Consider the following 71920-nt stretch of genomic DNA (forward strand, 5'->3'; position numbering starts at 1 on the left):
TGTACTCTACTTATGTTGGTACCTACCTACCGTTTTAAAAAAATAAATGGTACTCATTTCAAATGCATTGTTTAATTTATTGACATATCTATCTATTTGTGTTATAAATAAGAGTGTCGGTGGCGGGTGGCGTCTCTTTGGTTTGCTCACAAATTTACAGTTTTATTCAGAGACTGATAAAATTTTGCACACTTGACCTTTAAAACAAGGGGAAGGTCGATGTCTACATTACATTTTTAAAAACTCTGTGTAAAGCCCGGGCAATGCCGGGGACTTCATCTAGTTATGTTATATATTTACGTTGTACGTTTTAAATTCTAGAATATAATTATAAATTAATTTGAGTTCATATTATGAAACTTTTGTGTGAAAAGATTATAAAATATTATTATAATATTGGATGATTTGTATGAAAACCACCAGCACCAATGGGCGCTGAACATTTTTTGTCAATTGTTCTATCCTACTAGGTACTATAAAGCAATCTATTATATTCACAACTAGGGAATGCAATCCCGCAAGAAAATGTCAATCCAGGTATTTGCGGGACTGAACAATCTTAGTCCCGCTGGATCCAGGTATTTGCGGGATCCAGCAGAGTGGACTTAGATATCTAATCAATCTTATAATAAAGACCTCGATCTACCAACCTTGTTTTTAGACTTTTAAATTTATACCTATAATAAAACAAGTTCTTTGGGACATTTTAAATGATTTATTAATAGGTATACCTTTAGTTAGATATAGGTAATGTTTAAGCCATAAATTGGCAAATAATAAGATAAGACATAAATTTACATAACATACCCGCCTCGGAACAGACTTTGTCTAGTGAGGTGGGTAAAAGAAATCTATGAACACAAATGAAAATAAAATAAACGCCCGGATTGCCGGCACTGAAACTGAAATTGAACTGAAACTTAAATTTAAATAATAACGTTCACATGATAAACAATATTTTTGTACAATGAGCAATTAAACATTATTTTGGAAATAGCTTCGTAAAAAAATAAAAGTATTAATTGTGTCATCTGATATTGGACACAAGGTAGCCAGCGGCTGAAAAAGCTCGTTCAGCTTCCACGCTGGTTGGCACAACAGTCATTAGCGCATTGTAAGTGAATTGAAGGTATGTGTCTTTTAATCCACCGGACTCGAAGTAATTCAGAGTAGTGAGGGTAAATCTGAAGTTGCTCTCTTTCAGCTTTAAAAGATCTTGAATAACCATCATTTTTAGTGTCTTGCCATAATTCATAACCATTAATTTGATTGAATTAGACGATGTTGGTAAGTTAAAACCCCCGGCTTTAAAAAGATCTCGCAAATCCGACGAGGTACAGAAAACTCGGAATGGTAAACCATCTTTAGACACCATTCGTGATACCCTCTTTTCGACGAAATTGTTTTCGCTTGAAAAATGGTCAGTGATTTTATTTGTTGATGGTTGAGGTTCACAATGAGCCGATGTGGAAGAACTGGACGTCGATGCAGTTGTAGAAGCTTCTCTGTAATCCCGCCAGTCCAGCGGGATCCCGCAAAATTTTCGACCGAGATTAGTCCCGCAAAATGTCTGCGGGATCCCGGTATTTCGGGATTCCGGTATACCGGGATTGCATTCCCTATTCACAACCAACACCTTATGACAAACAGATTACATCGACCAATAGCACCAGCTCACCAATTGTCACCAGTCAATAACACATAAATAATAAAACTATAAGTATAAACCTGCAATCCTACTATGTATCGCCCATAAATAATGAGCATGATGCTAGGTCATTTTTTTTAATTTGTAATATTATGTAGATAGATACTAGTTTAAATTTTTATATGTAGCAAACACTATGTGGATATACATAATTATAATTATAAAAAACATATATGTTCTTATTAACCCTGATTGAGTGAACCGAAACCGGTTGGTTTTATATATTGAAAATATATACAATAAAGTGGTTTTAAAAACACAGTTATTTTATTTTAATTATTATAGATGCTTATGCAGGACCATATTACTTACTTAGCAGATCACTAGGTAATATTTTTAATCTAATTTGTTTAAAAATATTAAATTAATAACTCAATTTTTTTCGATACGAATTTAATTATTACACTAATTCCAGAAGATTTGGTAAATGTCTAAGAAAATGTGGACTAAAAATGAAGAAGAAAAATTCTAATCAGATTTTAATATTATGGAGTTGAAATACATTCCACTTATTAAAATACTGTTGGTGAAATCATTATGTACATACTTATTATAAAAGTCTTGTGATGGCATGACAGGTGTTTTGTTCAAAGAAGAGTGAATAATGTGAAGTGCGAAGGATTATATAGAAATGGCTACGTACTTACATTGTGTTAAAAAAAAAGAGCGCAATCTTTTCGAAAGAATTACGTTCTTGAAAAAAGTTAGTAACATTTATTATTTTGCTTGTTATTTCACTTGTTATTACTATACTCAAGGGAGTTTAATATTAATAGTATTCATGTTAAAGAAAAGGAGGAACGAGTAAAAAAAAGAAGTTACTTAGTTACAAACACTATTAAAAATTTATTTTTAAAAAATGTATAAAGAAGGGTTAGTCTTAATCTAGGCTTAATAATAGTCTTAAGGCGATACCATATGTAGTAATGCAAAATCATGTGTTTTTGGTTTGAAAATTTGGTCGCCTAGAAATGTTTCAGATGCTTTAATTAAATACTGCGAGTAGAATACATCTTGGCCTTTGAAATAATCGAGTATTTTTATAAGCCCAGAAAAAAATAATGTAAAGGCCTATGAAAACTGTTTTAATGTTCAAAATCTCCTACTTACGAACCCATTTTTGGTTATGATTTTATTGTATAATGTGGAAAATTAAGTTATTTATAAAATGATCGAAAAAAATTTAAATATTTCTGCCTGAACATCCACAAAATAAAATAAAAGGCACTTTTTGGCCATGTTTTTTTCTTGCATAAATCAAAACAGGCGGATGGTGTTAAGCGGGAATTTCAACCTTATCGCCATCTACGTAAGGGTTGTTATTGATAGCGGCTCAATTTAAAATATTACACGACGTAGTGCATCGCCTTAAATTATAATTCTTATCTGGAACCGCGGATCTCCACGTTCGCACTTATCACCGATAACACAAGCGGCAACTTGGGTTGGATCCGAAGGGCGGAATAAGTTCAGCCTAGGCCAAGGCTTCAAAGGGGCGGATTCGGCAGGCAGCGACTCCTGAGAAGGTAGCTTCCTGGGCGGAAGAGCCGCGGCGACCGCTCCAAGGGGGAGGGCAGGAGGTTTCTCGGCGTAGGCGAGATGGTAACTCCTGAGAGGGTAGCTTCCTGGTCGGAAGAGCCTCGGCGTCCGCTCCAAGGGGGAGGGCAGGAGGTTTCTCGGCGTAGGCGAGATTGTAACTCCTGAGAGGGTAGCTTCCTGGTCGGAAGAGCCTCGGCGTCCGCTCCAAGGGGGAGGGTAGGAGGTTTCTCGGCGGAGGCGAGACGGTAACTCCTGAGAGGGCAGCTTCCTGGTCGGAAGAGCCTCGGCGCCCGCTCCAAGGGGGAGAGCAGGATATTTCTCGGCGGAGGCGAGATGGTAACTGCCGAGAGGGCAGCTTCCTGGGCGGAAGCGCCTTGGCAACCGCTCCAGGAGGGGGCGAGATGATGACGCTCGAGTGCCAAAAAATCAACTGTTGGTTGCGGAATCTGTCTTCAGCTGCGCGATCCGGCGACCGTAGCACGCCTGTGGTGGGGTGCTGGAACTAAAGTGGTTCCGCTTTACACCACTTCGGTACGTTGTCTGAGTCCGTGGCGCTGGCATCGCCATTCTCACCGCTAGTTATTATTATTTTAAAATAAGTTAAAATTACATTTGTACAAAAGACCTTCAAACAATTGCAATATAGTCTAGCCTTGGGCGAAGGTTTTATTGCCGGGTCGCTGGCTTAACGTTATCCCATTTCAGATTTACGACTTTATGGGTGTATTTCTAAGTTGGCTTTCTAAATTTTTATTGCGGTTGCCGGCCAGGCTATTCACTAAATATTTAAGGTCTAATAATGCGAACTGCCGCCTCAATCTGCGTGTAAAATTGCAGAGACAGATGCGGGCGCACGTGTTCGCTTTGGTCGTTCTGTGAATTCAAGTCACGTAGATACCTAGGGACATATCACACTCGAATGAATTTTTGATGGTTCGAATATTTTGATTCTTGAACAGATCGATTATTTGAAAATAGCGGAAACATGTATATGTCCCGGTTAACCCCATCCCTGCTTATTTTTGACAGGAGTAAAATCTATGGTCATAATCTCAGTTTTACTCACTGCTTCTATGACTTCATGTGTCACTACGTTTACAGCCGACTTGGTTATTTTGCACTCGTCCGACTCGTCTGTTTTTGAAATTCAACATGAAGTGCTTAGTTGAATTGAGGCCAAATAGGAAACTTTTGCAACCTAACTTTGATGGATACAAATTATCATTAGAACCAATACCAATATGGCGACAAACTCTCGATGTTAAAGTTGACCGGGTGTACCCAAGTGACGACCAGTATTCTCTCATTCATGCTAAATTATTTGGTCTGCACAATAATCTAGTGAATGATTTATGGGCTAACAGCGGAGTTTACTTTATCGATGAGAACTGGAAAGTAAACAAAGCATTGTTAACTGCAAACAGAAATCTTCAAGAATTGGATTATGTGTACGAAGTTCCATCTCACATAGAGAGGCAACCCGGCCATTATCACGTGTCCCTGCAATTCTGTTCAGAACAATATGCCTTAATAGCCGACGGTACGGGATCTTTACACATTGTCAAAACAGGAAACCGAAACAGGGTAGGAATTAAATGGGATTGCATATTTTCAGACCAAGTCTTAGGCTCTGGAATCTGTTTTGTTATCGTGGACAGTAGATTGGAACACGAAGATGGCAAGGAAGTTATCCATTGCCTTTTGCAACATATTCAACAAAGAGAAAAGACTTTTGAAACAGTTATCGAATGGGTTTCGTTGAAGAGGGAAAATCTTATATGGAATGTAGTATCCGTAAAACAAGTAAAAGGTAATGGAAGCCTCCATTATGTAGCTCTAGAGTCTCAGGGCAAGGGATTGTACCTCGCCAGCGACCACCCTTTCAATTTCAGTAGTGATTTAAATAGCGAAGCACCTAAAGAAACCGTCAATAAAGAAGAGCGAAATCTTGTATATTCGTGGCTTCAGACGGGAGAGGACATAACTGTAACACTACAATTAGATAAAAACTACAACAAATCACTGCTTAACGTTGAAACAACTACCACCTCTATAAAGGTAGTCTACAATGAATTAGAATTGTTGAAAGGAGAATTACACACGGCCATCGATCATGATTTGACGACTTGGAATGTGGAGAATAATGGGAAGTTGGATATTTTGTTGACAAAGACTGGTTCGGGGGCCATGTGGCCAGACCTGCTGAAGGGGGGCGACCGGGATGGGGAGCAGGTGCTGGACCAGCTGTTGGTGGAGCAGGTGCACCGCCGCCTGGCGCACCTCTGCAGCGAGACGGAGGTCGCCGCGGAGGGTGCCCCGCCGGCCTTCAGCCACCAACAGCTAGAGGAGTGTGACGCTGTATCTGAGGAGAATACTTGCTTAGGTAAATATTTAAACCTAATATGTTTTATTTTATAGCCTTACAATTACTTTATTTTGTAAGCCTGTTGCTAAAAGAACTACAGTTGATTTTTTTCCAGAAAAAACTAAAATATTCTATAAAAAGTATGAAATCATATTCATAAAAGAAAACTACTTCTTACATAGCTATATTAGAAGATATAATAGACAACAATCCTAATATTATTATTATTCATGTTCAAATAGTCAATTTTGACATCAGACTTTTTTCACACCTCCACCCACATCAGTGTTTGTCGTTGTGTTTAATTTTTTTGTATCAATTGTTATTTATTATAATATTTTTCTTTTTAATGTATCATTATTTTTTAGTTATATATATATATTTTTTTTTTTTTTTTTTTTTAGTTACGTATATATTATATTACTTTTCTTTTTTTTCCTTTTTTGTTTTTGTTAAATAACTGTTAGACTGTTATTTACAGACTTTGTGGAACACAATAATTTTAACGCGTGTTCCAATATAATGATTTATTAACAATTAAGTGCGGATTGTCTACGTCTATCTCTGAGCTGTCGGTTTGGGTAAAGAGCGCGAGCAGATGCATCCGTCATCTTTTATACCCCTATCAGTCATCTCGCTCTTACGCATTCAACAAGCAGGCGTACCACCAAAAACCTTTCTTACATCCTCCCCTACTAAAATTGAATGCCCCTATCTATATATATCATACCCTATTACTACATATTTCATTTACAATTTTATTTTATATATTTCATTTACTAAACAATTAACACAACATATTTTTTTTTATAAAATTAACTATCATATGCCGCGTTTCTTTCTGCTTCCCTTCTCTTGTCTCGTCGCCCGTCCACTCCTCCTGGACTGCGAGGTCCTCATCTTGGCCGAAGTCTTCCCTGCCATGGGTTAGACCTGAAACATGGAGAAACAGTATTAGAGTCACTTCTATTACGTAACATACCTGAGAGATTAATTTCATCCGTCGACAGTTCCCTAGTGTCAGACGTACCGACTTCCGGCTTATCTCCCTCCTGCCATGAAACATGTAATTTCTTTATCTGGTCTAAATGTCTTTTCCACACCATATTAGACTTGTTAATTTTTATGATATATATTTTTCTACCTTTTTTTTCAACAACAACCCCAGGGACCCATAACCTATTACCCTGAGCTCTGAAATCTCTAGTCATCACTTTCTGACCTATATTCAAATCTGACTTATTTCTACCCTTATATTGTCTTTTCTGATTGACTTGACTCTGAATAACCTTTCTTATTACTTTTTGTTGACGAGTAGAACTTGAAGTATTCGTTCTTTCCTCAACCTTCCTAGGAATCAGAGAGTCAAATACTGTTCTAATTTTTCTTCCCATTAATAATACAGATGGTTCACACCCTGTTGTTGCATGAACGGTATTTCTATAGTCAGTTAAAAAGTTACTTAACTTTTCTTTATAATCTGAAGGAAATCTATTATTTTTACAAATTTTTTTAAGAAAATTTTTACAGGTTTTAACAGCATTCTCAGCTTGCCCATTGCTACTCGGGTGGTTAACTGGACTAGTAATATGTTTCATACCATTTTTCTAACAAAAATTTTCAAAATCCTCAGAACAAAAACACGTACCATTATCACTAACTAAAGTTGCTGGAAAACCAAATTGTGAAAATAATCTATGAAGTACTTCAACATTTTCTTTTGAAGACAGACTGTTCACTTCCAGACACTCGATCCACTTCGAAGAAGAGTCTATCACAATTAAAAAGTTTTTATTATGTAAGCTACCATGATCAATATGCACCCTGAACCATACTTCAGGTTCATAAGGCCATACTGCTAATGAACTCTTTTGTGATTCTGGTTTAATTTCTAAACAATCTCTACAATTTTCTGTTATTTTCTCCAAATCTAGATTAATTTTTGGCCACCAGACAAAGCTTTTCGCAATGCCTTTAGTCTTAAAAACCCCTAAATGAGATCTGTGTAACCTCTTTAAAACTTCTTGTCTTAAAGACTCAGGAATAACAACTCTATGTTGATATAAAATACACCCATTTATCAATGACAATTCCAACCTTTTTTCCCAAAAAACTCTAATAAAATTAACATTTTGTGCCTTTTTTACTGATGCTGGCCAACCCTCGATAAGAAATTGTTTTACTTGACTTAAAATTTCGTCCTTTTCGGTCTCACTTCTTATCACGTCTAAAGACAAATTAAACCCGTTATTTTCAAAATAATTAATGTAACCAGACTCTATATTATCTTCACAGCTAACCTTTTCCATTGGACACCTGCTCAGAAAGTCTGAACAATTATTTTTCGACTTTACGTATTCAATCGTAAAATTGAACGATCCTAACATAACTGCATAACGCTGTAATCTTGACGCCGCAATCTTAGGAATTTCTCTATTCTGACCGAAAATTCTGACCAAAGGCTGGTTATCTACAGCTAAAATAAATTCTCTGCCATACAAATATTGATAAAACTTCTTAATCCCAAAAATTATAGCTGTTGCTTCAATATCCAAAATCGAATAATTTTTTTCCGCTTTATTTAAAGTTCTGCTTGCGAACCCTATTGGTCTTTCTACGCCGTTTTTAAATACATGGATTAACGTTGCTCCGATCCCATTCAAACTTCCATCCGTGACAAGTTTCACAGGAATATTCTCGTCGAAATGCGTTAAAATCCTATCAGAAGTTAATATTTTTTTTATTATCGCAAAACTGTTTTCTTGTTCTGTATCCCATTGAAACTTAACATCTTTTTTAAGTAAATCGTATAATGGTGACAATATATCTGCCATGTTTGGAATAAAATTACGATAATAACTAACCATACCTAACAAACTTCTCAATTTATTTAAATCACTAGGCGCTGACGCGTTTAAAATGGCTTCTTTATTCCGCTGACACGGTTGAATTCCTTGCTCACTTATTTTATAACCTAAAAATTCAATAACTTTTAAATTGAATTCACACTTTTCACTATCCACCGTTAAATTACAACTTTTTAACCTATCTAAAACGAGACACACGTTTTTTTCTAAGTCGACTTCATCTTTTCCTATAACAATAATATCATCCAAGTAGAACGTCATGTTCCGTAATCCTGATAAACAATTTGCCATTGCTTTAGCAAAAACTGCTGGCGCTGGTGCTAACCCAAACACTAAACGTTTATATTGAAACAATCCCAAGTGGGTATTTATTGTTGTGAAACGTCTACACTCCTTTTTCAAAACAAACTGATTATATGCGGATTTTAAATCAATTTTAGCAAAAACCTTGCCTCCATTCACTTTGGTTAATAATTCCTCAATTCTAGGTAACGGATACTTGTCAATTAATAACTGATTATTCACTGTAGATTTATAATCACCACATAATCTAATGCTACCATCTTTCTTAATCACAGGTACGATTGGACTCGCGAAATCACTATACTGAACTTGTTCTATAATACCGTTAGAAAGTAAATTACTTAATTCTTTTTCAACTTTATCCTTCAAAGCAAACGGCATTATTCTGTGATTACGAAATATCGGTACAGCACAATCTTTTAAGGTTAAATTCACTTCGTACTTGTTAAACTTTCCTATTTTATCCGTAAAAACTTCTGGAAATTTTTTCACTAATCGCTCTTTTAATGTATTTTGTTTTACACAATTAACGATCCCCGTTATCCCCACGTTAAAGAGATTCATGAAATCACGTCCTAAAATCGAAAGTGACGAACTACGCACGACAATAATTTTTAGTCGGTGTTGTAGACCATTATACTCTAGTATCGGTGTGAAAGTACCTACCACACCAATGAGCGTATTGTCAAAACTCCGTAAGCTCACGTTTTCGTGCAATAACTCAATACTGCTGAATTTATTGAGATAACATTCTTCCGGAATTACGCTACAAGATGCTCCAGAATCTACCATGAATTTATTATTTATTCCGTCGAGTGAAACTTCTATATAATATGGCTCAATACTTAGTACATCACCAACCATTCCATCCGATAACAAAATATTCACGTTTTTACGTGTTGTCACCTGTTTACACCGTTTTGCTAAATGACCTTTAGTACCACAAATTTTACATACATAATTTTTGAATCTACATTCTACCGCCGTGTGATTATTATAACCACAAACCGTACAATTACGCTTTGTAACATGATGAATCGGCGAACGAGCCCGATTACAGCTACTGCTTCGCTTGAAACTATATTCATCTCTCTTTTTCACATGCGTATTAGGTGAGACACGACCTCCGCCGACTGTTAAATTAGCTAAAACTCTGTTATCAGCTGATTGAGATTGGGTTGCTGCTACAAGTTCAATACACTCTGCTACTTGCACACATTTTTCGAAAGTATATGATTCACTATCGAGAAATAATTTTTCTCTAATCTTACCGGGTTTACAACCTAATACAAAGAAATCTCTTAATTTCTCTGATAAACTACTCCCGAATTTGCAATTGCTAGAAAGAGATTTTAAACGAACAGCAAAATCGCGAACTGATTCGTCATTCCTTTGTTTAGCTGAATAGAACTGTGACCTTTCTTCAAAGAAACATTTTGTCGTACAACAATATTCATTGAGCTTAGATATTAAATCTTTTAAATCAACCTCTGTTACTTTTTTTGGAATACACAAATTTACCAGTAAAGAAAAACAATCATCTTGCAAAGCATTTAGGAAAATCGCTCTTTTTTTAACATCCGATGCGTACTTTTCATCATTCACAAGGAGGTACTGCTCGAGACGGACCTTGAAGTTCTCCCAGTTACCGTCACGCAAACTGAAGGACCCCAATCCTGACTCCATGCTTCCTCTACCCAGAAGGTACCCACAAGACAAGAAAAGAAAAACAGAAAAAAACTTCCCAAAGATTTCTCCGCTCTCCAATCTGCTCCTTGGACCCTCTCAGGAAACCGCTCCTTGACCCTTGTTGCTGGATGGCTCTTCCCAGACCGCTCTGAGACCTGGCAACACCGATCCTTGACCCTGGTGCTGCTGATGGCTGCCCCCAGACCACTCTTGTGGCCCGGACCCCTCCGATCCTTTGACCCTTGGAGATGCTGCCGCTTGACGCCCTGGACCCTTCCGTGCTTCCCCCTTCCGAGAAGCTGGTTGGCTCCAGTGGCTTCTTCTTCTTCTTCACTCCTTTCAGTGAAGAAAACAATATTTTCGGTCCGGCCTTTTTTTTTACCGACCCGAATACTATGTTGCAATCCGAACTTTTCGATAATATCGCGTATTTCTTTGAGCGAAATCTCGCGCGTTGATTCTTTTAATCAATGTTTTACTGATTTCCGTAGGCTGCGCCACTGTTAAATAACTGTTAGACTGTTATTTACAGACTTTGTGGAACACAATAATTATAACGCGTGTTCCAATATAATGATTTATTAACAATTAAGTGCGGATTGTCTACGTCTATCTCTGAGCTGTCGGTTTGGGTAAAGAGCGCGAGCAGATGCATCCGTCATCTTTTATACCCCTATCAGTCATCTCGCTCTTACGCATTCAACAAGCAGGCGTACCACCAAAAACCTTTCTTACAGTTTTTGTTCTTACAAAATATGTATGCGTGCATGAATACTAACTCAATTTTGACTGTCCTAAAACGGGAATTCCTCCTAGTTGGGCAGTCAAAGTATTTTTTATCTACATGTGTCATTGTATCATCACCTGTACTAAATAAATAAAAAATAAAATAAAACATAGTTATCTAATTGATATTTTTGTTATTATTAAATTCCGCTTGATTATATTAAATACTAGCTTACGTGTACCTGGTGTTGCTTGAGGTTATGAATGGTTTGGAGTAAAGTTTTGAGTTGTCTTCGACTTCTACTATTCAAACCACTCTTAAACACACTCTTTGGCAGTATTAGTAAGAACAAACTTTGAAATTTTCAGCGAAATCGGTCGAGTTGTTTTGAGTCTATAGGGCACATACGAGCATCGCATTTAATTTGTATAGAAAACATCACTTTAAAATCATTTTTTTAATTACTATCACAATTTCTTTAACCTTTCCCTTACTGTGCTAAAAAAATCCTCGCGTTCCGGTGCTGTGTAGTCAATACACATCTTAAAATAAGCGATTTAATATCGAAAAAATATAAATATTCATAGCTAATCGCTTAAGTTTATTATATTTTATATCAAAAGTGATAATAATTGTAATTTAATTGCTGAAAACATGAAAAAACCATCAGCAGATGCTAAAAAAACGTGCGAGGGGTCCACATCTAACGTCTGCGTCCGACTGGCTGACGGCTGGCACACACAGCTGTGCGGTCGTAGGTATCGATTGTCTAAATCAAAATACAACTGCGGACGTGTGAATTTCTCATGATCCCGCGTAGCGAACTAAAGCAGGACATCAATAGCGTGTCATTTCCTCGCACTCTTCGCATAGTAGTATTACACGGCTGATTGTATTGGTGTATTTTTTTCCGATTTTTAACAAAATCTCTGATTTTTAATTGAATTTGAAAACAATGTAAAATATTATTTTTTAATTCAGTGTACAACGGAGGAATACCTAAAATCTGAACCCAGAATTTATTATATTTATAGAGTTATTAAAGTTATTAGAAGCAATGTGTAGTAAATACACACCACAGATAAGGAGAAGGTTAATTAAATACATACAACAAATTGTTTATGGGTAGCAAAATGTACTATCAAAACATTCTTTATGGGTAACAAAACGTACTATCAAAACATTGTTTATGGGTAACAAAACATTGCTACAAAATATTTTTTATGCTTTTATAATAATATCTTTGGCTAATTATAATTTTATCTTGTTTGTTGAATTCTAGTACGAATAGATGCCATATCACACCAAGTGACCCATCAAGCTCCCCTGAGTGTCCATCAGGTGGTACTGACCGTGGCTCTAACTCCTTCCGATCCCCCCGCCCTCGGTCTCAGGCACGACGTAGACACTTGCATATGGCAGCCGAGTCAACTGAGCGAGGATGGGCAAATCTGGCCCATGAGACACGAAGGCACACTCCTCGCCTTTGGCTACGTCCAATCCTCCAAGCAACAGAAGAAGTTCACCGTGTGTCCTCCCAACATGGAGTACAGCGTAGTGTGTGAGGCCAGCAGACACATGTTTGTGTACAGAAGTACGGCGGCCCCACGGGAAGGGTGTCAGTTGAGACAAAGGGGCGGTGGCGGAGAGAACAGACAGGTCAACATCGGACAGCAACAAGTTGTCTCTCTGGACAGGGATGGTGAAGTTCTGGGTATTTGCGCAACCAATGAAATCTTATACCTTCTTACTGAAAAGTTTGTCATTGCATTACAGATGACATAAATGATACTTAAACTACTTACTAACCCTTTTGGCCTCATCCATTTTGAGTACAAAAAACCTAAATGAGAATAATAATTCCTAAGTAAATTTCAGGTGACAAAAGGTTACTCTGGTGAACTTTTTTTTTCATTTGTGGTGTTTTCTACATCATATTTTTTTTAATATGATACATCAAAATAATTTGCACTAAGAGATTGACGCTGCGAGGCTTTCAGTGTAGCGATGAGTCATTCTTGTACGAGCTGCACTACTGAGCTAGCTCTTTTTAATGAGCCGTATTCGTATGACTCCCGGTAAACTGTAGCACGGCTCAAATGAACTGTTACTCTATCAGGAGATATTTTAGAAAAATAGTGCCATTAAAATTATCCGAGTATTAATTGTTATTACATACTCGGGAGACGTGAACGGAGACGGAGACTTAAACATGTTTACCAACACCTACTAACTACCTGGCATCTTATTTTTCTCGTGGTACGTGGCGGTGTACCGGTACCAAGAGTTATACGATCATTCATATGCCGGGAGCCGTATCGGACGAGCACAGTATTCTTATTACTCATATGCTCTGAACTCACGGCTCCCGTTCAATTGAGTCGACTCTGAGTCGTACGAAAATATTGAGCTGGTACCATGGCTCCCGCTCTTAATAAAATAAGTCATGACCGATCGCTATTTCAGTGCATTCTAGATACGCCAATAGATCGACGCTAAGAGGGTTAAAAAGAAAAGTAAAATAGTTTATTTTTATTAAAATATTTTTTTTAAAGCATAAATATAAAACAATAACTGACAACAATTTGGTTTTAATATTTCTCCTCTATTTTGGTTACAAGTGTGTAGATGAAAAGTGTTTGATTTCAATTTCTAAGTCATTGTAAAAACAACTATTTAGTAACCAAATAATAATAATAGATAATAATTTATTTGAAATTTTTAGGAATCAGATAAGACACAGCTTTACATGCTTGGTCGATATCGCAATACTTATACTGGAAACCATATTCAATAGTTCTCTTCGGAGTAACACATTGTCCATGAGTGAGCATGACCGCCCTTTCTTTACCTAGAAGGAGATTCATCACAAAACCGGGCACCGGGAAGAAGGCTGGACGACGCATGGCCTTCGCAAAAGCCTATAAAAAAAATTTAATGTTGTATATCATAGAGTTCAACTTGTACTTTTAATCACATATTGCAATAAGTATTTGAAGAGGAAGGGAAACTTTTTTGTTTCTTTCATTTTTATTGATGATACCACTGCCTCTCGGAGTCAATTTTCCGATCTATTTGTAACCTTTCTGTTACTCCGTCTTAATATGAACAACTTAATGTTTTATTTATGTAAAACAAGAACGTATGAGCGCGGGGAAATGGAAAAGAAGACTGACATTTCCCCTACGATCTAGTCTGATACAATAATAATAAAATAAATTAAATCGAACATCCATCACGACGGTCGCAGCATCATCTGCATCCATCGCTCATTGTGAGGAGAACTGAGTCACTCAGATGCAGCCAAGATAATGACATTGGTTGAATCGTCCTGCCTCAGGAGCTGGCAAATCGTTGGCGAAGTAAGGCGAGGAATGGTGCACCCTCCTTTTGGTGACCATTGTGAATTATATCATTTCTGTATGGTTGTGCAAAATTACCCTAGCAATTTAACATATAGACCTATTAAATTCTTTTAGAGTTTTTAACTTGACCCTTTTGGGTTAAGTGAAAAAAACACTGCTTTGAATAGTGAAATGGGCTAACTTCCCGTTGTTTCTAACCTAAGAGATAATTATTACAAGTCACCCTTGTATATTGGACTTACCCTAGTAAATTATTACAAGTCATCCTTGTATATTGGACTTACCCTAGTAAATTGGCTGTTGGTAACAGGGTTGGGCGACACCCCATTCAATACTCCTTCCACATTGTTCTTCATGCAGAAGAAGATTAACTGAATTAGGTCATCAATGTGAATCCAAGGTAAGTACTGCAAACCGTTGCCAATTCTTCCTCCTAGACCAAAGAAGTATGGCACATAGAGATTCTTTATCATTCCACCTTCTCGGCCAAGAACTACACCACTGCGGATTTTCACCTGAAACAATAAATAAACTAATTATTACCTGGGGGCCATCTTTCGAAACTTTCCTGCCGCCGGTTTAACCACGTCGCAAACCCGTATTAACCCCTCCCTTACGGTGTTCAAAAATTCCTCGTCCTCCGGTACTATACACTCGAAAGGTTAAAGCACGAACTTACTGATTTGTTAGCCCGAAAGATACAGAGTAGGCCCTCTCCCTGTGCTTAAAATAATAAGGAACACTATGTAAACGTATTTAGCAATTAGTCATTGATAACAGAAGTCCTCGAAGAAGAACAACCTAAGATGTTTTTGGCAATGAAGGTCAACTTTACCTTCGACATCCGTGATACAAAATAAAAATAAACAATTCAAAATGATACATGAAAGTTTCTAAGAACGAAGTTGATAGCTATTCCCACCAGCGTATGTAATACTAATTTCCACCAACCACTCCCAGTTACTTCTCCACTTAGACCTATTAATTTTTAATTTTCCTCCTTTTTTTTACATGTACATATTTAATTGTAAACCAATAGTGAGTACCAATTCGTAACACAAGACTTCCTGAGTTGTTCTTTGTTCATTCATCTAAACCAACTATTTTATTAATTCCCCAGTCCAAAGGCTACACAGGCTTGGAAATAAATTCAGTTCCGTTGATATTTTAATTTATTCTATACTACTATATTCTATACCCCACCATGCGTTGCTCTGGCTCAGACTGTCTGTGCAGATAGAGAAACAAAAGCTCGTGTTGCTTTTATGTCTAATAGATGGCGTTGTTTTAAAAATAAGTCGTATTTGTCCAACAGCTGTTTTCCAAAAAAAAAGCATGTTTATACATGTCACAGGTGACATCTATATAATATAGGTATATTAAAACAGACGCGTATTCGAATGCAACGTTGTGTCAAAATTTCAACACAACCGGTGAAGAACTATCGGAGATTTAAGATTTTGAACAAACGAACATTTACATTTTTATTTATGAGTTGTGGAGTTGCAAAACCCGCTCTGGAATTATTCGGAAATCTGGAGATGTCACGAAAAACTGTTTGATATAAATTATTTGATTAAACTGTTGATATGTACTGAATTTAAAAAGAATACACCTTTTATGCTATATGACAACATAATTATACATTATTCTTTTGATATTTAGCCTACTTACTATTTAGTTTTATATTTATATACCTACACATATTATATAGATATCACCTGCGGTAGGTAAAAATATGCTTTTTTCAAAAAAAAGCACCGTCTGTTGGACAAATAGGCTTTTTTTTTTTTTTTAAACAGCGCCATCTGTTGGACGTAAAAGCAACATGTGCTATTGTTTCTCTATCTGCACAGACAGAATTAGCCAAAGCAACGCGTGATGGGGTACATCTAATATAATATAACAATGTTAGTGAAACAAAATGTTAGAAAATTTTCGATTTAAATTTTAGTATGGAATAAATTAAAATATCAACAGAACTGAATTTATTTCCAAGCCTGTGTAACCTTTGGACTGGGGAATTAATAAAAAATAGTTGGTTTAGATGAACAAAGAACAACTCAGGAAGTCTCGTGTTACGATTTGGTACTCTGAACGTTATTAGTTTAATTAAGTCAAGTGCATCCATTAAGCCATTAACTAATTTGAATAAAAGTATCAAATTTGCAAATATTCTGGAAGATAAGTTGGTTAAATCAGGTAATTTTATTAAATCAACAATTAATTTTGTTAGTGTGTATGGATAGTTTGAAATTGATGAACCTTAAAAATTTGTGTTGAACTCTTTCAATTTTAATTTGATGTACTTTACAGTATGCGTACCAGATAGAGGAATTGTATTCTAAATTACTTCTTACTAAGGCAGTGAAGAGAATTTTAAAGGAATAAAGAGATGTAAAATCTTTTACTGTTCCTAAAATAAATCCCAAACATTTCACAGCTTTATTTGTTACCTCATTGATGTGTGGGACAAATGTTAAATTTTCATCAAATAAGATACCTAGATCTTTCATATGAGACATCTTTTTAAGAGGAAAACTGTTGATGCTATAGTGAGACATAATAGAAATTTGGTTTCTAGAGAATAATATAATTTCAGACTTTATGTCCGGGTTAAATCTTCCCCCAGGAAAAACTAAACCCTTCTACAAATGATCTAGTCCATCCACATTATGCAAGTGCATTATATAAGCATAATAAATACAAAAACAACATGTCAAACCACAAGAGATCAAATGGGAAAATAATTCACCGACTCCAGATATTTTCATATCAGAGGGTTCGGCTCGGTAGAACTTCTAATTGGACCTATAAATCCTTAAATCCTACTGATCCCTCAATATAAATATTTTAAAAATCTTTCATAATCCTACATGTATTTAAAATGACTGATTTTTGCATTTTTATGTGTAAATTCTTTGAAGGATCTGATACGCCTAAATTTTGAATGAGAGAGCTAATCAAATAGCTAATAAACAAATGGTAATATTTTTATAGTCTGAGAATGCCAAATTCTTTTAATTTCATTTCCTAAATCTGTGTATTTTCTTATTTTTTCAGAAACAGATTTTTGAATATTACAGGAATTTGGAATAGCGACATCAATGATATAAGTTATTTTTTTAAATTTTGTAATATGTAATATATAATTTATGGGTACATATTATTATTTTTCTCATGTATAATTGTCTAATATCCAGAATTGGTAATACTTCAAATAGTGCATTTCTGGGTAGGTACCCCTGTATTGGTTTTCTGAGGATGACTCGGAGTAATGATTTTTGTGCTTTGCTAAGACATCCAAAAAAGTTTTTTCACACCCATATTCCATTAATGTCATGCACATAGCATTGCATACAAATTTTAAATGCTTAACATGTAGAGTATTTATAATTGGCATAAACACATGAGTAAGCTTTGTGGCGAGTACACCAAAACGTCATGTCATTCTATAATAATGTATTAAGATTATATTACACCAAATTGGCAAGCCATCCACAAATCTTATGTAAAACATAAAACGTTTGCCAAGCTATACATTTTGTGGGCATTCTGACAAAAGTGTGTTCTTTATTATTTGATTGGCTGAATTAGAAAGTTAATTTTACTAACTTACAGTTCTACAACACCCTGGATTTTTCAATTCGGCTGCATCCTCCCAGTGATGAACGAGTTTAGACAAAAAATCATATTCATAAGCGGGCGTATACTCGTCGTAATCCATGGTAGCAGATGGGGGATAAATACCAACTCCAGACATAACAATAAACGTGCATGGCTTGTCGACTGCTTCATCTATAGCCTTGGCCAGAGTACATGTCGTCTTAACTCTGGATTCATACACACTATCTTTAAAGCTGAAAGCGAAGCGTTGAAAATCATTAGACATATCATGATTTCGTTTTATTTTGGACATCCAAGTGTCTAATAATTAGTATTACCTGGTATTCCATCTTTTTGTAAAATCAAGTACGTTTTCTCCAGCCAAATTAATAACGGCAGCAGTCCTTTTAGGCAGGCCATGCCTGTCCACATACTCCCATGTGAGGCCATTCTTTAGGGGTTTTCGTGATACAACAGTTACCTCATAGCCGTTCCATCTCAAAAAGTGAGCGAGTTGTTTACCAATAAATCCAGTTCCTCCACCTGCAAAGTTATAATTAGACGAATTTTATAAATGTGATTAAAACAACTATTGCTTTAAGAATTCTGCAGATTTAGAGGAAACGCTAAGTTAGTTTGGATCATAATATTATTATTAGAATGTCAAACAGAGAGGACTTATTATATAATTATTATCGACAAGTTGAGGAATAAACATTATAATATCAAATGGAATAAAACACTAGCCTAGCAATACACGTTGAACTATAGGCTCAGCCATTACAACGTGATATGTTATTTAATTTAACATAATATCATCTAAACCGAAACCCAATTTCGAAGGGGCCGGGATGAAATTCACGAAATGTCAAATAAAAATATTCGAATTCTTTTCTTTGAAACGGTGATACCATTTCTAAATATTCAATCCAAGTATGAAGTATTTACCCAAAAGGCCGAAAGAGTCGCTATTCTCGAAAGCACAGAGCAATATCTATGGCATTAGAGCATGTCAAAATAACAAACAACAACAACTGTCAAAGTCTCGTTTCATCAATTTATTTTTTTCATCCACTTTCTAAGATTTTTTTTTTAAATAGTCGTTGGAGAAAAACCACACATCCACAAGTTGTTAAAACTATTTTTAAGTTTGAATAATTCTTGATATTATGATAAATTTATATTTTTCGGACGGGAAAGCATTCGTATGGAATGCCGATGGTAAATAATATATAATTTGTGTGTTATGGGGTCCGGAGACGATCAATGTCAATTGTCAATGTGCTTATATCATTGGCAATGTGTATTGGAGTGCGATTGACGTAACTACTATCGACCCGTCCATACTTTCGATAAACTTGTTGATTGGTACTTTCTCCCCAGTTGCTTTGTGGACGACTGCGGAAACGTAACCTAAAGTGTACGGATACAGTGATAATAATCTTTCAATTTTTGGTTCCATAACTCTGGACAGTACAATATAATGCAATTATAAGAAAAAAAACCTTCCTCAATGAAACTGAATTCCAAAAGGCTCTATAGATAAAGCAATTGAACGAACAATTGTCAATCGCACAACTAAACAATCACTCTGCTGCGTCAATGGCACTTGTCGATGGTGTCTATGCGCTCAATCAAAATACACATCATTCACGCCGATGGGAAGTTCTTATTGTCAATCACTTCAATTGCCTCAGTAAACGATCAAATAGTAATTATTGTTAGGCCCATCAAAAACGTAATTATTTACAATTGATATTGATCATCTCAGGCCCCCCCGAGACTATCGGTGGACGACGAACAGTCAGCAAGTCTACCAAATTATTGCCGAATGAACTCGAAACTCCCGTAGCGCGGCGCACTATAATTCAGTTACTGAGACACGTTTTGTTTCGACTTCAGTTCCGGATTTGTTCCAATTAAACGGAATGGTGTCCCAGATAACTGAAGTAAATTTTTTTGCAATCTGTAGCTTAAATCTTAGATGGCGCAATACTTTTACATGAGTTTCGCCCCTAACAAGGAGGGCCACTAACCTAACCTAACTTTCAAAACATATCTTTTGCAGATTGGATGAAACTACGAATGTCTCACAGGATTATCGGGGAATTGATCGGAGCTATTGCCTCATTTCCGCGTCATTCAGGATTTCAAGGTAACAATATACGTCTTACAACAATCTAAAAACTCCGTGGCTTACCTCCGTTCCTCTTATCAGGTTATCCTTTCCGTCTTTTGTTTTCCAGGGTTTCCAATGGCGTTGATGTCAGAAGAGGCGGCATTGCTCGTAGAAGAAGGTTTATGTAAACTTGTCCAATCAACAGATTTACTTGACAAGCCAAAAGATAATGTAATTAATTTTGCAGAAGAGACTGAGAAAAGGTAATTGTCTCGATATGGGGCATTTTACCAATGAAATATTATAATTCCTACAGAGAGGCATAGCTTAACCCTTTGTGTGCCAAGCCATCCACCGTGGATTTATTAGTAGCTCACCGCACTTTTGAACCAAAGTGCTCCTAGCATACAATTCTTTTTATTCTCTTGACAAGGAAATAATGTAACTTAATATTATTCTAGCTTGCCATATCGTCACTTGAAATATGTTTATTTTATCTGTGAAAAAGTACGTCCCAAAATTCCATCTCATGTATCATAATTTTTCATTTTAAAAGTCTTAGCTCTGGAAATATCCTCACTATGGAAGCCCGCCTCACTACATCCTCCAGCATTGACGCACACTGGAGAAAAATACTAGCGCCTAATATAGTCACGGCTCCCTAAAGGCTTCAACTTTTTATTATTCTATTTATTTTATCATTTTATTCTATTTTATTTAAAATTTATTCTGTTTTTTTTTTTCCTTGTTTTTCTGTTCTATCTTTTTGTTTTTGATCATATATTTTTTGTATCTATATGGAATGTGTGGGACTGCACTAACCTCCCCACATACCGGAATAAACACTTTTATTATTATTTTAGTACTGTATGCATTTACTGGAAAGCCATGAATGACTTATTTTTTTTGTAAAGAACCCTTATTTGGCAGGAAAACACAATTAATCTCATAAGAATATTTTCATACGTCTTCATTACATTATATTTTTTAAAACATTAGTCAGAATATAAGAAGCTATCCTGGGGAAACTACATAGGATAGAAATATTAAAAAAATTTGTTAAACACATTATCTGGTAACACATTGCAATTTACAAAAACATCATTTTGCAAAAAACAAGTAAGTAAAATAGTGTCAACCGGTGTACGGCGGACGATTGGCATTTACCCCCGGCATTCTAAGGGTTAAATCTATAAATCACAAATAAATGCTGAAATTATCATCAAACATATTCATATTATTATTTTCCCAATTTTGTTTTAAAATACATATATTATATATTGACAAAAATGAGCATATTGTACTCAAGGTTTTCTTTAAAATGACATAATTTATGATGTAAAAATTAATCAAGTTGTTTTTTTTACAGACTGTATGAAGAACAGGTAGAATGTATGAGAGAAAAACGTATAGAACAAATATCTTCCAGAATAGACATGATTATAGCTGGCAAACAGAAGAAATTAGCAGTCCAAGGAAAATCATCAGGTATCATTTACGTTTTTATAAAAAAAAATACTAGCAGTACCGCGCCACGAGTTGCTTTGGCTCAGTTTGTCTGTGTAGATAGAAAAACAATAGTGCATGTTGCTTTTATGTCTAGTAGATGACGTTGTCTTTAAAAAAAAGTCACATTTGTCAAACAGCTGTTTTCCAAAAAAATGCATTTTTTTTACCTGTCACAGGTGACATCTATATAATATAGTTATACAAAAACATATTCGTATTCGAATATAATGTTGTATCAAAATTTCAAAGCAGTTGGTGAAGAACTTTTGGAGATTTCAGATTTTGAACAAATGAACATTTACATTTTTATTTACATAGATTTGTCTCACAAAAAATTGTGGATAGTAAATATATCAGTGTTAACTTGAAAAAAAAAGTATTGAAATTTATTTTTTAACTATGGCCTCCGTGGTTGAAGGGTAAGGCTCTCGATTAGCAAGCTGGAGGTAGCGGTTTCAAATCCCGGCATGCGCAAGTGTATTTTATTTGATTAATTTGTGTTATTTCACAATTTACTCATTAAAAATAATATATAGTATATTTGCAGCACGTTCCAGAGTGGAAGATACTCTCAGTATCGCCCTGGTGTAAGACCACCATTCAGAATTGAAAAGTTGCTTGAAATGGATTTGGCCATGTTTGGTGACCAGATCTGAATAGCCAAGTATTTCCCCACCTTCCTCTTTCCCATCTCCTTCATTACTTTCAGCCTTGCAACACACCCCAATTGGGGATGTCAAATGGTTGGTAGCAGTTGGGACTCTTGTACAGTTTCACATAAAAAATGTATATTTTTATTTTTTAGAATGCAACAGAGATGGAATGCTTCAAGAAGAAATAAAAAAACTTCATCCACTAAGTATTGGAAATACATTATTACAAATTCCCACTGAACATCCATGGACGCACAGTTGAGTAGTGTAAAATTATAATAATAATATATCTTTGTTTGAGAAATCTGCAACCATAACTAGGAATAATATATCTTTGTTTGAGAAATCTGCAACTATAACTAGGAATAATATATCTTTGTTTGAGAAATCTGCAACTATAACTAGGAATAATATATCTTTGTTTGAGAACTCTGCAACCATAACTAGGAATAATATATCTTTGTTTGAGAAATCTGCAACTATAATAGGAATAATATATCTTTCTTTGAGAAATCTGCAACTATAACTGGGAATACATGTTAAGTGTTCACAGTGAACATTTGTTTTGGTAGTAAATAGAATTAACAATAGAAAATAATAATATTAAAACAATAGGTAGCATGTAACACATAAAAAAAGTAGAGGTTTCTCATAAACTGCCTCAATAGGCTAAAGGCTAGCTGTGTTGAGGCAGTCATTTTAAAAGATAATTTTAATACATATATATATAAATATTAGTTAACCATAACAAATATTAGTAAGTATATAGTATATACTACAGTCAAATATTAGTAAGTTTAGAGATTGGTGCGTTCAAAATAATTTATTTTTAAATGTAGTAAAGTACAAAACCTTGACTTTCTTCAGAAACAAAAATCCTGTTTTATTCGAATATTCCATCAATAACATAGCTTTAGAAAGAGTCACGGAAATGAGAGATCTTGGAATTATTTTGGACGAAAAACTAAGTTTCACCAATCATATCCATCAAATTGTGAACAAAGGTATGAAAACACTAGGCTTCGTATTAAGAACAACTAAAAACTTTAATTCTTTACAAGCCATTAAACTATTATACGTATCTCTAGTAAGAAGTCTAATTGAATATAACTCAGTAGTTTGGTCTCCATCTTATAAAATTCACATTAACAACATTGAGCGAATACAAAAAAAATTTCTACGTTTTATAAATTTTAAATTAAATATCCCTGTCGAAGACTTAAAATACAATTTCTTATTAAATACTCTAAAAATACATACATTAGAAGATAGACGTAAAATAAACGATTTAACGTTCTTATTCAAAATACGTAACTCTAAATTCGACTGTTGTGAACTCCTGCAACTTATAAACATACATACACCCACAGTAACAACACGACAAAATACAATATTCTACAGCAGCACACATAAGCGTAACTACATTGCCCACTCTCCGATACAACGACTTCACACCATGGGAAATCATTACTTGGGTGAGGTTAACATATTCAATACCAACTTGGCAAGTTTTGTGGATCATTTAAAACATTTATTTCAACAATACTCCTAAACACATCATGTAAACCAACAAAAAGCTGTAATTTTCTGTTTTTGTTTCTTGTGTTTGTATGACTTGTTGCATAGCTTTTATCAAATGTAATTTTATTCTTATTTTTTATGTTTGAAAGTATTTGTCAAATTAAAATTATACTACCAACCATGTAAAAGCCCTCTGGGCGTTACATAAATAAATAAAAAAAATAAATAAAAATAAATGCACTTATATTATAATATAATCGCTCAATGTTTTGGTTAGATCTATAATTTCGAATTTGGGTGAGGGCACCGGTAAAGGCCCTATTATTACTTTTGATTCAAATAATGTATTTTTTAAATTTCTTTGAGTATCACATTATTTATTTATGTTTGTATATAGGTTGCGTGAGGATTGTTTTTGCGTATATCTGCTGAACGTTAAACACATCAATAATATTAAAGTTCGAGTCTGTAATTAGAGGTAGCCTGGATTATTTTGATTATGATTTTCCTGTGATTTTTTGATTGGGTCTAGTGCAGATGAAGTGCCACCTCCCAATGCCAATGATAGATTGACAGACAGCAAAGTAGATCATTTTCAAGTGTTGTAAGTCGAGAAGTTTCGTATTGTTCTGAAAAAGTGTGTGGTTTTTCTTATTTGGTTTGCAATTATTTGAGTGTGAAGATTCCATTTTAGGCATGGATCAATGGCGAGGTCGAGGTACTTCATCTGACTATGTCGGGGCACTGACAGCATTCATCGGAATTCAGACATGAGTGTATTCTAATAGAGGCATTGTTTAATTCATATTATTAACTTGTAGATTTTCCTACCCTATTACTCCTGCGCAGAAAGGTCCCACAATGGACTGCCCTGCAGACTGTTACCTTAGTTTAGTGAACGTTACTTTTCTGCGCAGGGTCTTACAGCACTCGGTTTATGTTGATTGCAACAACATTAGACTATGATCTTAATTTGTGTGTTGTATGCAGATACTAGAGATGTCAACATTAGTGAACTGGTTCCAAACATAACCACAGGTGAAGGAGAAATGAGATTTGCAGTTTTCAAAGATTTGTGGAAGAAAGGCCATCACATAACTGCAGGGGCTAAATTTGGAGGAGATTTTTTAGTTTATCCAGGTTTGTATATTGATATATTTCTACGATATTGTTTTTTAATCATTTTGTTTGTTGATGTTGTTGTTTCTGATTGTTTGTTAACAAATACATAATATTTTAATAGTGGAAAAATGTGAAACAGAAAAGACAAAAAGATTTCGTCGCATTTAGGAATTGAACTCAGGACCTCTTCCTTGCCCAGGAAGCATTCTGACCACTGAACTAATTCAACCATATCAACTTGTGTAATTTTTAACTCGAATCGTACTTTGACTGTGAGCTACCAACATTTTCTTAATGCATATTTTGTGGCTGCAAGATTCTACAATAAAAAAGGGATTTATTTATCCAAGACACCATCTAGATTGCATTTAGTTCGGGTAGAATCTTGCAGCCAAAAAATATGCATTAAGAAAATTAAGATAATATTGGTAGCTCTCAGTCAAAGTATGATACAGTTAAAAATGACGTAAGTTGATATGGTCAAATTAACTCAGTTGTCAGAGCCCTTCCCCGGCAAGGAAGAGGTCCTGGATTCGATTTCTATACACAACTGAATCTTTTTTCTGTCTTTTCTGTTTCACATTTTTCGTTTGAGAGTCATTAATATTGTCCCCAGTAATTAAATATGTGATATTTTATTTGCAGGCGATCCAGTTAAGTTTCACGCTATGTATATCGTGAAGTGCTTGTCTGATGAAGAAGTAGAATTACGCCTATCAAGTATTGTGGGTTTTGGCAGACTGGGAGTATCTGTCAATAAACTTACAGTGTACGCTTTCCTTAATAGTGAAAAAGAAGTGGTCTATCAATCATTACAGTGGCATGAAACCTTATGTTAAATAATTTATTTACATAATAAATAATTAACCATACGCATTTTACATATTTGACTGTACAAAAAGACTTTGCCGAATAACAGGTACAGGTAAGATGGCATGCAATATTTAAATTTTATAATCTTTTTCTTCTTGGTCGCTGAAGCTAACTTTTCGCCGTGCGCCAGCTGATTCCATTTTCGTAATAACTTCGTTGTCTTACCAGATAATATATTTATAAAAGTAGTATATAGTACTGATCATAAGTAATTTCTCCAGAATAATTAGTTATATTCAGAGAAATGATTTTATAATAGTATCCTTAAGGATACGCTGGCGAACAAGAGGTTAAGGGGCGAGCATTCCATAGTGACTGTAATCGAATTTGTTCTCCTTCACTTATCTTGAGGAATGCACAGCTTTACAGCCTCTATGGATTGCATAATCCTAACGATAATAGGGTTATAGCGAATAAAAATAAAACAAATCAGTGTGGGTTACAAACAGAATACATATATTATATTTTATTTGTTGTGTGCCTAAAAATAGACTTTGTTTCATGTACATAACATTTGTAGGTGATTTATGCCGGGATCATACAAGGACAATAGAGAAGACAATACAATATTGTCCTATCCCTGCCCCGTGAACAGCCTCGGCTGCGCAGGGCAGGACAATGGGATAATACAACAATTCTACTGTAGTTCAAACACTGCGAAAATGGAGACACGACGAGTTCACGAAAAATATTAGGTTTTTTATTCCAAGATTTAATGTAGTGTTCCATTTACGCAGCATTTTTAAGCCGAAATATGAGATCCAATCGCTGATAGCCGAGTTACATACGCGTGGAGCGACTGACTATTGTCGTACTGTATTGTCCAATCGCGTTTATACTCAGACAGCCCTGCTGGGCCCGGTGGTGGGGGTAAGACACTATCCTGCGGAGATAGCTTGCCATCTATCTCTGGTACAATGTCTTGGTTCATTGTCCTGTCCTCCAAACTACTGTTCACACTAGGATAATGGATCCGGGGCTGGGATGAGACAGTATTGTCCTGTTCTCGTGTGAACCCGGCATTAAACACAAAAAATTCAGATGGAATAGGAAAGTAGAAAATAATGTTAGGATTTTATTTCTTTTTTTTGTTTCCGGCTTGCTCTTCAATGAGAGCCAATTTCGCCCTTCCAATCGGGGTTTTCCACCAGAACTGTTCAGCCGCTTCGTCTTCTTCAGCAAACACGGGATCGTATTTACTCAGAGCCAAGATCAGCTCCTTGGCGGTCAGCGGAATAACTCGCAATTGTAGCATCCTCTTTGTTGTTATAACACTTTTTATCACCTTCAGGATTTCACCTGTTAAAAAGTTAAATCGTAAATCAATTGTTCTGTGTATGTAAATTTTTTTTTCCTATCAACTCCACACGCTAAATACCATAACTTTAGACTTACATAATTAGTTTTACTATCATTAATTCTATATGAGACATGAATTACTGTAGGATGAAGAATTAAGCATCAGCGCATTTTGACTGGGCCTATACGTTTCAGCTCTTACATAGTATCAGGCGCCAATCCAAATTATTCCTGGTAATAATTTTAGAAATTTGTTGGATTGTACCATAGACATATGAATATTAGTAGACCTGCCCTAAGTGATTAAAAGCGTATTATTCCCCACTCCCCATACCGGTTCCATTGGAGCCGGCTGTGCTCGCGTATGGCCTCAAGTGAATTTAGAAAACGTGACGTCATCATTCTTGTGCGAACTATGGTCGAGGCATCATCGGTTCATTTTACGAAATAACACGGCAAAATGGTGGCTTGTGGTATGAAAACTTGTAAAAATAGATGTGAAAAAGAGAATAAACCCAATTGTCGTATTACATTCCATATATAAGCATTATTTTACTTTATTTTAAGCATATTCACATCGTATAATATGGATCAGTTGTAGAAACATATACTATCACATCGAGATACGTCTGGACGCGAAACACAAAGCTGGTTGGTTGCTGGGAAGTAAATTATAAACATTTATAAAAGTGTCTTAACTAAATACGTAAACGAAATATTCGACTCTGAAAATAGAAGAAATTTATTTTGCCGAATTTGGACTTCGCAAATTTGTTCATAATGTGGCGAGTAATTTGCGCTCCCATGTAAAAATGTCTATTCATTCAAAAGCAGATTTTACTTTTAAGAACTAAATGGTGATATTATAATGCGAGATGCCTATTTACTGTCAGATTGATTTATTGACGAATCATATTCAGCTTTCCTCTCTGCGTCCCGCAACTCTTGTTTTAACCCCTCGTCCTTAACTTCTGGTCTATTAATATTCATATGTCTGTGGATTGTACAAAGTTTAATATAATTTGATTTTTTAAATTTTGAAAATAGGTAAAGAGTTGGGCTTACTGCTGATGCATATGGAATGCACGCATCTGCATATAATTATAAATATTTTACTGATCAAATTATACACTATGCCGGAAACTGCAGTATAAGTGGGAAACTCGTGAATCTACAACACATTTAGAGTCGATTTTGTGGTACAATTTTTTTTCATTTCAGCTTTCGTTTTAGGGTAAATCACGTCCGAAGGTGAAATTTTCAAAAAGAAATTTGAAAAAAATTGGTTACTAGTGAATTAATATCAGCTGTTTAATGTCTTTTAGAACTGACTCCGAGTTTTGTAACCATTAGTTGCTGAAAAAACGGAAAATAAAAATAATAATCGAAATTATCAGATTTAAAAAATTTAAGTTTTCTTTGGGTTCTCCATGTGATTCTTCAGTTTCCCACTTGTATTACGAGTTTTTGTACGCCGTGTATATATTATATCTGACGTGATTTTTCACAAAATCGAATCGGAGGTTCCCCTCTTTAGTGAGGAGTAAATTGGTTAGGTATTTTTCCTCTCAGCAGTTGGCTTGCTGAGAGGAATGTAATATTGTGGGGTGATACCTTTAACCAAGTCAGTTCAATTTACCTAAACCATCACCTCAAGTCTCGTTTATTTATCTTATAATAAAATATACAAATTTACATATTGGATTTGAAGTTAGACATCTTTGGTTTGAACATTTCCCAAAGAGCAATAATTATATTTAGGTGTGATTTTTCATGTTATTATGTTAGCATATAATCATTTCTTGATGTTGGTATTTGTTTCGTGGTTATATTTACGACCATTTTCCCGTATATTGAGTCCGATGTTATCACAAATAGTCAGTTTTTAATTTGTAATCATTGTTTGATTAAAATATCAATGGGCTATGCTGTGCTGTGATTGGTTGGGAGGCGTCGGCCATCTTGGAATTCCCTCTGGTGGGTAGTGGAGGGGGACCAACGTAAATACTGAGTCCGTTCCTTAGCGGTGGTCATTTCGTTGACTGGTGGCTCCGAGTGAGGAGGTTGATGTTTATTTTCAGATGTGTTTCAGGATCTGTTGCTATATCACTATGTAATTCTCTTGATTAATTACTTATAGCATATCATTTGATAGAGTAATTGTGATTTAAAGATTTTTAAGTGTGTCGGCGACACAGTATCAAGCGGTTTCGGGGTTAAAGTATTTTTACAGTTTTTACGTAAATATGAATATCATTGAAAATGCTGGGTAGTCTGGACACGTATGAAACACCCGGCGTTGCTGGGGGTTATCCTTAGGAGATAGATATATATCATCGCATACTTTTCTGTGGGCCTGTTCAAGATATACAATTCCGTAGTACATTATTTTGATGTATTTTATAAGGTTTAACCAGTGTTAATAATGTAAGCACCCGAAAATATTTTTTTAGACTCAATTACAAATCATTGACTTTTCTCTACTTTCTATAAATATAATTTACATGTATGTATATATAAACCTTCCGGAAGGAATTCTCTAAAGATAGTGAAAACCCTATCAAAATCCGTTGCGTAGTTTAGAAGAACTAAGCACACAAACAGACAGATGCGGATAGCGATTTTATTTTATACTATTTATAGATGTACTAAATTAATAAAATAAGGTGCAAATTGAATAATACGTTGTTCACACCTTCCTTTCTATCAATGTCAACAAATTAGGTAATAATATGCTTTTTGTAAATCAACCAAAAATGTCTGACTTTTGACCAATTTAGAAAGTTTATAGAATTTTGCATAAAATACCCTACTCACCAACAGTATACCCATCTGATAACTTGGCGATTGCGGAAACTTCAAACAGTGGACTAATTCCAGTGTACTGTCTCAGTTGCGTCTTCCATAAGAGAGACACGGTACCATAGTCGGGGCGAGGTATCATGATGACCTTCTGGAAGGTGGACATCAGGGCCTTCACATCTGCGTCCCACGGTACACTGGACGTGCCCACTATTAGAATTCTATCTTCCGCTGATATTCCTATGAAAATTCAAAATATTGCAGTGTTTTGCAACTCCTATTTATATATTACAGTGTAGTAGTTCTGTCAATAAAGTAGTTCAGGTAGACCTCGTGTCTAAGCTATGCGTTCAAGTCTTAAGTGAGACATTTAAAATTTACTTTGAGTTTTCCTTTCATACTGAATTCCTAGGTGTATCCACAGTTAAAATACAAATTGAGGGTCATAAATATTTAATACAATCTTTACGAACCCAGTTCTAAACTACTATCTATAAATGTGATTCAATTAAATCCTGCAAAAGTTTATCCAAAATCATTCTGGAGTCAATCTGGAACATAATCATTATACGTACCTTTTATAAGCTTGGGAATATCCTTTTTCAAACGTTTCGGATCTGTCAAATCTGTTTTTGGAACTTTTCTTAAAAAAGGTTTTTCGGCCTCGTCCAAAAGTATAATAGACGGCTGCAGTAGCCGGGACATTTTGTAGACCAAATGCACCAGCATTATCAAACCAGGCTTTCCAGGGTACTTGTCCACCAAATTTGAAGGAGATAAATCAAACAAAACTGCACCAATCTCTGTACAAATTGCATGTACTAACATTGTTTTTCCACTCCCATGGGGACCTAAATTTAATTATAAAAATTTCTTTTTATTGCGCTTAAATAATAAAATTCATACAAATAATTTAAAATATTGTTACAAACCTGTAATAAGTATTGATTTAACCAATGGTAAAGTTTCATGAAGCGTTTCGGACCCCATAGGAACAATGCAATATTGTTTAACTAGATGTCGAATGTCTCCCATACTCGGTAATGGAGTTTTTCCTTGTTTTCTAGCATCGAATGCGGCATAGGAGCTCTCTCCTATGAAAGAGTCGATAGGAGTTTCAGGATACTTTTTTATAATTCCATTTGTTATCAACTCTTCAAATAGAGATTCGGTCGTTCTATCTGGCGTGAGATCCTTTTCTTTCTTCTTTTTACCTTTCTTTCCTCCCTTGCGACCTTTCTTGGGTTTTTTCTTTTTGGTTTTCTGCCCTTTGTCTACGTCCAAAGCAGCTTGCAGGATCTCTAATTCAGCTCTCATCAATTCGTCGGCAACATTTCGTACTTCCGCTTCAACCAAATTATATTTCTGGAGTTTAATTATATCTTCGTCGTAAGTTTGATTAATATTGTCTGATTCATCTTTGTATTTCCAAACTTCTTCATATCTAAATACATAATTATACATGTTAATATCGTATCGTTGGAATGATGTGTAGTTTTTAAAATATTTTTATTACATACTCATCATTGGCTTGCATAAGATCGGGCAGAAGTAACGTTGGAGTGGTCTTAAATCCTAAAACTTTTTTTTCTTCTTTCTTTTTTTCTCCTTTGGCTTTTTTACCATCCTTATCTTTACCCTTTTTAGATCCTTTCGATGACTGATTAGCGGAATCTTCATCTTCCTCTAAATACGATAAAGAAAGTTCTTACAATATTATTTAAACAAATGAATAAATTCTACTTATACACCGTAAATATATATTTGTATATCTGACCTGCTCTAGCAAACATAGCTCTGGATCCTCCCTCTTCCTCCGTGGGAAACTCTGGTAAACTATTGGAATTATCATAGAACGCTCTGAACCAATGTCTTATTTCATCTGTTATCTCCTCCATTATAAGGACACCTTTCTTGTCTCTTATTTTGGTTTCAATGGTTTCCAGAGCTTCTACGTATTTGGCTTCATTTTCGGCCTGGACTTGACGTCTATGCACTTCATTCTAATGAATATTTTCATAGATTATTATAAAAATATAATACATTTCATTTAATTATTTCTTTACACTAAGAAATATGTGCATATCGTAGTTTTCAATTTAATATTTAGAATGCAAATCATTTTATTAAATATATTTAAATTATCATACCGCTTCTAATTTAGCTATTATGTCAGATTCCTTGACTGGTGGTGGAATCATTCCTATTAAAACCATCTCTTCCATTTTTCGTTTTTTTACTTTCCGACGGTCTATGAATCCCCTCCACATCTTTTGAATCATCAATGCGGAAACATAACTAATTTCTTCCTTTATTTCAGGTTTCCCCTGTTCTTTTAACAGTCTTATTTCTTTCATAAATATACATCTGAAACGTGTCATAATAAAATGAATTATTTTAAAATTAAAATATGCTGCTAGGTTCAGCTTTTGATTCTATCTTACCTTAGCCTTCCTTGTCTTGCTCGTTCATGTATTTGTATGATCTTGATAGCTTCTAATTCCGTCAATTGTATCTTTCGATTTTCAATCTCTTCATAACCGAGGGACTGTAGGGTGTTTTCAATAAATTCTCTCTTATATTTTATATCATCCAATCTGTTGTTTCTAAAATACTGGGGCACTTTCAACTCTGCTTCGATCGGTGACAGACGTAGTTTAACCAAAACGTCATCATTGTAACTGTGTTCGGACATATCACACAGTTCTAAATCGGCTTTCAATTCTAACATCCGACATAAGGATCCATCGAGCAATTTTCTTATCAACAGCCGCTTTTGAGGGTGAACTATTTGGTCGTAGGCCTGCTGCAGCTTATTGGCAGCAACAATGTATTTGTAATAGACCTCACTGACAGCCTTGTGGAACACCGCCACGTCAACTTGATGGGGCTCATTTTGAAGTGAATTGTCGACAGTTGCCGCATCATTTAATACCGACCGCCCGTCAGCCCATAACTTATTATACGTAATATGCGACATATTGAAAACTATTTGAAACCTTTAAAAAGATTGAAAATCATTTTACAACATCTATTGTAATGTAGTTATTATTAGACCCAAAAGTGGGGTACTGAACTGGTAAATTATTTTATACAGTATTGATTAAACTTGGCACCATGGTAACATTCAATATTTCTAAAAGAACTGGGGATAAGAGATAACTTTGGGATAGACGTGCATAGTGACAGATTACTGTATCATGATAACCCATATCTAAAAGGTTAGGCAGAGAAACATAATACTAATGTGTTTTCGAATAATATTAATATGAAATTTTTAAAAGTTTTATTTTTAGTGGTTAAAGAAATCATCAATTTAATATATTATTCCGCATTATTAGAAATATTAAATTATATTACCTTTTTCACTTAATAACTGGAAATTTGGAAAAATAAATTGTTTTAAAATAATGGTCCCAGCTACGTCATAGCCAATTTTATATTTTTACTTAATAATTTTTTATTTTTTTTATTTGTTTTTCATCTTCACGTTAAAGTTGTCATAATGACAGTTTCCATTTTGATTTAAATGTCATTTACCAATGTCATATGTGTTTTTGAAATAATAAGCATAATTCCTTTTTTGAAAACTTCTTGAGCTACCTATCTAACCAATAAGGTTTGGGATAAGTACTTATCAGGATTCCGTTCTTGCATGGTGCCACATCGGTGGGTTGGACATATTAAAAAAAAAAAATTCCTCCTGTATGTATTAGCGATGGGCACAATCGATGATTTACTCGATCTTTTTGACCATCGAATATTTCGATTTATTGTCATGTACAAATCGATTCTGTCACAAATCATTACACAGTCTGAGACAATCGTTTTGAAACGTCATCGAACAAGGAATCGATTCTTTCAAAAATCATCACACAGTCCGAGACAATCGTTTTGAAACGTCATCGTACAAGGAATCGATTCTGTCAAAAATCATTTGAAACCACAGCTGTTACGTCATTGGTCAGAATTAAACGATATCAAAGCAGTCACGTCATTGGTCAGAATTCATTGATATAAAAATCAATCACGTCATTGTTCAGAATTGACTCGAAAACGTAAATCGATTCCCAACTTCGAGATACAACAAAAATATCTCGGAATTATTCTTTGCTAATTGTCAAATGTTGGTAATATTAGGTGTTTAAATATGATATTATCCACCAACCGAAGAAGATACGAGTGTGTGAACAATTAATTCACATTTTAGATTGGGATTTACGACCCCCGTAGTGTGTGTAAAAAATGGCATTCTGACTTATAATAAATTGAGAAAGTTATTAATCAAATAAATTGATAATTTTAATGGCACCGGTTTTGTGAAAAACCTCAAAAACTACGAAGAATCTAAGGTTGACGTATTTTAAGGTTTTATATGTTAGTTTTGGTTTAGTATCCAAGTTTACTATGAAGTACAATATTTCATCCCCACGGATATATAAGCATTCAAATTCAAAGTAAACGAGCAAATCAAATATCAATAGATTGGGCCACGCCACGTAGAAAGTAAACAATAAACAAACATATCATTGCCTGTATGAAAACATTAGTTTTGCCCATTTATTGCAAATGAAGTACTTACCTACCAAAAAGTTGCCATGCCAAAGTACCATATTTCGACCGTGTAAATTTTTCGATCCTGCCCATCACTATATATTTTTTTACACTAACTCCATGCAGGAGGCCCTGAAGAAAATAAGACCCCAGGGGATGCTGTGTTGAAGATCTTTTCGAGGAGAAGGAGAAGAAAAGAGAAAGAGAAGGAGTGAACATGGGTTTTGAAGAGATCCATGTTGTAGGAGGGAGGAAACACTGAGGCCGGCAAATCGATCCACAGCCAAGCTGTTGAACTCAAGAACGAGTTGTAGAAATGACCTGTTCTCATGTGACAAATGTCAACATGTCAAATGGCGCATTTGGCGTGTTTGCCGACTATGCACCAGTGGCAAAGGAATCAATGATGCTAGTTCCTCAGAGCATCTTCCATTGTAATACCGCTAGAACAAGGACAGCATTTCTACCTGACACCTGTGCTCTAAAGATTGCAATCCATTTGTTAAAATAGGGCAATCTATCAAACGGACCACCCGTTTCAGTACAGATTCAAGGGTTTTTCAAGTATTTTGGGACTCCGGACTAGAGGTAGCTGCCTAATGTAACATTGGGGCACACTTGCGATTTGTACAGGGTCAGCAGTTGTGTACTATGAAAGTATCTGCAGGCCCTGTACAGTACGTCCAGCTTCTGAGAGGCTAACTTGACGCTGGCTTCGATGGATTCCCCATACCTGAGCTGGTCACAAGCTGGTATCTACATAAACTTGCTTTGTTCTACTAGAAGAGTACAACTTAAAAAGCGAAAATTCTGATTTACAGGAGCTTAAAGGAAGTTTAAGTCATCGAGTGGTCCAAAGCGTCAGGTTTCCACCCAGGCCCTGCGAGTTCACCACTGAATAGATAATACACACTAGAAATGCCTTCCATCATTTGAATGGAAACCGATGTCACTACTGACTCGTTACCTTGTAGTTCTAGCCCATTTAGAACGCGCCCTATCTCTCTTACAATGCCTGGCATTGTATATTTCTATTTGATCGAAATTAAAATTTCATAATGAAGATGGAACAAATTATTGTATTAGAAATTTAAGCGAAGAATAGTCAGCCTTCTGGAGCATGAAACATATCAAACCTAGCCAATATTGTTGGCAAAGAAATACAACATAATTTTTAAGAATTAGGATTTATTTGTAAACGAGTATTATTGAATCATGACATACACAATCAGTTCAAGTTTAAAACTCACTAAGCGCCTACTGTGTATAATATGTACTTAATGAGTTTTACCTTTAACTAACGACATAATATAATAATATGAAAGTTTCTATGTACATATCGAAAAATATACATTCCTTAATTAATAGTAGAATAGGTCAAGTGTCAGTAAAATATAAATACAACGGAGAGGTATAGAATAATCAATTGATGATAAAAATACATTTTTTTTTAATTGTTGTGAATTCAGCATTAGGGCTATTTATTTTTAACATTATTTTATTTACTGTGGCCATTTTGTGCCATAATAATTGCAAATGCACACTAAAGACAAATATTTGTTTTATTGCTATGTTTTCGACATGAGCAAACGTTGTTAGTAAAAACACCTTAACCCCTCAGGCATATTTGTTCAGTTTCGCAAACAAATAGCGATTACCCGTAGAGTCAAATTGTTAGCTTTTCGGAACAGCTTATATGGTATCATAGAAATCATTGTATCTCCCTTGCTGTCATGTTGAGAAATATGAACTAAACAATGTTAGAAAGAGAAAACACCATGCTTTATATTCAAATCCAGAAGTTAACCACAGAAGAATTAAAATGTATAATACCTCTGTGAAACTAGAGGTTCTGACCACAATTTGAAAAAAAAAATTACGAAAAATTTTGTGATTTTAAAAAAAAAAAATTATGTAAAAGAACAAAAAAATTGGGTGGCAGAAATGTTTTTTTTTTTAATCCGTCTAGTAATTTTAGTTCAATGTTAAGATGAAAAAACTTTTTATGTTTCATTTTAATATTTGAATTTTTTATTTCAAAAGTTATATGTTTATTTCTATAATAAAATTTGAAAAAATATTTCATCATCTTTCAAAAACAGTTTTTAGTTTTGGGATACGTTTAGAAATATTACATTTATTTGGATTTTACTACGAAGCGGAAAGACACATAAATTCTCCGACTTTCTGACAACGTCTTTAAGAAATATAATGGTCAATATGCCGTAGGCCCAAGGGGTTAAAAGAATGGTTTATAATTTGGCATAATATAATAATGCAATGTTGTCATAGTCTTATTTACTAGAGTGATGGGAATTATTATGTGTTCTAACCTCAATGTTTTGCGGCTTATACCATAAAATTAAAAACTAATAAATTATAGGTAACTCAATTGGGTTATATTACATACCTACATAATATTTATATCAAAACACCAATATAACGTTTTTGGTTTCTAATATAATATAAAGTAGAAATATTTACATCTAGGACTAAAAATAGTTTTTCTCAAATAATCAATTAGTACATTATTTAATATTAATTAAAATCATTCATAAAATAATATGAAATAACATAGTTGCATTTTCTACTTGTGTCATTAACCGCACTCACCAGAATAATTAATAAAATAGTATTCATTGATGCTAATATCTGTAACCAATCAAAAACACAGTCTAATCTAAATAGAATAGATTTATAAACAATCAGGCATGCATTTAGGTATAATCAGAGATGTGCTTTATTTCAAATAAATCCATTTCAAATGGAAATGCAAAATGGGTATTTTCCATTTTGCATTTTAAATGCTTTTCTAAAAACCATTTTGCATTTTAAATGCTTTTCTCAATGCATTTTCCATTTTAAATGCTTTTTTGCAACATTCTTCCTACTATCTCCTCTCATCTCTTTTTCATAAGCCCCAAATATCAGTCGGTCCTCAACCTCGCTATGAGAGATAATTTACATTTGTCAAGTTGCTCCCTGGTAGGAGCCCTGGCAATTGAGTGATACCATTACAAAAAATACTGAACATGGCCATGACGCTGTAATATTAAATGTTAGATAGCAGTTTCTATGTTTTTACGTTGGCGACATTAGTCCCGCGCAAATTTTTTGTGGTTTCATAATCTGTAGTCGTGGTGTTTTTGGATTTACCATCATGTAATATGTTTGTTCTATATTGATGTCCATTATTAAATGACAAAATTGTTTAAAAATTCTATAATTATTTTGATTGTTTGACCTGAGAAACCATTTTGCATTTTCAATGCATTTTGAAAATAGGTATTTTGCATTTTGCATTTGAAATGCTTTTCTAAAAACCATTTTGCATTTTGCATTTTCAAATGGAAAAGTTTGGACCCATTTCCATTTTACATTTCAAATGGTTTTGGGTACCCATTTTGCACATCTCTGGGTATAATACACACATCATGCGTTTACATTGCAGTCCACATTAGCGATGGGGCATGACTCATTTTAATAAGAGCGGCAGCCACAATATCGGCTCAATATCTTCGTACAGCTCAAAGAATCAACTGAATTGAAATACGGCTCAATTGGACTCGCCCGACTCTTGGTACCGGTGGTCAGTAGGTATAGGTACATATATCCAACTGTCAGATGCTGTTCACGTCTCTGAGTATGTAATAACAATTAATACTTGGATAATTTTAATGGCGCTATTTTTCTAAAATACCTTCTGATAAAACTTTAGAGCAAGGGTGGCCAAGCCGTGGCCCGCTGGGTATCTGCTTGTGGCCGGCGGAGCATTTGCACACATGTTTTTCTTTTAGTGTACATAAAACCTTCCAACATTCGTAGTTCGTTTCATTCGTCGTATATGGAAGTATCTCAGTACATTGATTCAACTATCAGTATTGCGCTTCTTGCAAGTACTGCGAGTCTTTCAAGTCTTGGACGACTTCTTCGTTCCGTATACACCAGCCTCAACACGCGCAGAAGAGTGTTCCTTTAACCGAAATATGGATTATCAGCAAAGCAAAATGCACCAGAGGAGGGAAATTTTTGCGGGGAATTACTTTTCTTACAAATTCTCTAACCCCCGCCGCCCATGGATTTGAAGAAATATTGTGGAGAATCCAGCGCCGAGTGAGCAATACCCCATACAATAATTCCTATCGGCATACCATTACTTGCAAAAGTAAGCACAAGTGCGAAATACCAGGGAACAGGTACTTGGACTAGGTATGTATTCATACTTGTACCAGTTGTTCCAAGTATCAAGACGAGCTAGTACGACTCACCTCTAGTACGGCCCGGTAGGCTCTAGCTTTAGAGTTACCGTTCAATTGAGACGTGGTACGATTTTTCGAGAGTCGTATGAATACAGCTCATCATAAAGAGCTAACTCACTCGTGAACGACTCATCGCTAATCCACATGACTGATTTGAATCTATTAAATAGATAGACACAACCATAAAAGACTAATTTCTTATAAGCCTTTAATTCCTATCAGGAATAGTAAGTTCTTATGTAACCATCTTTTGATTTACTTTAAAATATAATTTTATAATGAAAAATAAATAGGTTTCATGTAACACAATAACTAAAAAATTTACTATTTATATAATTTCATATTATTCTAAAAGAAAGACTATTGAGGGCTGTATCTCAAAGCCAAATGATATGAAGCAATATCCGATACTATAATACTTTTCAAGTTTTATTTTGTACAGCCAAAAAAACATTCATAACTCGTCATAGTACTTATCCATTTACCCCAGTAAGATAAAATAGTTCATTTATATTTTTATAAAATAACATTCACCCTATTTTAAATACTTGAAGTCTTTCAGAGTTAAACCTACAAAGTTCAGATCTAATATCCAAATTTTTAACAATAATTTATTAAAAATATAACATGTCACATGCAGATGAAATAGTCAAAAGTGAGAAATTCGAGTTTTTTTAATAACTCCACTCAGCAAAACTTCAAAAGCTGTAACCATCAAGACAGCATGAAAAAGTTACTAACATTGAAAGTGTTTTTTTTTTTTTTTTTTTTTTCATTATTTCTCAGAAGAAAAATTCAGTACCCATATAATATTATCTCGCTAGAGGTAAAACATAGTGATTTTTACCTCTAACAAGAATATATCATTGACTTACACTTAAAATCCACTGAAAACAATCTTATTAGAAAATAATACCACCAAGTGCAGAAAAAAAATTTATAACTCCACTTTAAATGTAAAAATCCACTATGTGTATTTTGTCAGTAACATTTCTCAAATTATGAAATAATTCCCTAAGAAAACACCAAGTGCTAGTGTACTTGAAAGCATTTAGAATGGTGTACGTGACATCTTTTCAAATTTAACATTATTTGACACAATCGGACAAAAATTAATGGTCATATATATTAAAATGTGTTTTACTCAAATATCCTGTTTTATGCACTTAATGATTTTTAGTTGTAAGCTGACGATACGTGATTTAACTATGTGCCCTACTGAATGCTTAATCTTTCAATTGCCAGGAAATGGTAGCAGTATGTGTGGTTTCATTCAAAGAGAGACTTGTGTTATAGAAAGAAGTGTTTGTTGGAATGTTGGAATTTATCGGAGCTATATAAGTTGTTAGAGGGAAGCTGGTAGTCAAGTTGTTTAGATTGGTAGTGTTTGTGAGTGCGTTAACAATGAATACGGTGGCCATGGTGGACAGTTCGGCGACGGTTACGTTTGGCGCTCTGGTGGTCAACTTGGAGATGGGTCCGATAGTCGGGTAGAAGGCCCCGCACGGAGTGGGCACTTGAGGTCCGAGCATTGCGTCCAATAAGTAGGCCACCAGGGAACCGGCCGTCAGACCGACGTTGTATGACACCGTCATTATATTTCCTGCAAATTTCAAAGTTGTTTTATTTACATTAGTTATGATTTGCACACTATAGATACGGAAATTAAAATATAAAAGCTTTATATCGTTGCATTAATTCGTAGAATGCGTAACTCCCAAATGTAAAATTTTACAGGAGGCACAAAAAACCTCGTAGTGAAAAAAAATGAAAGACGGCTTATTCTTTTTATTTATGTTTCGAACATATAATATATTTGGAAATTTATTTTCAATCATTAAACTTTTGTTAGTTAAGGCTTTCTATTTCAAATCGGAGTTAGGAAGTTTACATAAAAACCGAGAATGGAGATACGCATTTTACAAAAGATACATACTTTTCTGCGAACAGTTTTATGAACAACCTAGCGGAAAATTTGGGAGATAGGAATTTTACATTTACAAAATAAAACACAACAATGTAAGTGTATGTCGAGGCAGTCTATTTAGATGCATTTTAATGATGCGGAAGGTTATCGTTAATGGAGTGGTAATCCTTTTCTAATGTCTGTTTTAAGTCTTGTAAATGCTGGTACTTTTCCTTCCTTAAGGGATTAAATCTGACTCTCAAGTGAAATCTTCAAACTCTGGAGATCATTACAGATTCGGCGACGGTTTTGTGCTGGGTGAGATCTACACTGACCGGGAGTAGTCGTGTCAGAGATGATCGTTAAGTGACGCTTGGAGTTGATGAAGGAGATTGTAGAAGAATTTGATCTGACATTGTCGATCACCCTTGTTGTCCTGTAGAAATAAAACTGATGTACTTACTAGGGTTTGCAAGACCCGGGCAAAGAGTAGCCATGACAGGAAACGTTGTGAAAGAGACTCCTCAGAGTGTGAAGATAGGTGGGAGAGACTTGAAAGTGGAACTGGTGAGCAAACATGTGCTTTAAGCGTAGAAACTCTTCATGCTCAGCATCACTTTGGAGTAAAGTGAACGCTTCATCTTGCCCGGCTGGTCGATCCCGAGGCGAGAAGAAAGGACGTCGATAGATGCGTGCGTTCCTGCGTACAATGCAGGACAATTGACTTTATTTACTCATTTCGGTAGGAAATGTTTACTCACATTTATCGATTGCGGTCCAAGTAGATTTGCCGTGTGGCGGGAAATCGAGTCAGATAATGCAGCTTCGATTATCAGACATTTGGAAGAAGTGTTTCGGGAAAGAGGCTAAGTAGTTCTCATGGACAATGGTACTGCATTTTGTTCCTACAGTGTTACAGATAAGTGTAAGAGATGGAATGTTCGTCAAAGATTTTGCGCGGCATACCGACCAGCTGGAAACGGTATAGTTGAACGACATCATCAAACAATAAAGAGAACTGCAGCCAGAAGTGGAAGCGATCCCCTGCAGGCAGTGTTTCGGTACAATCTTTGGCTGCAAAAAGTCACGATGATCGAGGTATTGCGCTGTCTAGTATAGTTCACACTTCACACTCGTGGAGACATCCTTCTGCGCAAGTGAATATAGAAGAGGAAGTATTGACTGAGCTCTAAGTGGGCGATCTTCTTGCGGTTAAACCAGTAGATGGGAGATGCACATCGTGCATGGAAGGGTGACAGGACTTACTTCAGTCAACAACATCGAAGTAGATGGCATACCAAGACATGTGCTTAACCCGCGGAAGATGCCTGACAGAGAACGGACTGTGTCTGAGGAGAGACGAGATGGAATTGCCGCACGTTCCACCGTAAATATTTTGTGTTTGTTTGAAGAGGACAGTGAAGAACCGGATCCGGATATGCATCAGGAGGAGATCCACTTGCAAAGAGATGGTGACCTTGAAGAAGAGATAATCACAGAACAAGGACCTATTAGGTATTTACGAAACCGCAGAGGCACATAAAACAAGAGAGCTACGGCAGAGCGTCACACGGTGCAGAAGACGTCAGTTTAGACTACAGATACAAAACACTATTCGTGACTTCACAATTAAAATTAAGGTTATAAAATGTTCAAAATTGATTAATCAACTTATCTCAGTTAATTTCACGGTAAAACTATTACACCGTAAATAAATTTCCTCAGTCAAAAACACAACAAGCGTGCACGGCTCACCGGCCAATACTGAATTAAGGAGTTACGAAGTATTCGCGAGTAAAAATGGCACCATAATTTTACGCAGTTTCCTAATTTGTGTTTATCTAAAAGGTTAATTTTTTTTTAATTTTCGAGTTTTACTAGTCGATGCGGGTCTAATTTTAACACCAGATAGCATTAAAAACGTATTTTCGAAAAATTTGGAGTTACGCAGTCTACGAATTAATGCGACGATATGCATCATGTACATGTACAGATTATATGCAACTATTATAAAATTGCTGTTACTAAACATTATGTAATATGTATAATTAACTTTCTTTAAATTATAATTACAATCCGGTTCAATGAACTCTATAACTTTTGCTTTGAATTTAAGTTTGCATAATTACAAGTGATTGTTTGGAGAATTCAGCTGAGCGATAAATTACCTGCCTACAATATAATATTTTTAACAAAAAATAATTTTTAATTGGAACTGATTTGTCGAGAATTCAGAAACTATCCCCATTCGATGTATTATATTTAGATGAGACACAAAGTGACAAAATTGGTTCCACTTTTTTACCTCCAACTAGTCAACCTCCAATGCTCTAACGCCGAACGATCGGAAACTGCCGAATCCGGACCCTGCGCACTGCTACTCGCATGATATTAGTGGAACACCTTTGTTGATTAGTATGCAATGGCGCACAACTATTTTCTGATTTTTACATGTCTGCGCTAGTATGTAATAATATAACTAGAATAGGTGCACAGGTAGGCAGAGAGGATGAAATATGACATAAATCTGTCTCAGCACTCACTCCATAATTCATTAGCATTATTCATACCTTGTCACAAACACAACTCATGTTATTAATGTTATTCTGACTATTTAAAAGTGAAATAATATTTTCACTTCCGATTTTGTCTTCCGAATGCGTCTTCTTCCATCTCTGAACACCCCTTTCTCTATCCTAACTGTAAACCCCGGATAATTTTATTTTAACAATTAATTTAAATTACACATTTGTTTTAAATTTCCTCACCGGCCATTTCTCTAGCGTCATTTCTCACACGTTGCTGAGCCGCTAGCATGGGCGCAGCCCCCAGGGTGCCCCCCGTGACGCCCAGCAATAAGGCCAGGATCACGGGGGCGAGGTCCCCGGCGGCGGCTATGTGCGGAGCTCCGCGGGGCGCACAGCACAGCAGGATGAGCGGCACCAGCAGGATGCGGAGGGAGCAGCACGCCGCCATCTTGCTGCGGGCCATCTCGCACACGCGGGATGCAAACATCTGGAAATTATTGAACAGAATAATGACATGTATGATTTCCTTTATGACTTCATTATAAATAGTTCAAATTTAAATGTATACAATCATAAATAGAGTACGGGATAACTAGAAGGGAATCTGCCTTGAGCACTCACTCAAAGCAGCTCAACATAGTCCAGAAAGGAGTACTTAAGACAATAATTTGTGATATTCCGGTTAGAACTCCAAAAGACTAAATATTTAAAAACTTTCAAGTTTCCAATGTTCAAAAATTTAGTTAAAAAATGTTTTATATAAACTTTAAAAAAATATATCTGAATACTCCACTGCCCAACATAAATACTCAACCTGGGCAATTAGCCAAAATATACTGGTTATTCCTTCCCAATTTCAATACACCTTTGGACAGAGAAATATAATACTTCACAGTTCGAAACTATATAATTCTCCACCAAATCAAACAAAAAAAAATAACAGAAGCTATAATATAACATTCTGATCCTGCGCATAAAAGTCCTACAATGGACTGCACTGCAAACTGTTGCCTTACTTTTCAACGTATGACTGACGTCGTAGATTATTCAAAGCATTCTTGAACCTTCCTCGAACCAAAAATATGGTCACGTGGTTGAGTCAGTGTAGATGTTGCTATGACTCCAACAAACCAACGGTCGACACAGTCGGTAGACATGATCAGTAGGGAATTCCCCAAGCCGAAGATCAACACCGCTTCGGTGGATATTGTCGACGGCGAATCCTCCAGGCTGATGATCACACCGTAGAAGCAGAGATGGACGGTGGTGGAGTGGTTGTGGTGATGATGTCGGTGGCTGTACGTCATGCAGGCGGATACCGGACTTATAGGTGATGTTGAGCACTGGTGAAGACCATGGATCTTGGAGTTCCAGTGAGAAGTAAGCCGAAAGCCTAGTCGGTAGATGATGCGAGTGGTGAGCTCAAACCGTGCGAGCGACGCCGGGTACCCTCATTTTGCGACAGGTTTGTCGCCCTGCTCAGTTAGCGACGAACGCTTGTATTGCTGAGTGACTTCGTAGGTACCGCAATGTCGCAGTGTTTATATAGGGAACACACGCGCCTAGTAAAATCTAGAACCGTTCAGGCCTTGTATGTAGGCTTGCGGCTTCGTTATAATTCTAGATAGGTACTATATGTAGTGCGCACTGCTTTCAATCTTTTAAGAAGTTCTAGGTATTATTCTAGCATACCGATACAAATGTCTGTCAATAATAATGATTCCATAGGGCTGAGGGCCTTGCTATGTGCGTGTAGTTACCCTACGTAAGTAGATCCTGCACGATAGACGCCGGTTCCATTCCCAAAAACAGATTTATTTTCTGTCAGGATTTTTCAGGAAGACAAACCAGCCGGTTGTAACAATTGAAAAACATGCATCAAACAATATTATGTTGAATTTTCATATTTGTTTTACAGTCAAATAGATATTTCAAAGTTCCGTACTGAAAAAACTGTCCAATTATTTCATGACATCAAAGCTTACTCTTTGCAAATTTTTGCTGCTTTAACAGATCTTAGATTGATTTCCTTACCTTTCCGATGAGATCACCGACATTGAAAATGGTCATCAATATGACAGGCATCCATGTTCCGAATCGGCAGCTGGTTATTTCAGACAGTATCCCTGGGTAGAGACAGAGCGTTACGAAGTATGCCAGCGCAATGAACACCATGTAGGGGTATATCTGTTGAGCCACTTGCCATCGGGCTCTCATTCCAGCTACAATTTTATAAATACTAGTGTTATTATATTCCATACTATTTGTTAATAGTTGAATGGTAAAAATGGTAAACTAGCATTTTTCAGTACCGTGTTTGAATTCCATAGCGGACACTAACTAGCGCCCCCTTAACCTTATCTACAAAACCGTTGCATATATGTAATTCATCAACAGCTATCCCTGGCTATAATTTGATCTGTGAAATTTCTCTAAAACACATTGTATTTATATTTTGTCAAAACGTGCCACGTGATAGATTGCGTCGTAAAGTTGAAAGTTGAAGTTAAACTGCGAAGTAATGCAAAATCAGAACTGGCAGCTGGTGTTAAGCGGGAATTTCAACCTTATCGCCATCTACATAAGGAGTACTAACATTTAATACTTTTTTAATTTACTCTCTCGATAAACCGCCTCCCCAAAAACCGGGCAAGTATTCATTAACAAAAGTGGCAGATTATAGTCCATACATACAAAATATGCTAAATAGAAAACAGGTATTTTGTAAAAACAGACAAGAACCGCTACTGATCTTTCGTAAAATTTCTATATTTTGGTTTCAAGTTAAGGTGTTGTGTAAATATACATTCTAAACATTATTTAAAATAATTTTAACTATATTTAGCTACTTCCCAAACTTCTACTTATTCACCTCTCCACTTCCACGCGTCTCATAAGATTCTTTAAAAAATAAGGATGTCGTATTTTTTATATTTTTTTTATTCCATCAGCTCTCGATGGTGGGAATGCTTGTACAATTTCATGTATATAATATATATTTTTTAATATGGAAACGATCATGAAGGGAAAAGGTATGAAATATTTGAATAACAAACCCTTTATTCCTGCCCATGTGGTGCCCCTAGACCTCCCCGAAGTCTTACTTCTTACAATAACGTCTTCCACTTTGAAGCTCGGCCCTGACATGGGGAGAATCGGTTGATTCAAGGGATTAGCGCTGGGTTCGTAAACGGGATTGGCAAAACTAAATGCGGAGAATTGACCGCCATCTGTAATCATAATATTAAAAAATATATAAGTAATATGATTATGTGTATTAAATATTAAAAGAAAGTTAAACATTTTTCCGGTTACAAATAACCTTACAATATTTTTTCAAATATTGCAAACCAATTACTGAAACATTGATTATTTAAATATCTGCTTCCACGATACTTAAAAATATACTTGGGCAGATTCATTCTCAGTACCTAGTGAATCAATTCAGTTTGATTCTCGTGCTAAGTGAAATCATTAATTTAATTCAGATGTTCCCAAAGTGGTCTATATGGACCCCCAGGGGTCGATATCGGCTTGCTGGGGGTCTATGTCAGCGAGAAAAAAATTTGGGGGTCCACGAGATTCAAATAAGGGTACATGCGAGCGGACCCCCATTTACCTCAAGTTAACATTTAGGAGTTCCGTAAATGACACAATAGATCTAACACAAATATAATAGACTGAGAAATTACTTATTTGATATTTACATTTTTATATTTCGAAAAGTTGTTAATTGAGGTATATAAATAGAGTCTACGTTTCTTTTCTCGTCAGAATTAATATATTCAAGCAAAACATTGCACATTGGAAGCCGCGAATTTTCCTAGTTCTCCAACTTGTTTTTGAAAAACGTCCAGGGTAATAATGACGTTCAACATTTATATGTACTTTATACAGACTTCAAAACTAAGTTTGAAGACATTTTGACTATCGAAATGGAACGTTGAAGAATCGGAAAACATGTGACAAGAAGAAATGACAGGAATAAGCACTGACAAAGAACTTAAGGGGCAGTTCTGTAGGGCCAGATACAGAAAGAAATTCCCGTTGCTTATCCTGCTTCATTTTCATTTGGTGTAATACCTCACAAGGGCGCTCCTATCTGCACAATGTGACAGAGCAATTATATCACCACCCGGTTGTTGGGCAGACAAGGGAAGGGAATCTTTTTACTAAAAAAATAAATGATTATCACATGGGATGTTAACAGTTTTAGGAAAATTCAATATTCGGCAGGCAGGGGGTCTACGGAAAAAAAATATTTGGCAAGTGGTCTACGGGGCAAAAAAGTTTGGGAACCTCTGATTTAATTCATTCTTTCGATTCATTCGGTCGGTTTTGCCGGTGTCTACTTCACAAGTTTAAAAATTTGAGTTGTTATATTGTGTATTTATAACATACCGACTGGATTAGTTGGCAAACTGTCATCAGAGTTTAGGGATATTCCCGCATCCGGAGGGGGACTGACTTGCAGTTTCAAGACACCATATTGTCCCTTTGGCGTCTCATTGGGTTCCAGATCCATCTACAAAAAAAAAAATCTTTTTAAGACTCCCACAAACCGCCATCTGCGGTGACAACGAAATTCACTTGCTTCAACAATTGGGGCAAAACATTCGGAGAGGTAACGGCCTTCGAAATTTTGGATCTTCTACGATTACGAGCCTACTAAATTAATCTTATAATTTATTTAGAGTCTTTCATAGTTTTAAAATGTATTCATACACATTTGGTACATAACACTTTTATAAAAAAAAAACATTTGTTTTCTTTTTTTTATCTTAATATACAAAAATCACGTGTGACTGTACTCGTACACGCTATTCTCCGAAACCGCCCAACTGATTTCAATGAAATTTTGTGAATGTGTATGGTTGGTTATTATAGGATAATTTTTATTATATGTACATGATATTCATTGAACATTTCAATCACCCAGTTAGTAGAGAAATCTCGGGTCGAACTGGGGAGCTAGTCCATTTACTAATTAAATACACAATACACGGTGTCCGGAAACTCGTAGTACAAGCGGGAAACTGGAGAATCTACACCACATGGGGAACCCAAAAAAACATAAAGTTTTTTGATTTGAGCATTTTCAAAAAAAAAAAAAAAAAAACCAAAAAAAAATTTTTTTCGGCTATTTTAGGGTTAAAGTTTTTTCTGGTGTTTAGGGTTGAATAACAGATGTTTTAACCCTGCAGAGCAGAAATATTTTATGATTACACCGGGTTAAATGAAGGGTGATTTCAAAATAATGCTTCAAATCCGAGTTTCTTCATTTGTTTTACTTTCAAATAGTTTTAATTAGTTGGGTACTTTGATCTTCAGTAATAATTTATAAGAATTTGATTAAAAAAAAAAAAAAAAAATCAACTTCAAACTCGATTTACACGATAACGAAAGCTCAAATAAAAAAAAAATGTACCACAAAATCGACTCCAAATGTGATGTAGATTCACCAGTTTCCCGCTTGTACTACGAGTTTCCGGACACCCTGTATAATTAGATACATACAACCACAAATTTTAACTTCCCTACATAGAAGGCGGTCTGTGGCAGGATATCATCTTATATTATAAAATGCGTTCCAAATAGTTGAGTTAAATTCTAACTGGTTTCTAATCTTAGTATATAAAAATTCAGCCAAAAATTGTAGTCGACCGCTATTGCTGAAAATTTCAAAGTTGTGAAAGGTGCAGGTTTGAGTATGTACATAAGCCGCCACATACTGAGACTGCTCCAAAGTTTTCGCTTGCGAATAATTTGCTGTCACTTAAAATATTTCGTGCCAATTTGTGGGAGCCTTTACAAGAATAAATCAGTTAGCGGTGAATGGGTTAGTAGAAAACAATAAATAATTTTATGAGAAGGAACCAATAATTATCATAAGTACAACGCCCTTAAGATGATTTATCACGAAAACAGCATTACAGAAATCATTCAATTAATAAGAAATATTAGGTTGAACTTTTGAAAGCGTACAAAATTTTGTGAATCTAATAGTCCACGATATTAATTTTAATAAGTCTCCAATATAACTTTTTTTTTTTTTTTTTATTGGTTTTCAAGTTACAATCCCGTTAAACTTCAATAAAGCAGTTTGTCAACAGGATGTTAATGATCAATTACATACATACACACATAATATTATTACTATAACTATACAATTAACACACATAAATTAATATAAACTATCTCTATTTAGTAACCATTGTTTCAGTATATATCTTAATCTATTTGTGGAATCGCAATTTTTTATATTAATGGGTAACATGTTAAGCATTTTTGGCACGTTAAATTCTAGGGTTCGCCGTCCGTATTTATTATTATATTTTGGAACAAGCATTCCTTCATTCTTCGTAAACCTTGTATTATATTCATGTTCCACTTTTCTTTTATAATCAGACTCAGATATATGTTGAATCAATATTTTGTACCATAATAAGGCCTGCACCGGTAATATTGTTAAATTCCGATACAACAATGATATGTTTCGTCTCTGTGAAAAAATATGTTTTTGGGCTAATAACTTCACCATAGAATTTTGTACTGATTGCAGGTGGTTTAAATTAGTTTTACAAGAGTGACCCCAAGTAGTTAAACCATACCGTAAAGTTGATTCTGCGAGTGATAGGTAAATAATTTTTAAAATATTCACCGGAACGAAACATTTCAGTTTGTATATCCTACCCACTATCGCTCTCAGCCGCTTGCAAGTTTTGTTTATTTGTGAATCCCATTTGAAATGACAATCAACAGTCACCCCCAAATAAACGTATTCATTTACCAGTTCAATACTTTCACACATACATGGCTGTAAAATGTTTTGATGAATACATATAAAGTTATGTGAAATTATTTTAGGCATGATCTGAAATGAAGCATGTGGAGACCGTATGTGCATCAATTTAGTTTTCTTGGTATTAATGATTAGACCTGCGTCATGTGACCATTTTATCAGGGACGTAAAGTCATGTTGCATATATTTAATCGCAATGGATAATTGTTCATCAGATATGACAAGAGCAGTGTCGTCAGCATATACAAAGTGTCTTACATATTTAAATATTTTTTTCATTATTGATACAAATATATACAAACTATATAAACTAACATACATACATACAAACTATATAAACTAATATATAAACTAACTACGGGATAAATCAATTATCTTGTGAACTTGTTAATAATGAATTCGTATTTATGTTGCATCATAATGAGTTATTGTTTAAAAACTTACCAGGCCCGTATCATCGGTTGGTTCTAGAACTATCTTCCTTTTAGACTCTTGGCACAATGTCATATAAAATTCTACGAATGCCGTTTTCCTCACAGCGATGTACAAAGCCCAGCAGCACGTGATTGTTAAAATAGTCGTGGCGAAGAAGAGTTCTGTGTTTTTCTTTTCGTCTTTGAGTATCAGCTTTGTTAGAATACGGCTTAAAGAAACCCACACTCCAGCTGCACCTACAATTTAAAAAAAAGAATGTTTGCTTTGGTTTTGAGCCAGTATTTGAGCTGCTTTTAAACTCAGTTCAAGAGATATTTATGTTGTTCAAGTTGCTATTTGGTAGTAAGCCTGGCATCTCAATTCGACAACATTCCTGAGTACACTGGACTCGTTTTTTACATTTTTTTTGGACGGTACGAAATAACATGGTGCTACATTCTTTGCATGTACTTACTACTCAGTATGTAATATGTGCAGATGATGTATGCGGAAAGCGAGGTGCGAAAGAGGGATTTCAATGGGATTTGACCGCTTGTATGGCCTGTTACGAAGAGTCATCCAAAAAATTACAAAAAAACAGTTGCAGCAATCGATATCAGAATTTTTGTTTAAATCCAGTAAACTGGAAAATTTTAAAAGAAATATTCCACCGGCTCGGAATATCTTGAGTGATGAAAATCATGTCGTGCCAAATGAGCGTAAACGGGTTCTTCTATTATCTGATAGTGTTTTTTAAAAGATAATTTTTTTAAAAATAATATTTAACAATAAACAATAATGAATTTTATTTTTTGATATCTAAATTTATTTTTATACAAGGAAACCTATCCCACCATTATTTTTTAAATTTTAATATACTTTCTTTTTTTTCTACATGGTATTGCGTGGAAAGTATCCACCGTGTAAAAAGGGAATCCAGCGTACACTGAAATATTGACCCTAGACAGATAATCCCAAGAAATGTGATCTATACACATTTTAAAGAAAACTGATGAGAACGTTCAACTCCTTGGCCCCAGATACCAGTGAAATAGATTTTCCGATCACATAATGATTTCTGGTGAATTTTTTTTATCAATTTTACCAGAAGTAATTTAAAATTGAGCTAACATGAGTCACACGGACATGCCCATAACACATTTCTATAAATTTGTGATTTTGAGTTAGTTATTGAGAAAAAATCGGACCCAAAAATATCTCCAAATAAGAATTTAAATGGGTTTTTCTTAAAAGCATGGATAGTTATAATAATGGTAATTTCAATCTTACGAGTTCAGCAGTCATAATTCCCCAAGGAGGCACACCCCACGCTGATTCAATAGTTGTTAGTTGCTAATAAGTTGAACTGTCAAACTTAAAAGAGGAGTGCTTTTAAATGGGAGGTATTTTTATGAGACTTTAAATAAGAAATGTATAGAATCAAAGGACACCTATCGTACCAAATAATATATGTACGTATATCATGAGGAATACTCACTTTCACCAGTCATTACCGCCTGAGTGTACTGTTTAGGGAGCATACTCGTAAATCCATAATAACTGGATTGTTGCACCGTACAACCCAGAGCCACGACACCAACAGCAATGAGATTTATCTTATAAGATAAATTTGGAGGAAAGGATTCCATGTCAATCTCGCAGAATGCAACAAACAGCAACGTTGTTAGCGATACGGAGTAACCTGTAAGTTATGACACATATAGATACTATTAGACCTGACCTTTTCAACAGAATCTAATCCATCACGCTTCATATTTTGACACAATTTATTTTATAGAAATTTCATGGTCACATATATGCAACATCTGCATACGAGAATAGCCACTGATGAAGCACATATGTGACAGCCGCGTAAAAAAGGTTAACCAGATAATTTGTGCTGGAAGTTCAAAATCAAGCCCAGGAGAGGCCCTGAGCCAAACAGCGACTAGGGCTAGTAAAAACCTCGACGACACTGTATTAGGTGTTAAATATTATCAGCACTTTGGCAAGTCGGCGCCTGGAGCAAACTGCTCCAATTAAGTCCGCACAGGACCAGCCCTAATCATGCCTAATGGCTGTGAAATTTGCTTCTAATTATCAACAAACGTTAAGAAATGTAATTTCGTCAATTAGAATTGTAAAATTTGTATTGAGGGGTTTTGCAAGGTGGAATACTTGCTCTTTTAACATTATTTTTTTAAGGAATGCAAAAATATATTAACAAAGAAATATTTACCAAAGGTTATGCGCTTATTGAGTGACAGCCTGTCCATAAAGATGTTATTGAGCAGAACAGCGACAAATGCAGAAAATATATAAACCATGGACATATCAAACATAATAGTTGTGTTGGTGTATCGGTCTTGAAAGAAGTCCACAGCCAATATAAAACTAAAAGGAAATACATTAATTACTTTATTACATACTTACTACAACTATACAATATTGTAAAGTAAAACAGATATAACTATACACTATTGAATAGAAAAACAGCTGTTGATCCTGTGGGAATCATAGGATCAAATTATTTTTTAAATGTTAGTGGAATTGAAAATATTATTATTAAATACAACAGTGTTTCTAAGTGAGATAAATACAACCAAAACAATAAAAAATAAGTTTTAAAAGTCAAGGAAAATGGTGATAAGACTAAATGAACATTTGGAGAATTGCTGTATTAAATTGGTACATTGAAGTATGTAATACTGTTATGAATTAGATACCTGTTATACGGAAGTAAAAAGCCGACTCCAGCCAACATCATTGCCATAAAAATCCTGCCCTGTTTATCAACAGGAGCCGACACATGATTAAGCCAATTGGCAGACACAAAGTCACCTCCTCCGCTTCTCCCGATATGTTTATATCCTCGTCCTAAATTTTCTCCCATTTTCAGATGTTTTTAAATATGTTGATGTTATCAATACCTACTTCGCACACATTTTTCTAAATAGAGACATTAGGTACCTAAATGTCTCGAGCAAGAAATTATCAATATCTCGTATGATATTAACGACGCAGTAGGTAAACTCTAATTAATCAAACGTTTTAATATCGATAACAAACATAGTTACCGGGTGTTTGATTTTTTTAAACGAAAATCACAACCGGCTGATCACGTCTATTACTTCAAACATAAACAGCAGTTTATTGCGCAAAGAAACATATCTCTGCGCATGCTTTAAATTTCCCGCATCGATTTTTTGACATTTACCATAGACATATATTTTGCCAATATAGAGCATACATTTTTAATCTAGGTAAGGTGTACAAAAATACTACAAGCACCGGCGTGGAACCAATTGTCATATATGGTCAGCCATCGTTCGTCACATCACCCATCTAAATGTTGTTTTCTATGGTTATAATCTGCGGTTGTCTATGTCGTCTATGATATAAAATGGTTTGACAACATTCGACGACTTAAAGAAATTTAAATAATAATTCCTAAGTAATCTGAGCGGTTGTAGGCTTAGATATAATAAATTCAGAATGGAAGTCCTCGTTGCTAATGTTGATCATATAAAATTTGATGTGGAAATAGCGCTAGAAGAGCAATATGGGGCTTTACCGCTACCATTTCCCGGGATGGATAGTAAGTTTCATTTTGATAATAGCTTTTGTTTCCTTGTCTTGTCTAATTTCTTACTTGGCACAGTAAAACAAATGGGTTTTTTGAATTTCTTTACCATTAATCTCTTTCAATATTTGAGGTAAATGCTGTTCACTTAATGTTTTTGCCGGTTTCTCTAAATAACCTACAAAGATCTTTTATATACTGTTTTCATCATATTTGGTAAGGTAATGATAACCCTGCTATACTAGCACTCAAATTTAATAAGGTTTGATAAGGTCGATCACTCAACCTTGTTGAACAAGCTTTTAAAGATTGGTATTCACGGCAATCTTTATCGTTGGCTCTCTTATATCTCCAACCGTAGTCAAATAGCAGTGGTTGCTGGGTTAAATCCGACTCTGTTGCTGTTACATCGGGAGTTCCTCAAGGCAGCCTGTTGGGACCATTACTATTTAATATCTATATAAATGATATTGGTCACTGCTTTTTAAACTCGCAGACCATCCTAAATGCAGTTAACATGAAAATCTTCTCACCTATAAACTCAATCGAGGACTGTCACAAGCTGCAAGAGGATTTTCAACATTTAAATGTGTATTGTAATGCCCATGGTCTGGAATTAAATATATCCAAGCGCTTCATCGCACGCTTTACTAGAAACAAAACATTTATCCATGAATACTCAATTAATCATCAACCTTTATGTACCAAATCAGAAATTAGGGACCTTGGGGTTATACTTGATAGTAAACTGAATTTCAATAAACATATCGACCACATAATCACTAACGCATCTTCTAAGCTGTTCCATAATCCGTTGCTGTAAACAATTCAAAGATATTACTACTTTCAAAATACTGTATTTCTCATACGTTCGTAGTATCCTTGAATACGCATCGCAATTGTGGAACCCAGGCTATGCAATACGTAAAAATAGAATTGAAAGTGTTCAAAATAGATTTTTAAGGTACCTTAACTTCCGCTCTTTCCGATCTCATATTAGTAATGAAGACTCTGCAAAGTTCTTCAATATACAGACGTTAACTAGCAAAAATGTTATTTAAAATTACACATACCTTAATTGATAGTCCTGATCTTCTTCAATGCCTATTATTCCATGTTCCTAATCGCAACAGCAGACAGTCGCTTACTTTTAATCTCCCTCTTTGCAAGACCAATTCGAAACAAAACTCATTTATCTACATATCCACACATTCATTTAACTTAAATTATTACCATATTGACATTTTTAACTCGACTTTACGCAACATAAAACAAAAACTCACTAATCAACATAACTCAAACTAGAAGTTCAATCCCTATACATTCCCATCCATATATAAATAAATATACTGGTTACGTAGGTTGGCTATAATCATGTGTGTTATTTAACTCGTAATATTTAATTTATTTCAGAGTCTACCGCAGCAGTGTGCGAGTTCTACAGTACAGATGGACCCGGTTGTGACAAGGGAGCAGCTTGCCCCTTCAGGCATGTGCGAGGAGATAGAACTGTTGTGTGTAAACATTGGCTCAGAGGGTTGTGTAAAAAGGGGGACCAGTGTGAATTTCTGCACGAATACGACATGTCTAAAATGCCTGAATGTTACTTCTACTCGAGATTTAATGCCTGTCACAACAAAGAATGCCCCTTCTTGCACATTGATCCTGAGAGCAAGATCAAAGACTGTCCATGGTAAGTTCATGTGCATTCTTTACTGAGGGCTTTCCTGGCCCTAAATACTTGACCAATTTCTGAAGCTCCGCTATAAATAATATATTACTCTGAAAATGTGGCATGTTATGTTTTCCCACATTGAGAAAAATACTAATTATTTATATCAGAAAGATATTTGTTTTTTATAACATTGTTTTCTATGACGTAAAGTGAAGGTTGTTTTGCACTGAAAATGCATGTTTCTTCCCTTATTTGATAATGAATAGTCCCACAACCTCCGTGGTCAAGTACTTAAAACCCTTGACTAAGAATCTGGAGATTGTTGGTTTGAATACCGGCAAGAACAGATAAATTTTATTTATCATGCACTTATGTGTTACTCCGCAATTAATTAACATAAAATACTAATGTGTGGTATATTTATGGCACATTTCAGAGTGTTAGATACTCTCAGAATTGCCCTGGTGAAATGGCTATTCAGAATCGAAACATTGCTTAAAATGGCTTTAGCCATGTTTGCTAACCAGACCTGAATAGCCATATACCTTCCAACCTTCCTCATTCCCATTTCCTACACTTCCCTGCTCCCATCAGCCTCCAAACATCCCCAATTAAGGATGCCATAGTCCCAGTGGCTCCAGATAGTTTGAACTAATGTGCGGTGTTCACTTAAAAATAAGAATAGTGTGATAAATTTGATAACAATGTTTGTTTGTTTAGGTACGACCGAGGCTTCTGCCGCCACGGGCCACACTGCCGCCACCGCCACGTGAGGCGCGTGCTCTGCAGTAACTATATGGCGGGCTTCTGCCCCGAGGGCGCCGACTGCAAGAGCATGCACCCGCGCTTCGAGCTGCCAGCGCCCGCCGAGCCCACCAAGGAAGCCAAGCGACAGCCGGTCTGCCATTTCTGCGGCGAGCTGGGACATAAAGCCACCTACTGTCACAAGATTCCTCCAGAGGTAAGGACTTTGTTTTGAATAACCCCAACAATATTTGAAAAACTTTTTTATTGGAGTAAACATAGATACAGATAGTAATAAACAAGACCATAAAAACATTAATTAGAGAATTTACCTGATCATTTAAAAACCTTGGTCATTATTTTAGCAAAAAGAGGCCACACTGCGACAAGAAGAGGCCAGGTACCGCTCCCTCGGTTACCTGAAGCCATCTGAAAACAAGGACGACGAGCAGCGCATGCCCTGGGGCCCCATGAGGCCCCCGCCCAAGCCCTTGGAGGAGATCACCTGCTACAAGTGCGGCTCCAAGGGACACTACGCCAACAAGTGCCCCAAGGGCCATCTCGCCTTCCTGTCCCACAACCAAAACAACAACATCCGAAGACAACAGCAATAATAATTCATTGATACTAAGTTTATTTTTCTTTTTGTATATACGTACCCCATATATAAGTATATTATTATGATTTTTTTAGTAATAATATGTGCAAATATATGATATTTCTAGTATGTTGTTGTTTAATTTTTTGACTTAATACTAGTATTTTTTATTTATGACAAAGGAGGGCGGTCTGTCTGATTGCCATCTCTAATGCATAGATGCTGCATGCAGGCTTGCTGAATCTGTTCCACAAGTATTTCTATGGAGCCTGCTCGAAGGAGCTAGCATCATTGACCCCTGTTCATCAGTGCACGTTTGTGAAACTCGATGAACGTGAGCGAAACACCCGTTCTCAGTTGATGGCGACTTCATGAAAGCGGTTAGTTTCTCAGAATCTTTTTTGTGTAAGTCAGCTCGCATGTGAAGCGAGCTACTGGTAAGTGTTTTTACTCCTTCATATAATGCGGGCCTTTTCAAAACTTGCATTAATATAATTTTTACATCACCTACCTTAATCTGCCTCACAATGCTTCCCAACCGGGTGGCTATATAGTTCCTTACGAAATGTAAGACAAAAAATAAAATACACTGAAGAAATACTCCTATAGAAGTGTGCATGTCTGGTGCGCCCGAAGTATGGTATATTTTCCCTTTGGGTGAGTAAATTTTTTTTTTTTAAATGAACAGGTTCTACGAGTTATGATTTATGGTTTCTCGGCCTGAAGTATTACAGTGATTTATTCATTATTATTTATAAATAAATCACTATAATCTTCTAGGAATTTCTGTCCAATGCTGGGTTCTGTTTATATAGTAATCAAAATAATTTGTAAAGCGCCCCAGGGACGGTCCAATTGCGAATTTTGACTGAAGATAAATACATTTCAACAATAAAATTATTATTCTCTGTAAATGTTCGTTTGTTCAAAATCTTAAATTTCCAAAATTATATTATATAGAGTCACTTGTGACAGGCAAAAAAAAATTTAACACTCCATCTGTTGTACAAACATGATTTTTTCTTTAAAACAGCGCCATCTGTTGGACATAACAGCAAGACGCGCTAATGTTTCTATCTGCACAGACAGACTTACAGCTATTAGTTACTGTAGCGTATGGGGTACAGCTAGTAAAAAAAATTAAATTATTCTGTACTTTTTCTTTCAAAGTACCTGCCTACTTACAAGGGAAATATAATTTATAAAATAACATATGTTATTCAAATTTTTTTAAATAACACTCCTTGATAAGTAGATAAAAAAAATAAGTAGTAAATACCTAGGAAAAAATTTTATCAGGGAATCAGAAATAAAGTTTATTTGATGTATATACTGTGGGCCACCTCAGATAAATTGAAATAAGATAACCACTTAGTCATTTTACTTTTATGCCTGTGACAGACCATGCTATAAGTGTGCTGTATCTCGTGGTTTGGCCTATTTCAGCATATCCCTCACCATACATTCCAATTAGTAGTAGTGTATAACGAGCAATATGCTGAAATAGGCCAAACCATGATGCGTAATGTGTCACCACCCTACGACATTAGATAGATGTAGGTTAGGTGGATATTTCATTTTGTGAAAATTTATCATTTTCTGGTTCACATAATGCGGGTAAATACACATATAGTATAAATATATTGTTAGCTGCACATTTAAATATTAGCGCCACAGTCATTTGGTTCGCTTTTATGCCGCCAGAGGTGTGATCTGTTGGCCAACAGAGAAACTACTACCGGTATCGGCCGGTAAAGAAGGGATTGATTGGACCTGCTGGACACCCGGGAAGAAGCAGCTCCCGTGCGAACTGCCAACAGCCGACGGCTGGGATTTTGAACTGCGCAATGCGCGATATAACCTTACTGAATATTGGATGTTATTATTGTCATAGAACGTGAAGACAATATTATATTTCACCATAACCTTTTACTTAGCGTTTTATTATTGCTAACAATATACATATGTATAAATCAATGACAAACCTTTTAACTATTGCTTAATGATTCTTTTCTTATGTAATAACAAAATAAATTGCAACCTCTCCAAAATAGATCAATGAGAATAATACTTCGGCGAAATAGATCTTCAAAAGTAACGAAAGTGTTAAAGGAACTCCATTGGCCAGCAGTGAAACATATGCTGACCTTGAAAGCGATGATATATATCCATAAAATAGTAAACAACCTTCTGCCGTAATACTTTTCATAGTAAACTATATACAAAAAGGACATTCACAGACATAACACAATAAAGTAAAATAAAATTAGACTACTTTTAGCTATATTAATCAAAAGAAAATTCAATAAATAATAATGATGTGCGTGTGTAATTTATAATAAATTAGATATTTGTAAAGTTGGACGTCCAAATGGCTAAAATAGAAATAATAAATAAATATATTAAATAGATTTACACAATATATCAGTTGTTTCCCTGGCTTCAAATTTCAAAGTTAATATTCTAGTTCTGCTATTACATATTCCAATATGAGATAGTTGATTTACAGAACTTGAATGTTAACATTGAAATTTGATGAAGTTCTGTGAAACCACTGGCCCTAAATGTGTTTCATTGTTGTGTTTTTTTTTGTAACCACAAAATTTTCACTAGCAATCCACCTACTTCGAATTTAAGTGTGTCAAGCTGTACAACATGTAATAATTTTAACATTTTTTTAAAACTCGTTTAAAATCAATAATTAGTACTAATTATTGCTTATTATAATTTGTTATCCTTTGTGCTATGCATAAAAAACCTTGTCTTACAAACATTAGTTTATCAATAAAAAAAATAATAATTATAATTGACAAGTCAAAATATTTCACCAACAAATGTAGATATAAGATATAATATGTCTCGACGCCATCTAGTGGGAAATTTAGCACTAACAAAGCCTTTCCTACAAAAATAAAGTTGGTTTTTTACAGGTGAAAAATATATGACAAGCAGTAATTGTTGATTGCAGTACTAATACATTTTGAATTATTTGGCGTGTTGGAAATAAGCCGACATCTCAGTGGTAGAGAGCAACTGACCGGACATCAGAAGGTACGGGTTCAATTCCTATCGGCGACATTTATTTTTACTAAGGAGATATTTTCAATTTGTATGGATATTTCAGGCGTCTAATTATTGCTTATAATAATTTGTTATCCTTTGTGCTATGCATAAAAAACCTTATCATATAAACATTAGTTTATGATTAAAAAAAATAATAAAGACACAATTTTGTTTAAATTAATGTATTTCAGAGGTATGAGAGACATCTGTTGACAAACGGTGAAATCATTTGCTGTATAAAAGTATTAGCTCTGAAAATACCGCACTTACGAATTTCACATTTGTCACCTTTGACCAGCGTATGCTCGCGAATCAATTCAACGTTGCGCCTAATATCTGCAATACGCTTAGCGTTAATAGTATGCGGTTTGCGTGCAATAGGTAGGTTTTAAAAATTAACTGCTAGTTTTATTATGTACCTAAACAATTAAACTTTTTTTATTTAAAATAATGTTATAGGCGATAAATCAAACATATTATAATCAATATCAAAAAATAGTTGATCTCTTGACTTCTCATCGAATTTCGCATAAATAAATTTAAACGACAATTTACTGCCTCAGACGGTGTAATTGTGTAATTATTTAATATCACCTCCCACCTCACCCCCCGTTCCTTTGAAAGTAAATACTAACATTGTATGGCGTGGGTGCCTACTCAACATTTTTTATTCTTATTTGCTTGTCGCGAGATTTCATATCTATTGGACGTCACTTAGTAGTTGATGAGTCATGACTCTTTTTCGATCATGATAACAAATGCGGAAATTATTACATTTTGACATAAAGCCAATTTGGAAGGCAGGTATTGGTACCGCCGCTCCGGGAACGATTTATTGGATAACCAACACCTATGCCATTGATCAACCCAAGTGGTTCGCTACGTTTGTGACTTAGCAGGGGTGCCCGGGTTTACCGGGTAAGGTGTGTTTAGGTCTTGGCAGTACGAGTTATGAGTATGATTGCTCGTGAGTTCAGTGTGTCACAAAATCTAGAAGTTTAATAAAATTTCTAGATTTTGCAACACCGATTTTAGAACAGATAATCTCTAAATAGTGTGTGACTACTTTAACTCATCCCACATATGATAACACTAAAATAATTACTCCGCCGCCTGAAGCCCCGGAAGAGCTAGGCGCGGACGGGAAGACAACTCTCCGTCATTCTAGTTTCAACTTTCGACCAGACCACCACTCTCCACTACCACCGTCTCCGCGTTCGCATAACTTGTAAATTCATTCTCGCAAATAAATTCAACAAAGATCGCAGACCTTTATCTTTCAATCATCCGAATTCCTTGAACACTGATTTACGGTACCGGCAGCCACCGTAAATTACACTCCACACTCGCTATCATACTGGCGACCCCTCGCTGCCATAATAGTATAAAATAAAGTCGCTATCCATGTCTGTCTGTTTGAGCGCTTAGGTTTTCTAAACTACGTAACTGATTTTGATAGAGTTTTCACTATCGTTTAAAGAATTTTTTCAGGAAGGTTTATATATATATAATCCATTCATATTTAAATTTACAGAAAGTAGAAAAAAGAAGATGTTTTGTAATCAAGTCGTAAAATAATATTTTCGGACGCTTAAAATAAAACCTAAAAATGATGTACTATGGAATTGTATATCTTAAAAAGGTCTACAGAACAGTCCACGGTGGTATATCTCCTATGAATAACCCCGAGCAATGCCGGGTACACGTCAGCTAATATTCATTTAAAAGTGAGGTTATGTTTGAATCCATTTGAATCTAACGGGTTGACTGGACGAGAAAAATGTCAATTTTCTTACCTTTTTTTATGCAAAAAGTTAAAAGAGGGTAATTGTTTCTCGTGTAGTTTAATCTTTTCCAGGACCCCTACTGACAGTTGGCAACTATATCCAAATTCATATTTGCACAATTCCATATCGATAGTGATCTGGCAATATGTCTATCTTATCCCCCCCACATTTAAAACATTTAAATTTACTGAATTTAAAGTTAATGTTCTTTATAAATAGAACGGCGTCATTTACGCCTTGCAATTTTTACCTTATGTGGGTATTTTAATTTGAAGAACAGGCAACCCTGTAAACAATGCGTCAAAATATGGCGTTGTCAAGACTAAATTACACTATTAAAACTGAATTGTTTCTTTAACTAAATGGTTATTATATGGCTTTGAAAAGGTAATTTACCTATGATAGGTAACATTTTTAGTTATTTTCAATCGTCCTTTGTAATTTCTGCACACTGTTATAGCGCAAATCGTCATTTTCAAATGTCACACAACACGTGTTTACCGCACAGCGATAGTTTCACAACTGAGCGGACTGAACGAGCTTATCAGCCAACAGTTGGCCGATATTTTTTTTGGCGTTTCGTCGCTCGAACGCTCAATCTAGACATTTATATAATCAAAGACCTCACCCAATATTAGGAAATGTTTTCACTACAAAAAAAACACTATCTTTAGATATTTCGTAGTGGAAACATTCTGTGCTGTCGGGCAGGTTCAAATTTCAAATCCCAATGAAAAATATAAGATATGACATATTTATTGCCAGATCACAAATGAATTTTGATGCAAATATTGCAACAATGTTGCCTGCAACTAAAGTTGCTGACATTTAACAAAATAACCAAAAAAAGTTTGAATACCTACTACATTTTCTCAGAATATAATGAAGAATCTTCTCTTTTAGGAATTACCAGGAGTTATTGGACACAGTTTGACATTGGTGTGAAAACATAGTGCTTTTTAAATCCATTGTTGCCATTTTTCTACTTTATATCGACAGCCTATTCACTGAATGACGTGTGTCCCATAATTGAGGTAAATGTCGCGCGTCGCGTGCGTTGGTCGTCTCGTCAATAGGCAGGCGTCGCATCGGCGTGTTGTGCTTTCATTCGTGTTGGCTTACTTCCATAACCTGTAGGTTGTGGTTTTTGAATATTTTATTAATGTACGTATGGGACATAAAATATGAAACTACGATCGTATCGATTAAGTTGTCGTCCACAATAAAAATATATATTACTTACCTAATGTAAAAATATGAGAATAGTATATTTATTTCTTCTTAAGTATCCTATTTTGTACGTGAACTACTTTGTTAGACTTCGTTGGCCAAGTGCGGTGCACAAGGTAGCTTATAATTGTTGTTGTAGCCCTGCATGCAAAACCATATTATGCTACGTATAAACACGACAAAATTACCGCGAGCCGAGCCGCGAATTATGGGAAAGGAACGGAGCAACGGACCCTAATGGTTCCTCTTCTGTAAGTTTTTAGAAAGTACAGGGCCGGTCCTGTGCAGTTACAATTGGAGCAGTCCGCTCAGGGCGTCGACTTGCAAAGGATCCAAGGCGTTGATAATACCTAACACATAATACAGCGCTCTTGAGGTTTTTATTAGGGCCAGACGCCATTGACTCAGGGCCATTTTTTTTCTTGTTTCTTATATTCCATGAAGTGTGAATCATTTAAATTTACTGAATTTAAAGTTAATGTTCCTCATACAAATAGAACGGCGCATTGCGCCTCACAATTTTTACCTCATGGGTGTTTAAAATGTTACCTGGCTAGACTTAGAGGCCTTGTGTTTTTCTCGGTAGGGAAAAAATTGTTACCTAAAAACTCTACAAAACTTGCATGTTTTGGAGCATCATATTCTTCAGCTTCAGCATCACCAGCAACTGACAGCGGCTATACGTAATGAAGTTCTTTATTCTTCTTCCTTCCGTAGAAGTTTTTTTTAGAACTCAGGAAGCATGTTTTTTATAGTTTTGAATTTGCATAAACAAAAATTTACTCTGTCATTGTTGACATTACAAGCTGAAATGAATTAATGGTATCACGAATTTTTAAACAAGTCCACTCAGTCTAATCCATCACGCGCAAATAATATCCTACGTAAGTATATTATAATAACGTTTTCATATTATTACCATGAATAAATTATGATTCGTGACACGAACTCTTTACAATAGATATCACTTTCTTATATTGTACTAGCTGACTTGTACTGAGACTTTTCTCTACTTTCTATAAATATAATATGCATGTTTTGTATTTATAAACCTTTCGGAAGAAATTCTCTAAATGATAGTGAAAACCCTCAAAATCCGTTGCGTAATTTAGAAGAACTAAGCACACAAATAGACAGAGACGGATAGCGACTTTATTGTACACTATTTAGAGGTTTATTCTAGGTGCGTATTTTCCCTTTAATGCAGCTTTTTAAAAAGGAGGGTAGGCATTGTCTGTGATTATAATAATATAATTATAGTACCTACCATAAGTTAACCCCGTGTTTCTGATTGTTCGTTACAACCATTAAAACAATTAAAATGTCACTTTTGTGAATTCCATTGATGCTCAGATGATCTGTGATTGAATTTAATAATCGATATTACGTAAACACGCAGGGGGATTCCCTGACAATTTTCACATAGCGTGTATTTGACTATAAGCCCGACAAAAAAAGACTGCAGGGCCTCGTAGAAAAACAAACCCCCACGTTTTAAACATCTGTTTTCAATAATTCTCACTGATAATTTATTAAAATATAATATGCAAAAACTTATTGTATAATTGGCCTGAATAAAAAATCTTTAACGGTACTTCAAGACATTGTTCAAAAGTAGATCGTCCGCGCTTGTAACGGATCAATATTCTTCCAATCATATGATTTAAAATGAGTTTTTCCTTTCATTTGCCATCCATAAAACCTCAAGAAAACTTAATAGCTGCCGAGGAAAGCTGAAAACATTTCAGAGAAAGGTCTCGAGTTGTTGCTCAAGTTGTAAGAGTCATTGAGGTACTTTTTCAGGCAGGGCCTTGGATGTTTTCTTAATTTCTATAGCGGTGTGGATGAAAGTAGTGTTAGCCACGCGATGGCACAGAACCACCCCAAAAGTCTGCAAAAATGATTCAAGTTATGCAAAATAAGGCCGATGCATCAGTTTTATTAATGTACTCTGATTTGATATTTTCTTTCATTCTAGTCAAAAGAGGTTGGCCATTATCGTGAATTGTGGATATTATTAACTTAACCTAACCTAACTTTCTCAACAGGAAATCTATGCGCTGAAGCAGCAAAAACTCTTCAACAAGTCATCTCTCTACACGATCCGATTTGTAGAACCCAACATGCTGAAACGCCTACCGAATTACAAGGGAATAACATATCGGATTCTGCAAATCGGATCGTGTGTAGGGCCTATAAGGCGTTAAGTATTATCAGCGCCTTAGAATGTCGGCAGGGCCGGCCATATGCAGGCGCAATTGGAGCAGTCCGCTCCGGGCACCGACTTGCCAAAGCTCTAAGAAGCAAAGAAGCCAAGGCGCTAAAAAAACCTTACAGAGGCTTACCTGAGGTTTTTACTAGCGCTAGGCTCTGTTTTACCCAGGGCCGGCCCTGCATTTGCGCCTGCACTCGACCGACTCTGATCTAAGTATAATCTACCTATCTTATTTCCATCGTGCGCCATAGATCTTTCAAATATGCATTAAATTGATCTCTCAAAAAGTATGATCTGACGCCATATTGTTTAATAAGATAATACGTAATAAGAGATGGAGATAAAATGTGGGCGTGTCCGTGTGTCCGAAGTAAACTCTTCTGTTGAAATTGATCAAATATCGAAATTCTTTAAAATGTTCAATTTTATTGGCCTCTCTGAAGCCTAGAAGTGGAAATGTCTTGCGAAAATTGTGGCGACATAATTTTTCAAATTGGTAATACCTACCACGATTATTCAGTAGCAGTAATATTTTTATACCATATTTTTCAATTGTTTAATCAACTATTAAAAAAGAGTTGATAATCGGGCAAGTCTTATATATTTTCCTTCTTGGGCGAAGCAGTTACCCATTGTAAAAACGCGAACACTTATGAAACGAAACCTACAAACTAATAAATTTATGAATTAATATATCAGAAAACAATAATGAATTGTTTTTAAAGTATTGTCTAAATATGCAATGAAGAAAAACATTTCGTTAAACGGTTTTACAGGTAACATGGCTAGCAAGCTGACTAGATTTTTCGCATCCAATTTTATCGAATACCTCGTCAGTCATAAACGAAATTCTCTACGGCGAGCGCGTTTCGTTTTCCGAACGAAATATTTCCGAGAACTGACGGAAAACCTCGAATATCTTTTTATTTATTACATGTTTTAAATGTTTTTGCGTGTAATTTAATATAAACGTGATACCTGATAATGCTCCAGAACATACAAATTAAATAACATTGTGTTTTATAATGATTTCGGTAATGTAAAAGGATTGGAATTTTTTAATTCATGTAAAGTTTTGTGTGGTTTTAGGACCGGTTTTAATAGTAAAAAATAATTTAAAGTGCCTGTTTAGATACCAGTTTTTTTAATGTACCTAAATATTATTAAAGTACAGTGTATCTATTCTAACAAGTTGGACAATATGGTTTACGATACGAAATATTTTCTTTACCAATATTATGCAACAGTAAAATTATTTTCATATGAAAAATCTGTCCGCAAGTTTCGAGGAAGGAAAATCGGTTTTATAAGAAAAATACTTTTTTACAAGCCCTTTGTTTTGCGTTTATTACTATCATGCAATTTCCGCGCAGGGTTAAACAGAGATGAAACACCACATAACTGTTTATCCACACGGAGAAAAATGAGTATTGCTAATGCATTAAGAATCTCTTCAAATTATTCGTAATCCTGTTTAAAACGGGATTGAAGGCCTTAACGCACGAACTAATAGGTTTCCTGATAAAATTTTATTAAAATACTAATGTATTATCACGATGTTCTAACACGTGTTCATAAAAATCCTTATATTTCCGCATTTCGTCGCTCTATATTATCAAGGCATGTGTATGTTCATATATATTATACATATGTTTCTGTATTTTAGGAATTTAATAACAGTTTATCAGGAAACGGTCTGCAATCCCGTTTTTGGCCGGATTACCAAAATATTTGAAGAGATGCGAAATAATCATTTATCTTCGTACACACACACTTCTGGCATTAATCGCAATCTTACATAGCGTCATACGTTCGCCTCTGTTATACCATAAGTTATAAGTCATAAACCCTTTTATAGCATAATGCACTAGTCATCAAATGGTGACCAAATATTCTTATTTACTTAACCGGGATAATACCTCAATAGGATTAAATGATTTTACTTCAAAGATCAAAAAAAGATTATTTCCAATATTATGTTCTTAGCACATTTTTATTACCTACAATTTCTAAATCCGAATGATCCTGCATATCATTTGGTATATATTTAATATATACCATTATTCTTGATTCTTGTGGAGATTCTTAGAAAAAAATCTCAACTATAAAGCAAAAAAATCTGTTTGCATGTTGTTTCTATTTGGCATTTATAATTTCAACCCCGATTTATTTAGTTCTGAATGAATTTTCCATAATTCTTTTGGACGCTGGTTATAAATTGTCGTTTTTTTCCATATGCACCGCGAAACGGGGGAGATTATTCACGATAACCTAAGAAAAAATCCTAAGCAATTTTTGTTACTAAAACAAATTCTAATAAAAATTCCCTAGTGTAATCGTAGCTTTACTTTTGCGAGTAATGCACGTGTTTCGGAACCGCTGACCGAGCGCAGAGAAATAGTAATCATAAAGTTGTGTTTATACCCACACTTTGTAAACCGCACAACAAAAAAGGGATGTCTTTTTTTTATTTCGGCACCAATGAAAAGAAAAAGTTAACAAATTTCGCGGTATACCTAATTGTGGAACACGGTGTGTATTTGAAAAAAGAATAAGCACCTTAATCATGGGCGAGGCCGGATATATACTAGTATACGATTTATTCGATTTAACCTAACTTGTTGCTACGAAAAGAATTACGCTACCTACCCGATGTTATCTATAGTAAATCGTTTATCAGCTTAATACTTTATTTTACAGTGGTGCTTTTTATTCACGCCAACATTATACCAGTTAAATGATTAAAAGGAAATCCTTCATTCTGTAGTATGCTAATTATTCCCAGTGGTAATATTCAAATTCTTAGCAATTTCTTTATACATACATTACAAAAATACATATCTAGTACAGAATCTTGATTTACGATAGAATGTTCCTGGAATTGGAAGTTTTAAACATGTTAAACACTTTTTTTATATCGTCGCATGTTTTTCAACATCAAAACTCTTACAAAAAACACAAACATTGTATAAAGAAAGAACGTCATACTTATCTATGCAGTCGGTGGCGCGGGCGTCGCCATTGTAAACATTGTTTGAAGGGGGTGACAAATTACGCTATAAGCTCAAAGCGTTTTATATAACTCCATATTGCTCGCCATACAATCCCATACATACCTGTCACACCTGAAATGATGATGTGTTATAAGTGTGGGCGTGGCGACAATGATGCGCCGTGATTTGCTAGCCAGGCGATATTTGAAAATTATGTGATATATATAATACACATATGATACTTGGCAGAACAATTTACGTAGGGCCGTAATTACGCGGCTGTTCTGTATCAAGGTGACAGATCCCATACAAATAAATGATATTCCGCAGCAGTTCCCCAATTGATCTGACCCCCTCTCCTGAGTAAGATTATAGCGTAGTGTGACACCTAAGCATATAAAATGTAAAAGGCCTTACACATTTTATTTCGCTAAAATTATTATACTATACATTCTGTACCTTACTTTTTTAGGTAAATATTGAACTTAAATGTTGATTTTTGTTATTTAATCAAGGCAGGCATTAATACTTTTTCTCTCTTCTGTCTTTTTGTAGGTTTTGTATTGATGTATATTACATTATTTTATTTTATTCCGTTCTTATTTTTTTGCAATATGTACATATTTTCAATTCAGTGCCGGCAACCCGGGCGTTTATTTATTATTAGTTATGTACATACATGATTTTTTCTCCTTACCCTCCTCACTAGACAAAGTCTGTTCTGAGGCTGGTAACTAACAATTTCTAATTACATAAAAACAAATAAGTGGTTAAAAAAGAAAAAAAAAGAAATATAAATATTATAGTAAAAATAATAATAATAAAATAAGAGGAAAATCAGAAATTAGAAACAGAGTAGAAAAAAGAAAATATATAATTTTAGATATTAAGAATATTACTTATCTCTCTTCTTTCTTTGACATTCAACCAGTTTAAAAATCTTTTGAATACCCAATTCAAATTATTAGATGCGACATAGGTCTTTGTTTGGGCTACAAACTTATTGAATATATGTGGTGCCAAGTAAGATTCATGTTTTTTGGCAAAATTTGATTTGATATATGGTACTTGTAATTGATTGTGTGTGTTTGCTCTTGTGTTTTGCGAGTGAGTTATGAAGTGTGGTGATATTTTTATGCAGTTTTTGTAGATGATCTTCTTTATGAATAGTTTATTTATGTCTAATAGGTTATTGTTGATCATTAGCTGTTCTGTCGGATGTTGATAAGGCTTTCTGAACATAATTCTGATTATTGTTTTATGATTAATTTTAAGTGATTTGAGATGAGTCTCTGCTGCTGCTCCCCATACTGAAATACCATACATAAGAATACTTTGACAGAGTGCAAAATATATATTTTTTAGCTGAGGTAGTGACATAATGTTTCGAATTGTTTTGAAGATGTAAGAGAGTTTCCGTATTTTTTTTGTAATTAGGTTGATTTGGAGATCCCATTTTAAGTTATTGTCAACAGTTAAACCGAGATATTTAATATTTTGCGCATAATCAATTTTGTCACAAACACAGCGTGAGTTAGTTAATGAGGTAACTGTGCAGGGGTGAAGATGAAGTTGTGGGTGACTATCTGGCTGACCAGCTAATGTTTTACTGAAAGTTAAGTATTTAGTTTTAGAAATATTTAGTGTCAGTAGATTATTTATTAGCCATCTATTTACTTCAGTCATCCCTGTTTCCGTGTGTTTGAAGACGTTTTCCCATGATTGGGCTTTGAATAAAATTACAGTGTCATCTGCATAACTGATTACTTTGTACTCTATGTTCCCTAGGCTTATCTCAGTTAGACTGTTAATGTAGATGAGAAACAGTATGGGACCCAAGACGCTGCCTTGGGGTACTCCATACCTGTTGCCTACTTTGTCACTTTCTTGATTATTTATTTTTACAATTTGTTGTCTATTTTCAATGTAGCTAATGAACCATTTTAGTGGTGGACCTGTTATGCCAATGTTTTTGAGTTTTTGTTGGAGTAATTTGTGTGAGATGGTGTCGAAAGCTTTTGCTAGGTCTAAGAACACTCCTAACACCTTTGAACCGCCGTCTAGGTTTTTCACTATGTAGGTGGTTAGTTCCGATAAGGCGTCTTCTGTTCCCATTTTCGCTCTAAACCCGAATTGACGGGTGGAGATCAGTTTGTGTTTATCAAGGTATGCGAGCAGTCTTTTTTTCATAGTTTTTTCTAGTAGTTTCGATAGCGAATTTAGCAGAGTGATTGGTCTGTAATTTAAGATAAGCGTTTTGTCTCCCGATTTATGTATTGGAGTAATACAACCTATTTTTAGGTGATCGGGGACAATGCCGAGGCTGAAACTTTGGTTGAAAATATGTTGAAGTGGTATAAGTATATGTTCTCGGAGACTAATCAGTATATGATTGGAGAGGTTATCTGGGCCCACAGCGCAATTTGGTTTGAGAGAAATAATTAAATCTGAGATTTCCTTTTTAGTTATTTTGTGAGCATAAAACGAATGATTTGGTTGTATGGTAGAGGATAGTTTGGTTAAAGAGTCTTCTGTTGTGCCGTTTTTTAGAAGAATTTTTTCAGCTAAGTTAGATCCGACTTTTGCAAATTGGGAGTTAATAAAATTAGCTATTTTACCAGGTTCATTTTTTGTAAGGGTTTTGTTTCTATTTATTAACAGTACTTTGATCTTCGAGTCTTTTTTCGGATTGGAGAAAGTAATATCTTTGACGATTTTCCAGATTTTTTTGGGATCGTTTTTGGCGGATTTTATTTCTTTTTTGTAGTACTTGTATTTGGCTTGTTTGATTAATTTATTACAAAGGTTTCTATATAGCGGGTAATTATTTTTTAGTTTGTCGTCATATGGGTTTTTGCGCACTTGCATGTGCATTGTGTCTCTTTTATGAATGCTGTTTACTAATCCTTTCGTGATCCAGGGTGTTATTTTTTTTTCTTTATGTGAGTAGTTTTTCGGGGTATTTTTTGTTGTATGTTTAGCAATGTAGGTTCCAACTGTGTTCATGAATGTGTTCAGCGCGTTGTTTGGGTCGGGTTCATTTATTACATTTGACCATGATTCCTTATGTATGTCCTCTATTAGGCACTTAAAATTAATTTTGTCTTGTACGGAGTTGTTTTTTTCATCTTTTTGTTTCTCGTTATGATGTATGCTAAGTGTAGTAGTGAAATGATCTGTGACCGTTGATCGAATAATGGATGAAGATGTTTTTTTCCTAGTTTTAACAAATATATGGTCAATACAGGATTCAGAGTTTGACGTAATTCTTGTTGGTGAGTTGATTGTCGAATTTAATCCATAGTGAGTAAGTAGACTTAAGTATTCTGTGGTTATTGGTTGCCCGTTTAGTAAGTTAATATTCATATCCCCTGCAATAATTAATTGTTGTGTTTTTTTATTTTTATCGAGAAGTTTATTTAAGGAGTTGAGAAAAGGTGAGAGATTGTTATAGCTTGGGGGTCTGTAGACGGCAAATATGGAGATGTCTGTTCCGAGGGAG

General features: G+C 35.1%; 7 protein-coding genes across 8 annotated transcripts in view; 4 read left to right on the plus strand and 3 right to left on the minus strand.

Moving 5' to 3' along the window:
• The window catches only part of LOC149422239 (purine nucleoside phosphorylase-like), an 18370-nt gene extending 18307 nt beyond the window's left edge, over positions 1–63 (plus strand). For both annotated transcript variants that reach the window (XM_089633174.1, XM_089633173.1), the window contains exon 6: positions 1–63. This exon is cut by the window's left edge and continues 298 nt beyond it. The gene's annotated coding sequence lies outside the window, so the exon portion shown is untranslated.
• A 4265-nt stretch (positions 64–4328) lies between these two features.
• On the plus strand, positions 4329–13724 carry LOC149422240 (nudC domain-containing protein 1). Its single transcript, XM_089633178.1, has 2 exons — positions 4329–5630; positions 12481–13724. Exons 1-2 carry the CDS (start codon positions 4400–4402, stop codon positions 12981–12983), a joined length of 1734 nt encoding a protein of 577 aa, XP_089489304.1. The 5' UTR covers positions 4329–4399; the 3' UTR covers positions 12984–13724.
• Positions 13724–19073, minus strand: LOC149422241 (epimerase family protein SDR39U1). Its single transcript, XM_089633179.1, has 5 exons — positions 18917–19073; positions 18508–18712; positions 18183–18423; positions 14848–15078; positions 13724–14119 (listed from the first exon to the last, which is right to left on the minus strand). The coding sequence occupies exons 1-5, from the start codon at positions 18948–18950 to the stop codon at positions 13907–13909; spliced, it is 924 nt and encodes a 307-aa protein (XP_089489305.1). The 5' UTR covers positions 18951–19073; the 3' UTR covers positions 13724–13906.
• A 110-nt stretch (positions 19074–19183) lies between these two features.
• Positions 19184–25962, plus strand: Tsen34 (tRNA splicing endonuclease subunit 34). The gene is made up of 7 exons (XM_089633180.1): positions 19184–19390; positions 20238–20324; positions 20416–20551; positions 21658–21776; positions 22603–22707; positions 24962–25111; positions 25739–25962. The coding sequence occupies exons 1-7, from the start codon at positions 19339–19341 to the stop codon at positions 25930–25932; spliced, it is 843 nt and encodes a 280-aa protein (XP_089489306.1). The 5' UTR covers positions 19184–19338; the 3' UTR covers positions 25933–25962.
• Positions 25963–27041: 1079 nt separating this feature from the next.
• LOC149422243 (dynein regulatory complex subunit 11) lies at positions 27042–33047 on the minus strand. The gene is made up of 8 exons (XM_089633551.1): positions 32512–33047; positions 32218–32434; positions 31845–32070; positions 31588–31753; positions 31000–31511; positions 30643–30918; positions 30083–30307; positions 27042–27265 (listed from the first exon to the last, which is right to left on the minus strand). The coding sequence occupies exons 1-8, from the start codon at positions 33045–33047 to the stop codon at positions 27042–27044; spliced, it is 2382 nt and encodes a 793-aa protein (XP_089489677.1).
• A 2811-nt stretch (positions 33048–35858) lies between these two features.
• Positions 35859–53640, minus strand: Ent3 (equilibrative nucleoside transporter 3). Its single transcript, XM_089633681.1, has 9 exons — positions 53257–53640; positions 52770–52924; positions 52029–52232; positions 50561–50787; positions 47716–47839; positions 46371–46544; positions 45349–45536; positions 43555–43801; positions 35859–40483 (listed from the first exon to the last, which is right to left on the minus strand). Exons 1-9 carry the CDS (start codon positions 53421–53423, stop codon positions 40107–40109), a joined length of 1863 nt encoding a protein of 620 aa, XP_089489807.1. The 5' UTR covers positions 53424–53640; the 3' UTR covers positions 35859–40106.
• A 291-nt stretch (positions 53641–53931) lies between these two features.
• Clp (Cleavage and polyadenylation specificity factor subunit 4) lies at positions 53932–57235 on the plus strand. The gene is made up of 4 exons (XM_089633682.1): positions 53932–54128; positions 55527–55806; positions 56509–56749; positions 56898–57235. The coding sequence occupies exons 1-4, from the start codon at positions 54026–54028 to the stop codon at positions 57144–57146; spliced, it is 873 nt and encodes a 290-aa protein (XP_089489808.1). The 5' UTR covers positions 53932–54025; the 3' UTR covers positions 57147–57235.
• The last annotated feature ends 14685 nt before the right edge of the window (positions 57236–71920 follow it).

This window comes from Hesperophylax consimilis, chromosome 7, assembly GCF_061612785.1.
Source record: "Hesperophylax consimilis isolate HC1 chromosome 7, BYU_Hcon_1.0, whole genome shotgun sequence".
Classification (NCBI taxonomy): Eukaryota; Metazoa; Arthropoda; class Insecta; order Trichoptera; family Limnephilidae; genus Hesperophylax; species Hesperophylax consimilis.

What these genes read in the sequence shown, in the direction of transcription:
- LOC149422243 (XM_089633551.1), bottom strand. Translation starts at nt 33,047, where the DNA reads ATGTCGCATATTACGTATAATAAGTTATGGGCTGACGGGCGGTCGGTA. An exon ending in GCAAGACAAGGAAGGCTAAG is followed by an intron (nt 32,435 to 32,511) that starts GTAAGATAGAAT and finishes GACACGTTTCAG; the next exon opens with ATGTATATTTATGAAAGAAA. An exon ending in TAAATCAATACTTATTACAG is followed by an intron (nt 30,919 to 30,999) that starts GTTTGTAACAAT and finishes AATTAAATTTAG; the next exon opens with GTCCCCATGGGAGTGGAAAA.
- Tsen34 (XM_089633180.1), top strand. Translation starts at nt 19,339, where the DNA reads ATGATAAATTTATATTTTTCGGACGGGAAAGCATTCGTATGGAATGCC. An exon ending in GCGTCATTCAGGATTTCAAG is followed by an intron (nt 20,325 to 20,415) that starts GTAACAATATAC and finishes TTTGTTTTCCAG; the next exon opens with GGTTTCCAATGGCGTTGATG. An exon ending in GCAGAAGAGACTGAGAAAAG is followed by an intron (nt 20,552 to 21,657) that starts GTAATTGTCTCG and finishes TTTTTTTTACAG; the next exon opens with ACTGTATGAAGAACAGGTAG.
- Clp (XM_089633682.1), top strand. Translation starts at nt 54,026, where the DNA reads ATGGAAGTCCTCGTTGCTAATGTTGATCATATAAAATTTGATGTGGAA. An exon ending in AAGATCAAAGACTGTCCATG is followed by an intron (nt 55,807 to 56,508) that starts GTAAGTTCATGT and finishes TTGTTTGTTTAG; the next exon opens with GTACGACCGAGGCTTCTGCC. An exon ending in GTCACAAGATTCCTCCAGAG is followed by an intron (nt 56,750 to 56,897) that starts GTAAGGACTTTG and finishes TCATTATTTTAG; the next exon opens with CAAAAAGAGGCCACACTGCG.
- Ent3 (XM_089633681.1), bottom strand. Translation starts at nt 53,423, where the DNA reads ATGGGAGAAAATTTAGGACGAGGATATAAACATATCGGGAGAAGCGGA. An exon ending in CAACCGATGATACGGGCCTG is followed by an intron (nt 47,840 to 50,560) that starts GTAAGTTTTTAA and finishes TTTTTTTTGTAG; the next exon opens with ATGGATCTGGAACCCAATGA. An exon ending in TCGGTGATCTCATCGGAAAG is followed by an intron (nt 43,802 to 45,348) that starts GTAAGGAAATCA and finishes AATAATTTCCAG; the next exon opens with ATGTTTGCATCCCGCGTGTG.
- LOC149422240 (XM_089633178.1), top strand. Translation starts at nt 4,400, where the DNA reads ATGAAGTGCTTAGTTGAATTGAGGCCAAATAGGAAACTTTTGCAACCT. An exon ending in TGAGGAGAATACTTGCTTAG is followed by an intron (nt 5,631 to 12,480) that starts GTAAATATTTAA and finishes GTTGAATTCTAG; the next exon opens with TACGAATAGATGCCATATCA.
- LOC149422241 (XM_089633179.1), bottom strand. Translation starts at nt 18,950, where the DNA reads ATGGCTGAGCCTATAGTTCAACGTGTATTGCTAG. An exon ending in AGTTCAACGTGTATTGCTAG is followed by an intron (nt 18,713 to 18,916) that starts GCTAGTGTTTTA and finishes ATAACTTTGCAG; the next exon opens with GTGGAGGAACTGGATTTATT. An exon ending in ACAAAAAGATGGAATACCAG is followed by an intron (nt 18,424 to 18,507) that starts GTAATACTAATT and finishes CTTCGCTTTCAG; the next exon opens with CTTTAAAGATAGTGTGTATG.